The sequence below is a fragment of the Episyrphus balteatus genome, chromosome 2 (genome assembly GCF_945859705.1).
Source record: "Episyrphus balteatus chromosome 2, idEpiBalt1.1, whole genome shotgun sequence".
NCBI classification, from domain to species: domain Eukaryota; kingdom Metazoa; phylum Arthropoda; class Insecta; order Diptera; family Syrphidae; genus Episyrphus; species Episyrphus balteatus.
In genome coordinates this window covers 70,425,845-70,490,001 of record NC_079135.1, presented here as the reverse complement: position 1 = coordinate 70,490,001, position 64,157 = coordinate 70,425,845, and the positions used below count along the sequence as shown (strand labels likewise).

At 30.9% G+C, this 64,157-nt stretch overlaps 4 protein-coding genes across 5 annotated transcripts; 2 read left to right on the top strand and 2 right to left on the bottom strand.

The window, feature by feature from the left end:
* Window positions 1-4,561: 4,561 nt before the first annotated feature.
* Window positions 4,562-20,930, top strand: LOC129911545 (period circadian protein). Of its 2 annotated transcripts, none has more exons than XM_055989375.1 (11): window positions 4,562-4,783; window positions 13,986-14,102; window positions 14,340-14,426; window positions 14,498-14,661; window positions 14,724-14,822; window positions 17,037-17,134; window positions 17,260-17,683; window positions 17,741-19,347; window positions 19,416-19,544; window positions 20,266-20,364; window positions 20,435-20,930. In XM_055989375.1, exons 2-11 carry the CDS (start codon window positions 14,011-14,013, stop codon window positions 20,639-20,641), a joined length of 3,006 nt encoding a protein of 1,001 aa, XP_055845350.1. In that variant the 5' UTR covers window positions 4,562-4,783; window positions 13,986-14,010; the 3' UTR covers window positions 20,642-20,930. The 2 variants fall into 2 exon arrangements, with proteins under 2 accessions (XP_055845350.1, XP_055845349.1); XM_055989374.1 differs by having other exon boundaries at window positions 4,562-4,785; window positions 13,992-14,102.
* A 992-nt stretch (window positions 20,931-21,922) lies between these two features.
* Window positions 21,923-27,910, bottom strand: LOC129911547 (N-glycosylase/DNA lyase). The gene is made up of 5 exons (XM_055989376.1): window positions 27,680-27,910; window positions 27,296-27,619; window positions 22,596-22,713; window positions 22,166-22,531; window positions 21,923-22,103 (listed from the first exon to the last, which is right to left on the bottom strand). Exons 1-5 carry the CDS (start codon window positions 27,811-27,813, stop codon window positions 22,002-22,004), a joined length of 1,044 nt encoding a protein of 347 aa, XP_055845351.1. The 5' UTR covers window positions 27,814-27,910; the 3' UTR covers window positions 21,923-22,001.
* A 3,024-nt stretch (window positions 27,911-30,934) lies between these two features.
* On the top strand, window positions 30,935-41,506 carry LOC129911544 (probable ATP-dependent RNA helicase DHX34). Its single transcript, XM_055989373.1, has 17 exons — window positions 30,935-31,650; window positions 36,836-37,002; window positions 37,067-37,421; window positions 37,477-37,625; window positions 37,924-38,031; window positions 38,086-38,199; window positions 38,264-38,461; window positions 38,519-38,713; window positions 38,777-38,916; window positions 39,073-39,355; window positions 39,414-39,530; window positions 39,599-39,777; window positions 39,838-40,070; window positions 40,128-40,267; window positions 40,907-41,037; window positions 41,111-41,232; window positions 41,302-41,506. Exons 1-17 carry the CDS (start codon window positions 31,059-31,061, stop codon window positions 41,475-41,477), a joined length of 3,399 nt encoding a protein of 1,132 aa, XP_055845348.1. The 5' UTR covers window positions 30,935-31,058; the 3' UTR covers window positions 41,478-41,506.
* A 525-nt stretch (window positions 41,507-42,031) lies between these two features.
* Window positions 42,032-62,109, bottom strand: LOC129911543 (5'-3' exoribonuclease 1). The gene is made up of 22 exons (XM_055989372.1): window positions 61,720-62,109; window positions 53,220-53,446; window positions 52,947-53,157; window positions 52,715-52,879; window positions 52,371-52,644; window positions 52,109-52,242; window positions 51,882-51,977; window positions 49,839-49,963; window positions 49,583-49,775; window positions 49,343-49,516; window positions 48,988-49,278; window positions 48,653-48,921; window positions 48,267-48,586; window positions 47,966-48,198; window positions 46,635-46,814; window positions 46,425-46,565; window positions 46,015-46,363; window positions 44,920-45,380; window positions 44,674-44,838; window positions 44,459-44,608; window positions 42,297-42,419; window positions 42,032-42,230 (listed from the first exon to the last, which is right to left on the bottom strand). Exons 1-22 carry the CDS (start codon window positions 61,792-61,794, stop codon window positions 42,168-42,170), a joined length of 4,419 nt encoding a protein of 1,472 aa, XP_055845347.1. The 5' UTR covers window positions 61,795-62,109; the 3' UTR covers window positions 42,032-42,167.
* Between the last annotated feature and the right edge of the window lie 2,048 nt (window positions 62,110-64,157).

The window sequence follows — 64,157 nt, the reverse complement described above, 5'->3', positions numbered from 1 at the left end:
TTGTTAAAGTTCTTAATTTCACTTTTGATTAAAGTATCCTTCAATACTGCTTTAATTACTTACTTATGTACCTGTACTCCTCCATGTACCTGTACTGAACATACGCTACACATTAGACTGGGCCAAAAAAATAAAATATTTTTTTTTTTGAAAGTTACTTCGAAAATCTTGTTCAGGATGATGAAAAAAAAAATTTTGTGAAAATTTGAGCCGTTAAAAAAATTTTAAGAGGTCTATCATCGATGTTTTTTTTTTTATACATGATATGATGTTTTACAACAGAACTGCTAGACGATCAAAGTAAAAAAAATTTCTGTTCATTTTTTCTTATATAAAATTAAATTTCCTACAAAAAAGATCTAATTGAAAATTTTCGTCAGACGAGCCGTATTCGAGTAATTAAGCTTTTTAAATCGAAGTGTTTTTTCAATTTGACTGTTTCACTTTGGAATTTTGTGATGAGCAAATAAGTGAATAGAAAAATAAAACCACGACAGATTCTTATAGGAAATTTAATTCTATACAAAAAAGGTCTTGTTGTAATTTTCCCTTTTTGTAGGGACTTAAACGTTCTATAAAAAGTTCCTTGGCAGCAAATTAATTGCTTTAACCGTTTAGAAGATAATCGTATTCAAATCGCAATGCATACTTGTCATAAGAAAACTTTTGAAATCAGTGGACATTGGTTTTGATACGAATATCTTATTAACGGTTAAAGCAATTAATTTGCTGCCAGGGAACTTTTTATAGAACGTTTAAGTCCCTACAAGAAAACATCTTGCTAATTTGAAAATATTGAATTTTCAGTGAATTAGAAAATTTTGAAATTGAAAATTGATTTTTTAATTTTTTCTCGATTTAAATCGTGAATAACTTCTTTAGAACTCAATTTAGGGAAAATTACTACAAGACCTTTTTTTTACTTTGATCGTCTAGCAGTTCTGTTGTAAAACATCATATCATGTATAAAAAAAAAAAAAACATCGATGATAGACCTCTTAAAATTTTTTTTAACGGCTCAAATTTTCACAAAATTTTTTTTTTCGTCATCCTAAACAAGATTTTCGAAGTAACTTTCAAAAAAAAAAATATTTTATTTTTTTTGGCCCAGTCTACTACACATCTCCCGCTATTTTTGTTAGCCTTGTTAAGGCATTAAATAATAGCTGTGAACTACTAAATATTAAAAGACATGATCACACGAGTACCTACCTACCAACAAAAATTGAATTTCTGTGAGAGTGTGTGTAAGGCTGTAAAAAATCATTTTATTTTTAATCATTTAATTTAATTGCATTTGCTTTCCATTAGAAATTAAAAAAAAATTATTGTAAATAATAAAAATTTGCATACAAAAAAACTGAAAAATATTTGCATTAAAAAAGATTTTTATTACAACAGAAAAGTATTTCCATAAAAAAAATTATGGCAAGTTTAAATACCTACATAATTATTTAATAAAACAAATCTCTGGGCATTTGAAAAAAGTCGAAAAAATGGTCACCCTGTGACGGTTTTTCATGTGCCGTGACTACAAATCTTAATTTTTCTCATATTTTTCTTTTGTTACGACCATTTTTTCAACTTTTTTTCAAATGCCCATAACTCAAAAAATATATGGCTGCGATTTTTTTTATTATTTTTCTGATAACTGTCACCACTTACCCTATCTACCGTTTTCGTTTCGACGTTAACTTTTGAGACACCTTGTATACACCTCATCACAATCTTGAAAAATTACGGAATAAATTCCAGATTTTTCAAGAATGTCTGTTTTGTCTTTTATGGTCCCAATTAGACGTTTGACTTTATTACCATTGCTATTTGGTGATATGTAGTTTTTACCGACTTCCAAAAAGGAGGAAGTATTAAATTTCTCTGTATTTTTTTTTTTTTTTTTATGTTTGTTACCTCATAACTTTGGACTGAGTGAACCAATTTTGATAATTCTTTTTGTATTGGTGCTTGCGGTGTGGTCCCATTTTAATTTCGTTCAGTTCTGGCCATAAGAACTATTAGAAAAACCATAAACACCCAGTTTTGATCCATGGAAGTCGGTTTTGTTTTTTAATGAAAATGATTATATTGAAAAATGTTGGAACTCTTTTTAAGGTGTATGTTAATTCCATATATGTACTACCCATATAGTGCCCTTAATTATGAAAGTGGACTAAGTCACTCCTAAAAATGGCATCAAATCTAGCCTAAAAATAATTATTATTTAAGGGGTAAAGTTTATTTGAAAGCGAAATTGCAGCAAATAGACTTCTTTATTGCTCCTCTAGTGATTTCATAAAAGAAATATAATTAAATCGTTATAAGAAAATTATTATGTAAGTTTTTCTTCAAACAATGCAAAAAGTGACTTAGTCCACTTTCATAATCATAGGCACATATGCTACCACATTTTCTTTAACACTATTAAAATAACTTTAAATTCTCGCAGGTGGCCATGGCACAGAGGAATGAGTAGATGACTTCAGAGCCAGACATCGTGGGTTCGAACCCAACGGTCGACTCAGAAGTTTTTTCTAAATCGCCAGCTTAACTGAAGCCACCTGTGCGATAACATGAGACAATTGTCAACGATGTCTCCCCCTCTGTGCCACGTAGTTATGTGTTATATGTGTTTCTGTTGTTCTTTCTTTCTTTGTCTTTCTCTTTGTTGTATTAATGTCTTGTGCTGTATCAGCAAAATGGACTAAGTTTCCGAAGCTGTAGTGTGTGTCTAGTCCGTAGATTTATCTTCGGATTAGATTAATATGTAATGTAATGTAATGTAACTTTAAATTTCAATTACTTAACAAAATTATTAGAAGAGCTTTGTGTATAGCTTTTATACTTGTAGGGCAGCTGCTTGTGGAATAAATTTATATTGAAGGTTTTGAATGAACAACAACAACTTGTGTGTGATACCACCAAGTTCATAGGCTGGAGTTATAGCTATTTCACGGGGATCAACCCGATCATCAGACTCCTTTCTAGTAGTTTACCTATACAAAGAGAAAAATTTTGAATTTGAGAATTTTAGCCAGGAGGCGTGATAACCGCCCATTTTCAATTAATTTTCATCAAATATCTTAGAGCACTTCTGATTATCGTAGAATCTTGAAACTTCATAGATTGGTTGAGCTAGTAAGTTATAGCAAGAAAAAAATTTAAATTTGAGAATTTTGAATAGGGGGCGTGGCAACCGCCCATTTCTGCAGAATTTTCATCAAATATTATAGAGCACTTCTATGACTGAGATCTTAAAACTAGTTTTTCGGGAAAATCGACCTTGAGCCAAAGCCGCCATCTTGGATTAAAGGTAAAACACGTTTTAGTGAATAACTCGGCCATTTTTTATTTTTGACAAAAATTATAGGGTAAAACTTGTAGAAAAATTTATTTTCTATAACTTTTATCTTAATAAATTTTTCTATATATAAGATCAACGCAATATGGGAGTGTTTTTATATGTGCCCTTAATTATGAAAGTGGACTACGTCACTCCTTAAAATGGCCTCAAATCTAGCCTTAAAATAAGTAATTATTTAAGGGGTAGAGTTTATTTGAAAGCGAAATCGCAGTAAATAAACTTCTTTATTGCTCCTCTAGTGATTTCATAAAAGAAATATAATTAAATCGTTAAAAGAAAATTATTTTGTAAGTTTTTCTTTAAACAATGCAAAAAGTGACTTAGTCCACTTTCATAATCATGGGCACATATGTTTTTAAGGGTGAGAAATCTAGCTGCAATGTTAATTTTTGCAAATTCCTGAAATTTTAAAAACAAAAGGAACTATCTCAATTCTCAAAATCGGTAAGTGTCATTTTAAACAAATTGAGTAAATGTTATAATTAATGTCTAGCAAGACAATTAAGTCTTTAAATTTTTCAAATCGGTTCATTAATGAATGAGATATAACCAACTGCTTATAACTTACTCTCTCTCTTTTAATCTTTTATTATAAACAAATTGGTCATATCTTAAAGATTATTTCTGAATAATTAAATGGCTTCTATTCTAATTGAAACTATTCTATAAATATGAAAATTACTTTTACCAGATTCAAGTAGGTATTTTATGTTAATATAGCTCAAGAAGAAGTTAACTGTTTTTTTTTTTTTATAAATATCTAATTAAGGTCAAAAAATAAGGAATAATTAAAGTTGATATTAGGCACTAGATGAAAACCAAATATCACCATTGTAGAATTAATTTACTTTTCATCTCCCAAACAAACCACTTTTCGACACACTTGCTTAGATGCAACTTGTTGGATATATTGATTCTTTAAACTTTGCTTCAATAAAAAGCTCGCCGCCTTCATCGTATATTCCAATCAATATGTGTATACTGTATAGATAGATACAAAGTCTATATACTCGACCAAGTAACTTACATGTTTCTGCAGTTGCACATTTGAAATACTGAATAAAGAATATTCACCAGAGAGAATTTTATTGTACTCTAAAGCTTTAGTCACGTGTAAACGTGCGTGACTTAATATAAAGAATGAATTTAATCGCTGATTTTACTTTCATTTCAATTCTAGACTTCCATCATTCACTACACAAATAAATAATAATTCTTGAAAAATTTTACAAATAGTGTTTTTTTTTAAATTTAAGGTCACAAAAAGTGGAGAAAGAAGAAAAATAAAACAAAAACAGAAAATAAACAAGATGTAATTCGGTGCTAATCGATTAATAAATTTTAAAAATAATCGTTGTTAATGATATCGTAGACGCAACTTTAAATTAAATTCTTCCAACTGAATTTTCACCCTCTGTTCCAGTGTATGTATATTAAATTTGATTTTGTTGGAAAATTTACTTTTTTTTAATCAGTTGCATAAGAAATAATTGGTTTGTTTGTTTTTATTCGCATAAAAATACTATCTCAAACTACGTTATAGTTGCAGTTGTAATCATCTTAAAGTTGTTTAATTTATTTTCTATCTACTCGTATTATACAAGCCGGTTGTTGTTTAAGTGGTTTTGTTTGCAAAAATAGAATGGGTGATCGTGAAAATGACAAAAAAACGTCATAATTAAAAAAAAAAACTATAGGTCTAAATAAATATTTTACTGAGTGATGCCAATATTTAAAAACTATTGTGCTTAAAATGAAAGTAAAACCTCAGTGCCCAAAAATAACTAAAAAAGAAAAAGATGGACTTTGAATTAAAAATAATATACAACTTTAACTTTGTTTATTCTATATGATTTAGCAAGACAATTAATGTGGTTTAAATGTGCAAGGTTTTTAAAAAAAAATTTTGAGACATGTGCGCTGTTGACTGTTTCCCCCTATTTCGGACCTGAGATATCAATTGGCATCATTAGTTTTTCGATTTATCAGTACGACTTGGAACAAAATTTTTATCGGAAATTTTTTCAATAATTTTAAGCAATTTGCCCAGTTTAACTTTAAAGTCATTTTTCATGTTTACATACATATATTGCTATTCATTCTGCTCAAACGTTATTTGCTACCAGCTTAAAGACAATATAAACAATTTCGAGCAATTTATTTAACATTGTGTTGCCGTTGTGTTGTACTACATTTTTACTTGCGATATAGGTACTATATATCGTACATTCGTAAAAAAAAAAAAGTTGAGATAATATTTTTCCATGACATTACGATGTTAGAGAATGCCAAAAAAGTGGGTCCCGGAAGTCCGTCTGTCTGTCTATAAACGATGCTACAGCCTAAACGGATGGACCAATTGATGTCAAACTTGGTATGTAGCGTTATTTGGCGACTCTCCAGACGGGTTTTTGGAATTATTTTTTTTTTACCAAAAATAACGGTACTTGTCATATACCGATTTTAGTAAAATTGAAATATCTCAAAAACGGCTTCAACAATTTTGTTTAAAAAATTCAAATGTTAGTTTTAAGCTAAGGTCTGTCATTTAATGAAAATTTTTTTTTGAAAATCATTATTAACGGTACCTTCCATAGAACCGTTTTTTTTTCAAATTTAATTATCTCCAAAACTGCTTATTCGATTTCAACGAAACTTTTTGTGAAGAAAGCATTTATATAATTTAAATATAAACCAAAAATAAATAATTTTTGGATTTTTAAAAAAAATTTGAATTTTTTTTTTTGAAAAATCAAATTTTCGAAAACGGGACATTGAATTTTTTTGAAATTTTGTTTTTAAATGCTGATTAGTGATTTCTACAAAATGGCATACCAATTTTATTTAAAAACTTTTTTTCCAAAAAATTATTTATAAAAAATTAGTTTTTCTAAAAATGCATGTCAATATATCAATCAAAACTGCATACTTGTTTTGGAGGGCAATTTGATTTCAGATTTATTTTATTTTTTTTTTAAACGAATTTTATTTTTTTTTCCAAATTTCTATATAAAAAGTCTTAAAAATTTAGGCAACTTTAACTCTAAGAGCAAGTTCGTGCGACCCAAGTCATGCATTTTATTTTTTTTACATTTGAAGTCGATTTGTGAGAAAATTACTTCTACCGCCTAAACGATTTAATCTTGCCCTTCACTCCCATATAATTTTTTACTTGCTCTATATAACCAACATTACGACGATGAAAAAGTGGGTCTCGCAATCTGTCCGTCTGTGCGTCGGCTCTTCCCCAATATCAATTTTTTTAAATTTAGAGCCAGTCGTGCATTTTATTTCTTAAAATACTCTAAATATTCTTTTGACATCATTTTATTTGTGAAATTCAAAAAAAAAAAAGTTTTGAAAAAAAAATTATTTTTAGTTAAAAAAAAAAAAACAAAACGGCAACACCGTCAATTATTTTTAGAGATTAAAGTATTTTTCACTACCGACGTTTTAGATCAGAAATCATTAAAATTGGATCTGTAATTTGCTTAACATAATGAAACGATAACAATGCAAAAAAATCCTAATTTCTTGAATTAAAAAAAAAAATCGCTAAATTGTTAAATACTCGTAAATTGCTCAATTGTTTTTATTGTCTTTATGCTTGTAGTAAACAACGTTTGAGCAGAAAAAATAGCAATATAAACAAGAAAAATGACTTTAAACCGGGCAAAATGCTTAACATTATTGAAAAAACTTCCGAAAAAAATTGTGTTCGAAGTCGTACGTAAATCGAAAAACTAATGATGCCAATCGATTTCTCAGGTCTGAAATAGGGGGAAAAAGTCAACAGCACATTTGTCTAAGATTTCGACTTGCACAGTGAATGACCAACTAAAAAAGTTATAGTAACCTGTTTTATTAATATATATTTAAAGTTTGATAATAATTGTATGGGATATAATCATGGAGAGGTGAAAAATTTCCATTCCGTATAATCTTACCAATACTAAAATCGATAAGCGAATTCATCTCCTAATAAACCTGCAAAATCATTTCGGGAACGTATTGATCACTCCATTTATTTGAATTAGAATCTCTTTTGTTCCACTGATGACGGAAACGCAAACTTGACCTTTTATGTGTTATTCAACCAGAAAAAAGCATATGGTTAATGGTTGTGTTTAAAGTCCATGCAGTAAAAAATTTAACACAGATTCCAATAACAAAAACTGGCAATAACTTTAACTTTTTTCTTTCAGTAAAATGAGTTGGGATAAATAATTTGGAGCAAAATGAAATCAAATTGACTTTGGACTTTGGAGTATTTCCGTGCAATTTTTGTTATTGTACCTAAGAACAAAAATCTTAATGTTTCAATTTCATCCTGTTTCATTAATCTTTGTGCGTTGCGTTAAAGTAGAAAACACTCTGAGAGAGGACATTTCTAACATCTCCTATCGCTCTAGAAGGTTTTACTGAACATCTGTTTGAAATTCTAAAATGTTTCGAAAGCGGTTTTGCTTAAGGCGGATCTTTTTTGCACTTCTTTTCAAGGAGAGAAGCGCCCCATATATTTTTCAATTCTTTCCGTCTATTCTGTCTGAGTTCCTATTTTTTTTGCTGAATTATTTATTTTTTTGAATAAATCCGTTTATTTTTTTTTTTATTTCTTGAAAGTTCAAACAGATACCAAAACTGGCCTTATACTGTGTAAATCAGGTTTGTAAAAAATCTTTTTTTTTAATGCATTTTCTTTGCATTAAAAATTGAGAAAAAAGATTTATTGCAAATAAAAAACAATGCCTTACAAATAAAAAATGTTCACATTAAAAAAAATCCTATTTAAACTGGAAAATATTTGCAATAAAAATAAAAGTTCCAAATAATAACAAATCTGCAATGAAAAATAAAATTCAATGCAAATTGTGTGTATTAAATTTTTTTGTTACATATTCGTCGACTTCTTACAAATAATATTTGAAATATTACACTGGTTAACCAAATTAAACTTTTTTTTTGTTGCCGAAACAAAAATATACTTTTCTGAAGGTTTTCGGTGTGCTGAACTCGAATCCGAAGTCAAAAAAAATTAATCAGCTCCCGTTTTTGAAATATTACCGTTAGAGTATGCAGCGGACCTTATTCTTTTATATAAGGAAAATTGTTTGAGCATATTTAGTAACGGTTTTTATAAGAACTATTTATCACCTTTTTAAATCTGTTTAAATCTTTCCGATATCTTTTTTATTGCCCGAGACATCCTCAGTTGTTTGGTATTTTTATAAATTTTATAACTTCATTATCTCCTGTATGATATATGAAGAAAAACCCACTTACTTAATTTTAAGATATCTCGGGCAATACAAAAGACATTGAAAAGATTTGAACGGGTATCAAAAGATGGAAAACAGTTCTTATAGAAACCGTTACTTAATATTCTCAAAAAATTTTCCTTATACAAAAGAACAAGGTCCGAAAAAAAACAAAAACACATTTTCTAACGGTAATATCTCAAAAACGGGAGCTGATTAGTTGTTTCTGACTTCGGATTCGAATTCAACACACTGAAAACCTTTAGAAAAGTATATTTTTATTTCAGCAACAAAACCCTTGTAAACCAGTGTTATCATTAAAATTATAATAATTTTTTTTTTATTTGCAATAAATATGTTTTTACTTGCTCTATAAGGCAAGTATTGGTTTCGTGTAGAAAAAAAAATTGAGGTTTTAATCACAACCAACATTACGATGATGGAGAAGATAAAAAAAGTGGGTTTCGTCATGCCGTCCGTCGGTCTGTGCGTCCATCTGTACCTACATCGAGCTAGTACCTAAAGGGATGGATGGATTTGCTTGAAACTTGGTACAGATGATTTTTATGTAATTTTTTATTTTTTTAATATCTCCTTTTTAAAGCATATCTCCCATATAACGTTTTCGAGGTATTGCAATTTTCTCGAAAACGGCTCTAACGATTTTGATTAAATTTGGTGTGCGTAATAGTCTTATTGATTCTAACAAAACTGAATTTTTATTTTTTCTCAAAAAATGCGGAGAACATTTTTGAAAAAAAAAATTTAATTTAATTTTTTAACTTTCGATATTTTTTTTTTTTATTTTTTCTTTCGACACTAAACAAAATCTTAAAATTCCAAAAGGTATTTAAGATAAAGATACTTTGAACTACAAGAGCAAGTACGTGCGACCCAGTCTTGCATTTTATTTTTTTTTAATTTTAAATGCATTTTTTCTATATTGATATTTTCATAGGTAATCCTGGTGTAAACTACTGATAACTGATGACTGATAAAATACTTTCCTTTTATTGCTCAGAATTATTTTTTAGGTTTTATTGACCAATTGTTCAAAAAAAAAATGTTTACTGTTCGTTTTCAGAACTGAAAAAAGCTGTGTTTTAATTTCTTAGTGCTCCAAATCAGATCATGAATTTATTTGTGAAACAATAACAAAACAAAATCCTACTTTTGTTGTTAAGCTAATAAAAACAATGATCTGAATCTGATCAGGATCACGAGGAAAATAAAACACAGCTAAATAACACTATTAAATTCTGACAATTTTGTTCGCACTTATACAAAATTTTCAGATATGACTTTATATGTTGTGCTATTGAACAATAACTTTAAGATCATATCTTTTCGGTGGCCAGTTGGTTCTCCATTGTTGGGATTTTTTTTTAGTTAAGGGAAGATGGAATTTTCAGGATAACTGTTCCCAAGTGGCAAAAAGTATTTTTATAAGCTTAAGCTTTTAAAAACTTATCTTAGGTCAACAATTTTTCAAACGCATAGACATGAATGTACCTACCTACCTTTTTTTATCATTTAAATATACTAATCTTGAACTAGGAGTTTATTTTCTTTTTAAATTGTTCTTTTATTTGAATTATTGTGAATGTTGAATTTTGCATGTGATTTGAAATATAAAATGTACCTAAGCGTCTTCCGGCACTCGTTGCAGTAAATGCGACAAAGTCTTGCCTTATCTATCCCATCTCTGTCCAATGCCATAGAAATACCGCCATTACTTTTATCAAAATTTTAAAAACAACAAGAATTTTTTTAAATATACATACGAGTATGCATAAACAAAAAACTAAATACCCGTCCCTCAATTATTAAATTGTCATCACAACAAATCACATCTCACAATTCACCTTTTACCACCCTTTTATTTTTATAAAGAAAATGAATTTATATAATAATTGTTTCTGACGTTCACATCCTGAACTGACGGAAGTCATCCAGGATTCAGCACGTGTGTTGATTCTTTTTAACCACAGATATAGTACATTTTGTACATATCTACATAAAAATCTAGCAGATTTATACACAAGAATGAAAGGTCTGGTCTGACATTTCCACATCGACACCGGTTCGGAACATCCAATAAAAACACCCTTATTTTAATATGACGTATTCGTATACCAACAATTTCAAACTCGTAGTCGTAATGGCTTTACACAAAGCCACATTAAATACAAAAAAATCTTCAAAACAATTTCTCACGTGGTAAACGTGCGTGACTTTTTCTTGCAAATCTCAAAGTCCATCTTATAGATTTGTTTGCCAACATTTATGTATGCAAGTTCTTAGGTAGATATTATTGGAAAACTTATCAATACTGACTGAAGAGTCAAACCAAATGGTCGTTAGTATTACTTGTCTTAATATAAATCAATATTTTATTTATTTGCTTAGTTACTTTTGTTAAGATTTTTCCATTGTTGGAAATTTTTAGAATCGAGTATTATTTTTATTTGTTTAAAGTGCGACGGATTTAATAAAGTGAGTTTTGAGAAATATTTGATGAATAACTGAGTTGAATAATTTTGAAAATGTTCCAAGCTGTTTGTTTTTGCATAATACGTTCACTTTTAAGATTTCAATATGTACCATTTTGAAAAAAATATTTGATTAACTAAAGCAGATAAGAGACTTTTGTTAAGATCCTTAAGTTTTGAACTTATTCGAAATAAGTCATTCCAAAAACAACTGTTGGTTATTGACCAAGTGCTAAAGAAAATATTATGTTTGTGTTTGTCAGTGATATTTGAATCCTTTGGAACCTTAAACAGAATACAAAATTAATAGCGTCGACCAATTTAGCGGAAAGTGTTAATTTTCTTCGAGGAAACTCGCAACAGTTTTTAATATTCCAGGTGAACAAAGTATTTCGTGTGGAAGAATTGAATTTCCCTTATCTACATAATATTGATTTAAATTTTTGTTCCTTAGGTCTAGATCGAGCTTAATTTAAATACAAAAGTCTTTCCAAAAATTAAGCCGAGTTTCGAATTTTTACTAATTTCAGCCCACTTGTGCGCAGCTCCAGTTAAAAATTCACATTTTCGTTTCGAACGTTTTGTATCTGTCACAATTTAGCACACGGAGAAAAGAGAAAACAATTGGCTTATAATTATATTTATATTATACATATTTTCAATTTTATTAAATTTATTAAAAAATTTAAAATTTGTTTTTAAAAGTACAAAAACATCTTAAAGACTGGTTGTAAACTCCAAACCAAGTTATCAATTAATTAAACAATAAATAGTTCGAAAAAAATGTTAAAAATTTTTGGTTAGTATTTTTGTAAAGTTTTCTATGACTAACTACAAATTTTCAAAAGAAAATTATATATTTTTTGGCGATTTCAAAATTTGCCTATTGTTAAGAGCAAGTAAAAAATCATAGTTATATAGAATAGTGGAATTTCATTTATTTGACTGTTTTTAATTCTGGGGGTGACACCATAATTGCCGCACCGGGTGCCACCCATGCTAGCTACGCCTCTGCGTGCGACCCAGTCGTGGATTTTTTTTTTAACCCAAAAAATAGTCTTATCCAGCGTTGCCAACCCATTGAGTCAAAATTATGCCTCACTTGAAAAAAAATTATGCCTTTTCAAATAAATTATACCTCAATTTAAATTTCTTAGTTTATGCTTAAAAATTATATACAAAAAGTACACAAGTACACAAAACGAAATGTTTATTTAATCAATTTATGCATTAAGTCAGATAAACCTCAGATAGAGATTATTCCTAGGAATACAATTTTTTATATTGAAATTTATTCTTCACATAGTCTAAATGACGATTGAAAAGGCAACTTGTTTGTCACGTTACGGAAACGGAATATTTCAAGACGTTGCTTCATATAATTGGAAGAAATTAGCGGCCAATTTTTTTCACCAATAAAAAATATTAGCCTATTTGCAAGCGTTTTAGACCTTTTTACAGCAACAAAAAATAGATTCTTTTCTAATAAAAGTGATTACTAGTGTGAACAAAATTCTTCGAAAAATTAAACACTACCAAGAGTTAAATGGTAAAAACAAATTCTGTAGATAAAATTTCGAACAATCTTTATTTAAAAGATATAGAAAATATAAGTTTTTAGTCGTTTTATCAAAATATTTAAAAAATTATAAGAAACTTTTAAAATATAAATCAAGAGTAGAAAGAAAAAAATTGTGCCTTTTTGGCAAACAAATAATCCTCAATGCCTTAGCTAATAAAATTATGCCTAAAAGGCATAATTATGCCTCAGTTGGCATCGCTGGTCTTATCTAAAATTTGATTTTAACTATAAATGTTTTGTAACATAATATTTTTTGTAACATAATGTTTTGGCCCAATAATTTTGTGGTGTTTTAGATTGCGTTTTCCAATTATTTCTTTTTGGCAAAAATATTTTTTGTTTGATTTTGCTTGTCAAACTAACGGTTTGAAAAATATACAAATATCTATGCATTTTTCAAAACATTTTATGTATTCCTTCTTCATTTTTTCCGACATTTAACTCAAGACAAAGATTTGGCCCAAAAATTTCGTGACTGACTTTAAGTACTCAATTATTGTAATTTATATTATGCAGAAATTTAGAAACATAAAAACATTGATATTTTAGGAAAAAAAAACCAAGAATTACCTACCTATGCTATCGTCGCTGGCGAATTTCCGGCCGTCCGTCGGTATAAAAGTTTTTATTTTGTTAAAATATTACTACATTTTGCGTTGTAAAATTATTTGACGAAAAAAACACAAACAAATATATTTTGTCGCACATAGGGGTATTTCACCAAGAGGTGATCAAAATTATTTGTTAGTATTTTTTAACGAAAAAGGTTCTTAAAAAGTGTAACTAATAAATACAAAAATTACTTGCCATATTTTACAATTTTTGCAATTTGTTTTAACCAATAAGATATTTTCAATATAAAAAAGTTACACATACGCCACAGTGACCCGCAGTTGGATCGCATACAAAATAAATAAAACAAAATTTCGGTACCATTAAGTATCGCAAGCGAAAAAAGTATTTTTTACCCACTAACACATGCAGAAAACAAATAAAATCATATGTTCAAATGATAGGAAAAAATACTGCGAAAATGATGTAGTACTAAGTGTTTAGGTACCAAGGGCTACTATATTACTTTTTTGATAATTTTCGAATTTAAAATTAAATTAAAAAAACTTGCTTAAATTTATTATATAAATTTATATGTATAAAGGGGAAAAATTAAAAATAATGAATAGCTTAATAGACTGTCGTCACTTCAACCTAAATAGACATTTAGAACATTTTCATTAATTTACTCTTTCAATAGTCACATGATTCTCAAAAACTAATTTTTTATATTTTCAAAGATATAGATAACCAAATAACGTGAAAATGGAAGGCGAATCAACTGAATCAACGCACAATACAAAAGTGTCAGACTCAGCTTATTCAAACAGTTGCAGCAACAGTCAATCACAAAGAAGGTAATTAACTAAATATTGATGTTTTAAATATGACGTAATCCATTATTTCGAAAATCACACGGTTTTTTGTGTTCGAAAATACTTTATCCTTTTTTATCGAAATTGTATTCATATTTCGAACTTAAAATATACCTCCATTATTCCGTAAATAACATAATTCTATTTGGGAATTAAGAAAATTCATTTATGTTTCAAAAATTTTTAGAATTATGCCAATCTATGTTTATTATTTTGTAGTGGAAGCTCAAAATCTAGATTAAGTGGCAGCCATTCATCAGGAAGCAGCGGATATGGCGGAAAACCATCAACTCAAACGAGTAGTAGGTAAGATCTAATCAATATTTTATACAAAAGATAGAATTAATTTATTTAACTTCAACTTTTATCGTGTTTAGTGAGCTTCATACTATGCGTGGTATGGACAAAACACGTAAGAAGAAAAAGCAGAAATGTTCTACGCAAACACTTTCAAATACAATCGAAAATCCAGAAGAATGTGGTACATCCAAAGAAGTAAAAGCTGAAGAACAATTATTGGCTGCTTCAGAGAAAACTAATTGTGCGTAATATTAAAAATGAAACTTGGTGAAATATTTAAATTAATATTTAATTTTTAAATAGGTCAAATGGACGGCCAGGAACCATCTGTAAATGACGAGTTAACTGAACAGCAGAAGTCTGATAATTACTCACAATTTACAACTTCATCCCCTTCACCAGGTACATACAAAAATAAAGAATTAAAAAAAAAAAACATACAATTGTAGTATTTTGATCTGGCAGTGCTGTTGGAAAAATTTAAGTCATAAAAGTTGTAGCTTATTTTAAAGCTCCTTCATATTAAAAATAAATACAACATCATACTTACAATTTTGGGTGTATGGCAAGAATTATTATTGTCCTGTTGAATAATGGATATGCAAGTGTCTCCAAAAATCTTCAGCGCCGAGAGCTCTCATACATTTTCCAGAAATCGTAGGTAAACTTCTCCAGTGACTTTCGATTTTAGAAAGACTATTCTACACTTTTCATCTCTAGACTATCACACGTCCAGTTTTGGTCTCTTCGCGCATGAATACTCCCATCTTTAGCATGAAGCTTTTACCTCATTTCCTTGGAAATGATAACATTGATCCACATAAATCTTGAGTCCAATAACAATTTGACTTAAAATTGACTCAAAAATTTGTTTAAAAAAACTTTGTACATATAAACTTATGATGTTTTTTTTTTTGGGTCATGCAAACAACTGGACAACAACTTCCCATAAAAGTTTGCCTCAGACAAATATGCTACTAAATCCATTGGTGCATTTCGGCAACACTGGTCAGTTCTCAGTTTTATTTTCGTATTAAACTCCAAAATCAAGCCTTACTTTGAAACTTTAAACACACTTTTTATGGAAAATTAAATTTTCTTTCAGATTAAGACATTTAAAATAAAATGCACGACTGGGGTCGCACGTATTTGCTCTTATGGAAAAAGTAACTCTAATGTCAAAGCTTTTTTTTATTGAACAAAAGTAGGGAAAATTTAAAATTTGATATTTTTAAGGAATTTTATAAGTAGTGTAAGAAAAATAAAATCTGTTTTTATAATTAATTAAACACCGTTTTAAATGACCTTTTCCACAAAATCAAATATTTGATTTCTTGTATAAAAAAGAATTTTTAGAAAAAAAATGTTCATATTCGTTAGAACCGTTTTAAAAAAAACAAATTTTGCATATATAAAAATATTCTAACATTTTTCAAAAAAACAAGTTGGTATACCTACCATTTTTAGGAAAATATTATTCAACACATAAAAACGAAATTTTGGAATAATTCATCAACAGGTTTTCAAAAAATTGTTTGTTTTCAAAAAAAAATTTTGAAATATTTTTTCTCTAAATCCATATATTTTTGGATTTATTATTTATTTTGAATTTTTTAAAATTTGTATATAAATGTATAGATTATTTTAAAGTTTCTGTATACAAATTTTGGTTAAAATGGGCTTCGTAGTTTACGAGAAATTCATAAATCAACAAAACAGTTCTATGGCAGGTACCGTTAATAACGGTACAAAAATTTTATTTTTATTTAAAAAGAAGGTTTTTATGTGAAGCACTACATACAAAAATTTAAATCAAAATCGTTAGATCCGTTTTCGAAAAAAGTTAACTTTTCTATTTCCGTTATATGACAGAAACCGTTAGTTTTGGTCCTAAAAAAAAATTTCAATTTGTCCTCTAGGGAATCACTCAAAACTGTTAACTACTAAGTTTGAAGAAATTGCTCAAATAGTTTAGGCTGTAGCTTGAGGTACTTACAGACGGACAGACAGACAGAATACTTTTTTAGCATTCATCATCATCGTAATGTCATGAAAAATTGTTATCTCGAGTTCGTTTTTTTCCGAATCCTAAGCTTGTCCTATAGTACCTATATCGCAAGTAAAAATTTTAAAATTGGTTTTGAATAAAATGCTTATCTAAAAGGATATTAACTTTTTTTTACTAAACTACTTGATATTTGGTTTCTCAGGGTAAGGCCTACTTTTATAGCAAGGAATCATATTCAGCAATAAAACTCTTGAACAAATTTGTTCTATTCTTGCCCCGGAGCTCTAGTCTATTAAATAGACTATTAGGGTAAAGCTGAATGAATTTATAGATCTTAAATTTGGAGAACATTATTTTTCCGTAACCCTCTAATTATTCAAAATTTTTACGAAGTACTAAAAGGGGAACCTTCATTGGCCTCCCATGCCTTAAGCCTCACAAACCTGGTTTCAGGATTTTGGGTATTTTATACCTGTAGATCACCTGGTCACCCTTATCATTTCATATTATAATCCAGACTACACGATTTTGTGCACTTATTTTTCCTTACTTAACTATAAGATTCTTTATACAAAAAAAATTCAAGTTTTTTTAAATTTTATTTGCAGCAACAGGCGAGTACACGTCATCAAAACCAGAAAAGTCTGCACCTGTTACTTTAAAATCAGACCAGAAATCAGTTTCAAGATCAGAGAAAATTAAAGAGGTAGATACGACTTCCAAAACCTTTAGATATTCAAATTTCAAAAGATTTTTTGAAACAAAACAAAAAAATTTTCATTTATCTCTCTACTTAAAATGTTGCTCAAACTTTTCTATTCTAATTTTTAGGAAAGTTTCTGTTGTGTTATATCAATGCACGACGGTGTTGTTCTCTACACAACCCCAACAATAACAGAGCTTCTAGGATTTCCACGAGACATGTGGGTGGGTAGGTCATTCATTGACTTCGTACACACCAAAGACCGAGCCACTTTTGCAAGTCAAATAACAACTGGAATACCTGTGGCTGAAACACGTAGCACCATCACAAAAGATGCTCGTACGTCTTTCTTTGTTATGATTCGACGTTATAGAGGTTTGAAATCGGGTGGCTATGGTGTCATTGACAAGGCACTTATGTATGAGCCATTTCGTTTGTCCTTGACTTTTCGAGAAGCCCCAGAAGAAATTCGACCAGATGGCACTGTGGAAACATCTGGAACAACTATGCTTTTAGTTATTTGTGCTACTTACGTTAAGAGCTCTTACAAAGGTTTCAAAATACAAATGCATTGAATGTTCAAATAATATTTTAATTTTTTTTTTTTAGTACCAAGTGAAGTCCTATCTCACAAAAGTCCCAAGTTCTCAACCCGGCACACAGCAACTGGAATTATTTCCCATGTTGACAGTTCTGCTGTATCACCTCTAGGTTACCTTCCACAGGATTTGATTGGTAGAAATATTCTTGATTTTTACCATCATGAGGATTTGATTCTTCTGAAAGAAATTTATGAAACAATTATGAAAAAGGGTCCAACAGCTGGAAAGTATTTTTGTAGCAAACCATATAGATTTTTGATACAAAATGGTTGTTACATTCTATTCGAAACCAAGTGGACAAGCTTTATGAATCCATGGTCAAGAAAACTAGAATTTGTCATGGGTAATCATAGAGTCTTTCAAGGTCCGAAGAATTGTAATGTTTTTGAGCCTGCATCGAATGCAAAAACTTCACTTTCCGAAGAAACTCGTAATCGCAGTAATCGAACAAAGGAAGAGATATTGAAATTATTATCAAAAACTTTACCTAAAGCTTCAGATACTGTTAAGCAACAAGTATCAAGACGTTGTCAAGCACTGGCATCTTTGATGGAAACAATTATGGATGAGGTTTCTCGACCGGATCTTAAATTAGATCTACCACACGAAACAGATTTGACAATCTCGGAAAGAGGTTCCGTAATGTTGGGTGAAATCTCACCCCACCATGAATATTATGACAGTAAGTGCTCAACTGAGACACCGCCCAGTTATAATCAACTAAACTACAATGACAACTTGCAGAGATTCTTCAACAGCAAACCTGTAACGGCTTCTGAAATTGTTACACTCAAAATTGAACAACCATATAATGAGCCAGTAGATGGAGGCATTGCTCTAAGTCCAATAGAATGCTTCGAACAAGGTGGTGGTAGTGGATCATCTGGAAATTATACAACAGGTAGCCATTTTCATATGGGAAGCATCACAAATACCAGTAACCCCGAGACAGGAACGTCATCAGAAAGCGTTCAATTGCAGTCACTCACAGAATCGTTGATAAATAAACACAATGATGTCATGGAAAAGTTAATGCTTAAAAAACATCGAGAGTCAAGAGTTCGACTTGGGAAGAAAAATCTTGAAAAGTCTCAGGACATAAGCATTCATGGAATCAAACGATTCGGATCACATTCCTGGGAAGAAGAAGTAAACAGGGCATCCAAGCACAACCATTTAAATCCCGGCGTCCAGATGGGTGAAGCAAGTGAACTGGCCAATACTAAAAAAATGTTTCCACAAATGCAGTACTTTGGTACTCTTGGCGAACAGTGTGGCATACCGGCAGCTGGACGAACCAATATGTGGACACCATTATCAGTTGGTATGCCTCATATGCCTCATACGGCACAAACTGCATCAGCAATGAGTCAGTTTCCAGCACAACAAAGCATGTTCCCGGCACTTTATTATATTCCAGCACAAACTAGCAAATATATTCATGACATTAAAACAAGTGCCACCGGTCAACCAGTACATTATTCAGAAGGTTTAATATATCCACCTCCGCCGCTTGTCTATTTACATCCCACAATGGTGCCGATGTCATTTGCAAATCTAACCAGTTCTGTGGCACTACCGGATCAGATGAGCCGAACATCAACTTTTACAACGGTGATTTGTTTGATGAAATAAATAAATACATTTAAATTAATTTATAAATTTGTTTTTTCATTACCAAGACACAATCTTTGATGGCTGCACCAAATCAAACAAAGACGCTTGACTCTTATCATCCCATAACATCTGGACAACTGCAAAGATCGTCCTCGCAGGCAACGTCAGTGAAGGCGGAACCAGGCTCAAATATGGTAAGTTAATAAGTTTTTAAATTATCTTTCACATTTCTTGAACTTCAAATATTATTCAGTGTTAATTTGAGATACCAACAAAAAGTATTAGTTGGTCTGAAGGACCGCTTAAACTAATTATATACTCAGGGCATCAAACGACAAGCCATCAAACGCTATTTCTTACTAGTGATCCCTCCATTTAAGGAAATCTAGTTAGTTGATTCTTTCATGGTCAATCTGAACTTAAAACGCAATCTCGATCGATGGGAACACTGCTCCTCATCCCACTTTATTGTTGTTGACATGTCTCATTTTCTGAAAAGCTGACTTTCCGTTCTATCTGTTCTGTGCACACTTTTTCTTTGCTTCATTCATGCAATATTCGAAGACTACATCGAGGCGTGGTTTTTCATTTCCGTCATATATTTTTACTCTCCACTCTTCGGTTTGAAATCAGTTGGTGATTTCCCTGAAAACTTCTCTTTGTATGCTTATCATCCTCGTCTCCGCAAAAAATTCTGTCGGTTTGTTTCCGGAAATGTTTTGGGGTTGGCTGGTTTGACCTTACGACACCTCCCGGTCTCATATTATATTACATTGCCCAACAACTGAGTCAGATGGTATTTGTAACATGTAGGGTTTTTCTGCTTCTTCTGAATATTTTAAAAAATAGTAAATGAATTAAAGAAATTAAAATTAAAACAATTCAAGCCAATTAATTTATGAACTTTCGTTACAGGCTCTTTCAGATGTATCCAAAAAAGGAATAGTCGATTCACCAATTCAATCAGAAACTGAAGATTACGTCGCTGAACAACATATTGAAATAATTCATAATGTAAGTAACATGCTATTATAATAAAATGTTTAATAAATAAAATAAATAAATATTTTTTATTTAATTTTAGCAAAATACTGATAGTAATGGCAACAATGACGACATGGATGGTTCAAGTTTTTCAAGTTTCTATTCTTCATTCATAAAAACAACCGATGATTCTGAAGGTCCACAGGAAAACGAAAAAGAAACCAATTATAGAAAATTTAAAGTAGGATTAGTAGCTAATTTGATTGAAACTGGGGGAGAAGAACAAACACAACATGGAGATGGATAAAATAAATTAGTTTTATTTTCTTTGCATTTAAAATGTACCTATGTCACAAGAGAAAAACAAAAACTTAAGACATTTAATGTACCTATGTATACAATTTATAAGCACTTTTATGTGTGTACTTTCTTTTTTGAAAGTATACTTTTGCACTTAATGTCAAAATTTATATAAATATTTATGTAAGGTTTTCTCCATGGAATGCTACACAATTTAATTTATAAAATAAGCTCGAGTTTTTACTGAAAAGCAAGAATAAAAGTTAACTGTGCTAAACAAAGGACATTTCCTAGGCTTACTACTTTCAATATGTAGAAGATAACGCAGTTCAAAAAAACACAGAATTAAGTTCTGTTCAAAGAAAACTACCGTTACAGTAAAAATAAACCATCGTATGTCTTTCAATCTATTTAGTTGACAAGAGTCATACATGAAAAAAAAATTAGTAGAATCGTTTTTGAGAAACATAGTTTTTTTTCATAATGGCTACTACTCGTATATGATAAATACCGTTAACTTTTTGTTACCCCAAAAATAAAATTACGTATACGCTACAGTGGACAATTAAGGTTGCTATTATGACTCGCGAGTCATACGTTCGACTCAAGTCGAATATCACTAAAACGCTAAATCGGTGGTTAGAGGCCCAACATTTTAAACGATTTAGTAAAATGCTAAAACCATTTTATTCAGTTACTTAGTTGAAAAACAGACTGCTTTTTTACTTAGTAGCTTCCTAAAATGGCTTAAGCATTTGACTTGTATATTTATATTTTTAATGCAATTTTTAAATTGGGAACTTATTTTCAAAACTTGATCTGGCTTGTTGCTGTTCGTTTGGGATTACTGAGATGACAGAGCACATCTTAGTTGCTCTAATTGACCTTTAACGAATAAAATTACCCATTAACATAGCTCAGTAAAACTTATAATTTATAAACAACAACAAATGATTGCTAAGGATAAGAAAAAGTATTCGTTTGTTATGGTTTACAGAGAAAATTTTTTTCTAAGCTAAAACATTTTTGACCCTTCAACAACAAAGGATCATTAATAATAAATAAAAGTAACCGTTTGTTGTTGTTTACAATATAGAATGTTTACTCAACTTAATGCTGAGTTACCACAAAAGCACAAGCTATCAAAACGGTGATAGCGAAAACTAATTTGGTTTTCAGACCTGGTGCTCTTTGAACCGCCATGGCTAACTGTCTACCATATTCACGTTCCCATCTTTCCTTAAATCTAGATTCTTTGAAGTTATAAAACGTGTTCGCTGTGTTTCTCTTTTTAAATATATTTTCCTTGTTTATTTTAATACTAAAATTACGAATTAGACCTGTAAAACTAGATTATCATGTATGCATTACTTTTTCTTTTGTTTCTTAGCAGGCACACAAACATTTGTTTTGTCTACAAATTTCCCTTTTGTTTCTTGAAACCTTTGAAGACCGGAACAGAATAAAACCTGAAATATTAGCAAATTATGAAATACAAATACATTTAAAATAATTTAAAATATCATTTTACCGCTTGAGCCCAACCAGCATAATCTCCATAAATCTTTCGAAAGTGCTCAGCAACTTCTTCGTATATTTTCGGTGTAACTGATTTAATGCCACTTAAACGTGGTAAATATGAAGCTTGAGCAATTTTGTAGATATGTGTATCAATTGGTACGGATTCCAAATGATTTAAAGCCATCAAACATATACAATCGGCAACTTTAAATCCGATTCCAGGTAGGGTTACTAACTCCACCCGAGCTTCTTTGAATGATAAGCTTCTTAGCTTTTGAAACCAATCATTACCACCAGATTCGTTAATTTTTTTAACACTTCCTGCAATGAATTTAGCTCGATAGCCAAATTTTGCTTCTCTGAGAGCAGATTCAAGCTGAAAATATTTACAATACAATACCTAGTATGTATTTTATATAAACAAGGAAAAAATAACAAACCTCATTTTGATGATCACACAATGAGCTTAAACTGGGAAACGAGAAATAGTCGACGCCTTCATATGAACATATTTTACTGCCATATTTTGAACACAACCATTGCACCATTGTTGATATTCTGAAAGTTTTTTTTTTTGTTTTTAAAGGCTGTATATTAAAACACTTGTTAAATACTACGCGCGGTTTATCTTTCATGGGGTAAGTCTGGACGTAGTGGCTAATTCAAGTAAGGGACTAAGATGTTTGTATATCAAGCAAATGCGCTCCTTTCTCTCAGAAGGAAGAAGAAGTCCTCAGGTCGCAAAGGAGAAAATTAAAAAAAAATTACTTAACATAGGAATATATTCACTACACTGAAGATTTTTGTTTTGTAAAGTGCAATAATAAGTTGCCATCAGTGCACATTATTCGTAAACATGTACATATATGGAGCTGTTAAATCAACCTCTTGACTTGAAGGATTGAAAGATTGGTGGCTATCTTCTTTTTTTTCCTTTTCTAGGCTCTGTTATGATCTCGATGTTGAGGAAAATCAAGATTAAAACAAAACAAAAATCAAACTCAACAGAAAAATTAAAAGAAGCAGAAAACAGGACTCTTTGGACTTTGTGAGTAGTGCAAACCAAGCTGGGTTTCGGATTTACATGGCACCATAACATGTTTTTAGCATAAGACCCCGTCTTTCTTTTGCAGGACTACCACTAACACCAAGTACAGAGAAACTCTAGACATAGCCTAGGTTTAATAAGAAGTACCTTTACTCTTATGTTGGGTATCACAGGGCGACCAAAACGAGAAAATACAGGGGTAAAAAAAAAAATTTTAGCCCTTTGAGGATTTCTTTAGCTGGGGCTCTATTTCATATTACGAAACGAAAGGCAAAAAAACGATACAGGACAACGATAGTCACGACATAGAGCGATTTAGTACAATGATAACGAATCCATGTACCAACTTCACGCCTATGTAAAGGTGTCAAAAAATAAGTAGACAAATAAAATCTTCAGTGTGAACAAAATTCGTTTACTTTTCTTGGGCTAATAACACTGGTCGGCAACGAAAATGGAGCTTGAACCAAACCAAGGACTTTTGTGTGCTGATTCCGAATCTGAAGTCAAAATTTCACTGGCACGTCAAGTTTTCGAAATATTTAAATAATAACAGGTCAAAAACGCGTTTTTGTGGTACTTTTGAAGTTGAATTTCATCACCGTTAAATTTTTCTTTCGCAAAACTACATATATGCAATATTCAAAAGCCATATTTTATCGTCTTAAATACGTTTATTTTTATTTTCAAAATTATTTTTTTCTAAAAGATATTTGGTATAGAAAGGTATGATATCTCAAAATCTTGGTGGTTAAGGTAACTTATGGTTTTTGAAGCAGATTTGAAGTAAATTTCAGTTTTCGACTCCTGATATGGTTGAAAAAATAGCAAAATTTTACAAAAAAATAATATTTTTAGATCAAATATCAAAAAACATTTCATTTAAAATTAGTTTTTGGGACTTAATAGTGATGAAATTGTGATGAGCAGAGCTCAAAAACCAGACATGATGGAAAAAATCTATAAACTGTTTTAAATTCAGCATACTCAAGTTTATTAAAATCACCTTACAGAGTTCTTGCTCCCGACTTTTTTTGTTTTTTTTTTTGCCGACCAGTGTAATTAATATTTTCTATTCAAAAACATAGTAAAATTAAAGTTATGGACATAATTTGTGAATTAGACTGTTTATTTTATGAGTTTAAATAAGAAAATCATCTTTCTGAGAACTTTATCTCTGCCATTGCCAATAGGCCATGAAGATTGAGATCAATAGTTTGTTTTATCGTTTTGTTGTGTTGTGGTGCTTTAATAGTAATGAGAAATTTGCTTCTTCGTTTTAATATTTGAGTATGTTTATATATTTTATGTTCATTTCAATCAATGGAAATAAAATTGAATTCGAAGTTTGGCAAACGAGATCGAAAGTAAAACGATAGGTAAAAGACAATCGTAAGCATTAACGAGTATCGTTGAAATCAAACGATTATCGTAGTACCTAATCGCATTTGAACAAGAACGAAGTAGTTTCAACGATAATCGTTTTACAAAATTATTTCTAACAAAGTGTGAAAAAATCTACTTAAGTTTAACATATACACATGATTTTTTAAATATGGAAGAATTTCGGAGTCCTATGTCAAATCTCATTTGTGAAAAACTCCGTTTGAGTCGGAAATATCATGATCTAAATCAGGGTGATCTTAATTAAATCATTTGTTCGCAACATGCAAGTCAAAAACAGTCATTCCAGTAATTAACTGTTCCACTTATCAGTAAACAAATTACTGAAACATTTTGCTTGAATAAATAGTTATAAAAGGTTGTGGCTGGTGTTCTGTAACATTAAATTCTTTGCACCCGACCCGGTCGAGTTGAAAGAAGTCATATTTAGACTTAAGTGGAGCTGACGGTCTTACTGTCGAACTATTTAAAGTTTCAGCGATGATTTGGTTTTGAGTATGCACCAATTCATCCGCCGAATTTGGTGGGAGAAAAGCATGTCCGTAGAAGGCAACCTCAGCATTGTTTGCCCAGTCTTTAAGAAAGGAGATTCTCTTAATTGCGTTAGCTTCCGAGGGATCAGTCTCCTCAACATCGCCCATAAGATATTCTTTGCCGTATTGTCTTTGTAAAGCCCTTTGTCAATCAATCTGACAGATTCTTATGATTGTGGACCAAGAAAGTCCACTATCGACCAAATATTAATATAACTGCATATCTAGGAAAAAACCCATGAACATCAAATCAATACCCATCACTTGTGCATCGATATCAAGGCAGCGAATGACAGTATCTATTGAGACGAGTTGTATAGAGCCATGTCTAGTTTTAGCATCTCTGCGAAACTCATCCGCCTATGCAGAATGACGTTGGAGAAAGAACACACTGCTAGGTTATGGTCGGCAGAGAACTTATCGATACCTTTGATGTCAAAAAACGTTTAAGACAAGGCGGCGCGCTGTCATGCGACCTAATTAACATCATCCTTGAAAGAATAATACAGAACTCTAAAGTCAACACAAAGGGCACCATCTTTCAAAAGACTGCCAACGATATTGACATAATCAAAAGAACACAGCGCGGCGCGTCTTAAAGGTCAATGAGGGCAAAACAAGTATATGCTGTCGTCAAAAAAGGAACCTCAACACCAAAGTTTTAGACAATACGTGACTATTCACAATCATAACTTTGAGGTTGTTAAAGACTTGGTCTATCTAGGCTCCCTTTTTAATACAAACAACAACACCAGCGCTAAAGTCTTAACTCCATTGGCTCAAAAAGTGAAAAAGTGCAAGTGAACATTTTTGTATAGTTGTTTGGGCTAAGAAATTAAAAAGACAAAAATTATACAGAAAGCTTATCTTGGTCTAAAAAGCAAAAATATTTCACTTTTGTACTTTTGCAAAAAGTGGGGAATGCAGTTAAGGCTTTAATCTTGCCAATCGCTGCTTTTTTCCTTTGAGAAGGCAATTGACCAGCAAAGCCCTCTCAAGCAACTTAAGTGCCCATATAGGTGTAGTGTGGTCCTCGATATATAATGCAAAAAAATAAACCATATAATTCATTAGTTCCCCACCCATTATTTTGCTACAGACATCAATACCAACATATGCTGAAAGTTTTAGCCTTCAAAACTAAAAGGAAGAGGGCGCTCATCAGCTTTGGAATATTAGACTTTGTTACCCTTACCTTACCCTTAATATCTGATTATGTCGTATTAGGACTTGGCTTGAGGTTGCAATTTGGATTAAACATGATAAGCACGCATGTTCCCGACAACCAAGTAAATGATTTTCATGTTTCTTTGGTTTTGAGTCACTAGCTCGTATTTCATTGATTAATACTGTTTTGATAACTTTAAGCAAAAAATACTTACAGACGAATTTAAATGAACAAAAATTATTATCTGTGAAAATATCACTTAACTATTGGTTTTTTATGAAAAACTTTACCACATCGTAACTTAATTCACTTGATAAATCAAAACAAGAGTTAATTAATAAGCATGAGGACCCAGCTATACCAGCATCTGAGCAAAAACTTTGAGCCTGTTGAGCGCCCACTTACACTTCACCTAAAAAGCTGAAATTTCACGTGTGTAATACAAAACACATATGCAACCAATTTTTGAGTGGGGAACAACGGAAATGTAAAAACCAAAAAATTGGACCACCCTAATATAGGGACACATAAGACGCTTATCATCACAATCCAGCTATATGATATGATGGACTTTGACGAAGCCGGATGAAAACTCTTTGGATTGGATCAGTATTTATATCTTGCTGATTTAACTGCTGGAAAGCCACAAATTAAGAAAGCTTTTGGCAGCTTAATGTGTCGCGTACACAAAAAACCGCCTTCGATTTTAGCTAGGGAGGATATGCCAGATCTGGGCAGGCTACACAACATGCCAGCTACAAGCTGGCAAAGAAAAACGTGTTTAACTCTTGTTAATCAGCCAAGAAAACAACCCACCAACTTGATGTGCGCAATTTGAGGACAAATACTCCGTTAGTTCTTTTATATTAAGCTTTTCATGGACTAAAAGGACTAGATTTGATTTTACTTTATTGAAATGTCAAATAGATACCTATTACCCTCAAGTTTACCGTACATTAAAAGTAATATTAGGATGAAAAATCTTACCTTTTAATGTGATTGTTTTGGCTGCATATAAACGAAAGAATTGTCTCGAGCGGTTCTTGATCCAACACCCGAACTGCTTTGAGTGCTTGTGATGTTTCTGCAAAATGTCTATGAGCTCTCTTCCATTTCTCACAATTGCCACTCAAATCGAAATCCAATCTTAAATATTTTTCGAGTAATTTTGTAAAGTATTCATCAGGATGCTTTTTATTGGAGAAAACTTTGTACTTTATTGTTGAAGGTGTTTGATGTAGTTCCCAGAAACATTCAAAAGCTACACCTTGCCATTTTTCTTCTTTTTTATCATTTGTATGTTTTTCCCATCTAAATGAAATGATTTAAAATCTAATTGATAAAAAGGATGAGAAAAATTCATGATTTTACCGGAAACTTTGACCACCTAAAAGTGTGAGATCCAAATTAAGTTGATCTTTTGGATATGAAAGTTTTCCTTTAACACAAGTGGACATTTTGGGGTAATTTGATAAAAAATTTATTCGATACAGTTTCAATAACATTCAGAGATAATGCAGATTATGCATTATTATTTAAAAAGCTTATTTTGTTAACAAAACAAGAACATTTAACGAAGACGGAATAAACAATATTGCAAGACCGTTTTATTTTTGTTTGTAATTTTGAAATATGTTTCAAGCAAAAGTGTGCTGACAAGAGAAAACAAGAAAAAAAACACATGGTGGTCGCATTCAAAGCTGAAAGTAAAAGGCAGCATTCAGCATTCAAGGAATCAGATTTCAGCTACACGTAGCGATTACAAATTAGGGGTATTCACGATTCGATGCAAATGGTTTTGTATCGCTTAAAGCCTGGTACGCTGCTCGCGCTAAATTTTAGCTCCCATACAAATTATCGAAAAATTTTATCTCAGCTAAAATGGATCCCATACAAATTATCGATAACTTGTATGGGAATTTTATCTTGGCTAAAATTTAGCGCGAGCAGCGTACCAGGCCACTTTTTGAAAAAATACAAAAGTGAAATTATTTTTTTTTCTGGCTAGAGCAATTTTTTTGTAAGAAAAAGAATACAAATTGTTTTTTAGACCAAAAAATAAGCTTTCTGCATCATTTGTTTTAATTTTCCATCCCGAAAAACTATACAAAAATGTGTTTGAAAATTTTCACTTTTGTACTTTTTCACTTTTTGAGCCAATGTAGTTAAGCCTTACACCACTTTTTGAAAAAGTACAAAAGTGAAAATATTTTTTTTCTGGCTAGCACAATTGTTTTGTGAAAATTCTGGTCAACAGATGGAGAAAAATAAGAGATAGAACACGAGTTGTAGTATGCAAAAATATGAGAAAAAACCCGACAAACAATTTTGGTTCTATAAAGCTTTACAGATGCAACTGTTGCTTCTGTAAAGCATTATATAAGCAAAATTGTTAGAAGGGAAAGAGATGAATATAGAAATCTGTTTCGAATTTGATCCAGATCGTTTTATACTAGGGGTATTCACGATCCGATGCAACTGGTCTTGTATCATTGCAAAAGTGTAAAATCTTACAACACTACAACAACAAAATATATGAATTGAAATTTTACAATGGTCTTGCACTTTTGCTATACCCTAACCCTATTGCAAAATAAAAATACAATGGTGTAAATTTTTTTTGACAGATGGCAGCTCGCCGTCGCGTGTCGTCAATGATGAACAATTTATCTTTTTTATTCTTATTCTTTTTTATTTGATGTAATTTGTGAAAATAAATTAACCCGAACACAACAAAGAATGAAATTATAAAAAAATTGAAAAAAAAAGAAGAAGCATCGGTGGAAAGACAACTCCGTACAAAAAAAGAGTGAAGCTGATATAAATCATATCATGGATTCCATTCAATATTTACTATAGATAAGAAGAGGTGCGTTCACGATCTATTGTAAAAAAATAAAATTTTACACTTTTACTAGGCCTGTTGCACCAGATCGTGAATACCCCTACTATGTTTCCACCTACACCTAAATCCACTTTTTCGAGATTTAGAGCTAAATCTACTTCTAAATCCTGAGATTTACCATACAAATTTAAATATCCAAAAAAGTAGATTTGAAATAAATCTCCTCTTAAAGGCTTGGCCACACCGGAGGGTATGCGGTAGAGGTACGGGTAGCGGTAACGATATTTGTATGAAAAAAATTCCACATCTGAACGTTGATATGTCAGTTTGGAATTTTTTTCATACAAGTACCGTTACCTCTACCCGTACCGCTACCGCATACCCTCCGGTGTGGCCAAGCCTTAAGGCTTGGCCACACCGAAGAAAAAAATTCCAAACTGACACATCAACGTTCAGATGTGGAATTTTTTTCATACAATTACCAGTACCGCTACCACATGTACCCTTCGGTGTGGCCAAGCCTTTAAGGCTTGGCCACACCGGAGGGTATGCGGTAGCGGTACGGGTAGAGGTAACGGTACTTGTATGAAAAAAATTCCAAACTGACATATCAACGTTCAGATGTGGAATTTTTTTCATACAAATATCGTTACCGCTACCCGTACCTCTACAGCATACCCTCCGGTGTGGCCAAGCCTTTAAGGCTTGGCCACACCGGAGGGTACGCGGTAGCGGTACGGGTAGCGGCAACGATATTTGTATTAAAAAAATTCCACACCCGAACGTTGATGTGTCAGTTTGGAATTTTTTCCATACAAATACCCGTACCGTTACCTGTGCCTCTACCGCGTACCCTCCGGTGTGGCCAAGCCTTTAATCTACTTGGCTGAATGATTCTATGCTCTCTAATAATGAAGGGAACATGCCTAATTTTTTTTGTTTTTTGACAATCGAAACTGAATTAAAATTTATAACACACTTCAAGATTTAATCTTAAGGCTTAACTACATACACCACTTTTTGAAAAAGTACAAAAGTGAAAATATTTTTTTTCTGGCTAGCGCAATTGTTTTGTGAAAAAGAGTATACAAATTGTTTATTAGACCACAAAATAAGCTTTCTGCATCATTTGTTTTAATTTTGAGGGCCGAAAAACTATACAAAAATGCGTTTGAAAATTTTCACTTTTGTACTTTTTCACTTTTTGAGCCAATGTAGTTAAGGTTTAAATCTACTTCGCTAATCTCAGATTTAGGGTGGGTGGAAACATAGTATGATTTTGAAATCATGATCTATATGGATAATTGGTCATACAAAACGCAGCTATAGAATGTTAAAAAGAAACGTATTTAAAAGTTAAAAATTATTGTTGATCGACATAGTATGGAGGACGCAGCTCAAAGATGGGTCCACACTACGTTGATCCACTTGTTCAACATTCAACCTACATAATGAACAGTTAAACCCTTCCAAACAGGATCAATTGATGTGTAGGCTCAAATATGTCCTATATGCATCATTTAGAATAATTTAGAATTGTTAAACTGTTCAGTATGTTGATTTGGAACGTACATAATGTTGAACGTGTTGATCAACCTAGTATGGACCCAGCTTAAGAGCAATTGAACAAAAAAAAATCACCCACAACAAAAATTATAAATTTTCGCGTTGAATCCACTCATTCTGTGCTGAATGTAGTAAAACGTAACGCAGGCGTAGATACGAATAAAACTTCAAATAACAGCTGATCACGTAACAAAATGTCAAAATTGTTTAAGTGCTCAAATAACTATTTCAACAGAAAAGTAAACAAAAATAATATTTTTTAAATAATAAGATTTAAACTATAAAAAAAAAACATTATTAAACTTATCCCTACTTATAACATTGTTTAAAAAAAAAACAATGTCTCGTAAAAAGCATCATCATCATCATCAAGATGAACAAACAAATCTAGTAGACTTCTCTTTCTGTGACCACAAATCAGCTTTCGAAAGCATCCTAACATCGCCAACAAATCATGAACTTATTGTTGAAGACATTAGAGATTTTTGGAAATTCGTAAATAAATACGAAAGTATGCTCCGAAATGCTGGTCAACCTATATTACCTGAACCACTATCATTATCAAATCAAGTCGACGAAAATAAATACAAACATTTTCACAAGCGTAACTTCTCTCCACTTGAACTCTCCTATGATACGGAGAAATGTTCAATGGGTCGCTACGTGGAACACACAAAAGAACTAAGTAAATTGAAAATACAACAATTTGTTGAAGTTGTATACATTTATTTGGATTTCAAGCAAAAAGAAAAATTCAATAAAATCAAAAAATTAAGAAAGTCTCAGAGAAATTTGCCAATAGCTAAATTTAAACAACAAATACAAGAAACCTTGAAAAGTAGTCAAGTTCTTATTGTGGCTGGAGATACGGGTTGTGGAAAATCAACACAAATTCCACAATTTCTTTTTGAATTTGGATTTAAGAATATAGGTAAGTACTCTTCCTGGCAAACCTTATCAGTTTTTTCCATAGTATTGAATTAGAACAAATGTTGGACTGTAAATTCTGTGTATTAAATAAACTAAAGTAAAAAAACTGCGATGGACTATGACGTCAGAGGTCTGGGTTCAAATCCCAGCTTTCAAAATATTTTTTTTTAGGAGTACTGCATCTTGCGAGGAATTGACAAAGCCTCGAAGAGTATCATTGTCATTAGAAAGTGTATCTCTGCTAATTCGTTGGGAGAAAAATTGTAGGTCATTTAGGAATTGCTCCTTCATGCACAATTTTAAAATTGGATGAGATTTGGTGTTAGAAAGAGAGTCCACGTCAACACAGTTCTATTAGGACTTATCGTCGCTTTCAAGGCAAAGTTTCATAAGTCGAAATTTGTCATTTTTGAGTTTAGAACACAGAACTAATTAAAAAAAAAACGCAATTTTTCTGTGTAATCAGCGCTTTTCTTCTAGTTCCCACGTTATGAAAAAGTGCCGCTGTTAGTTTCCTTGTCATTTTGTATACATTAATGACATTTCTTTAGTTAGCCGTTATCGTAGATAGGATTAGTTTTGGGTTTTTCGAAGAAAACGGCATCTTTTTCGTTATTAAACAAATAAAATTGACTTAAAATAATGTAATATTTTTATTTTTGTCTTTGAATAACGTGCAAAACGGCACTTTTTCCATACAGTCAGAAAAAAAAAAAAACAATTTAAAAATAAAATCTATTTTTTCGAAAAACGGCATAACTCCATACTATTTTTTTTTAAATATTGCGTTTTCTATAAAACTAAGTATACCATCTCATAGCAAAAAAAAGAAATCAATTTTTCAATGTATATAAATATTTTTAAACATTAGCAATAAAATAAGTACCTGAACTACACTGTGATAATTTATGTTTGTCTTTTTAATTTATTAGTCTCTTGTTTTTAATGTTAATTTATTAAATAGTTTAAATATTTTTCTTTCATTTTTCTTTTTCAAACGAAATAAAAATAAGATTTAAAAACAAAACAAAAAAACAATGTAAAATACAAATACAACAACAACAAAAACAACATATCTTAAAAAAAAACCCCTGAAGAAGTCGTGAGTAGCGACGAAACGTTGGGTAAAAGATGGAATAAAGTTTTTTATTTGCATTTAAAATCAATTGACCAAAACAGCCCGCAATACCAAATATAAATCTACAAATATTCAGTAAAAAATTGGTCACACAAAACATACATATATGTATACAAGACCTTTTTTGTAGAGCGTTCAATTTCCTACAAGAATAAGTAAAAAAATTAGCTAAAAAGTCGATTTTTAAAAAAATAATTTTTTTTTAATAGAAGCTTGATTTAAAAATGGAAAATTGCAAAGCGGAGGACCTTCCCATTAATATTAAGAGCTGATTTTTGGTGTGTATATTCTAGAGGTGCCTAGAAATCGATTTGTCGGAGTACCAAATCAAAAACAAAGAATTTTTTTGACCCACACTAATATGCATGTTATGGTTTTTCAATACAGTTCAGCAATGAGGAGTCAAATGCAGGGGATCCGAAAAAAGTTGTGACGTCAGCAAAATTTTAATGCAGTATTGAAGAGGGGTTTATCCTGGGTATACATATATCTCAGTTTGCGTATTGATTGTTGGGCGTCCGCCATTTTGAAAAACGCGTTAGTCTCAATATCTCGAGAACGACTGGTCGGACAGAGAATTTGCAAGATTTTTTTAGGTTGTAAATATAATTATCTTTCTAATGGTACTTTTTTTTTTTCTCTAGGAGTTATACTTTCAGAGTAACAGTACCGCAATTAGTGTATTTTTTGATATTTTAAATATTATAAACAACCCTTAGATTTAAGTGGGAAATAACTGTAAATGAGATACTTTGCGGTTTTCTTACTCTAAAAGTATAACTCCTAGAGAAAAATGATGCACTACAAAAAGAAAGTTAATTATATTTCCAATCTTAGAAGCCCTTGCAAATGTTTTGTCCGATCAGTCGTTATAAAGATATTGAGACTAAAGCGTTTTTCACAATGGCGGACGCCCCACAAGACCAATCAATATGCAAACTGAGATTTATACTCAGGATAAATTCCTCTTCGATACTGGGGCCCTATTTTGTATTACGAAACGAAAGGCAAAACAACGATACCCAGGACAACGATATTCACAACATAGAGCGATTTAGTACAACGATAATGCATGGTTGAAAATATTGCCAGATAAAAATGAAAAAACAATTTTTTTTTCAAGCCTACCAACTTCACGCCGATGAAAAGCTGTCAAAAAATAAGTAGATAAACAAAATCTTCAGTGGCAAAAAAATTTTCTTTTACTTTTCTTGTGCTATTTAATAATGTTTTCTATTCAAAAACTTAATAAAATTGACTTTATGGACATATTTTGTGATTTCCACTATTTATTTTACAAGTTTAAAGAAGAAAATCATCTTTCAGAGAACTTTATCTCTGCCATTGTTAATTGGACATGAAGATTGAGATCAATTGTTTGTTTTATAGTTTTGTTGTGTTGTGGTGCTTTAATAATAGTAAAAAAATTGCTTCTTCGTTTTAATATTTGAGTATGTTTATATATTTGTTATTTCATTGCAATCAGTGGAAATAAAATTGACTTCGAAGTTTGGCAATTTTTTTTTTTTTTTTTTTTCTTAGCAAGGCAAACGAGAACGAAAGTCAAACGATAGGTAAATGACAGTCGTAAGGACTAACGAGTATCGTAAAATTCTAACGATTCTCGTTGAACACAATCGCATTTCAACGATAACGAAGTAATTTCAACGATATTCGTTTTACAAAATAGGGCCCCTGCATCCAAATTTTGCTGACGTCACAAATTTTTTTCAAATTTTTCCCATTGACTGAACTAATATTGATTTAATTGAGTTTAAAAAAAGTAGTAAAATGGACATAGGACACCTGTCCATACAGTTACATTAGAGTGACCGCAAGAAATCGATTTTCGAAATTTGGTCGGGGGAACCCCATATGTTCCGCCTTTGCAGATTTTTAGATAGCCAAAATTTCAGCTCGATTGGATAAGTCTAAATGGTGCCGACTGTTTTTTTTTTCACTGTTTTTCGCAGAAAATTAGCTCTAGCTCCAAAACAGATGGGGTTATTTTCACTTTTTATATATTAAATTAAAGGTAGTGTTGTAACACATAACTCAGATGCTTAATTTGTTTAGTTTTACTAAAACAAAAATATTGTCATCAATTTAAATTTTCAGTACTTACCTCAAAAAGAGCTGAAGTGCAAACTCGATTTAAAATGAAACTTTTTTTTTAACGGTTTTAACTGTTAACAAAAAAACGAAACATTTAACAGATTTCTAAAAAAAAAGCAAAATACTTAATATCGTGTTATGCCCACTTTTCACGAGTCGATTTTAGCTGCACGATATGTCGTTCGACTAGGATTTTTCTATAAGGATTGTCACTTTAGTCGCCTGCGAATTACGTTCACACGAGTCGAAAAGCTTCGCCGCACGGCAAAAATCGACTCGTGAAACGTCCCCATTACATTTCTAATACATATCTAATTAAGTAATTACTAAAAAAAAATGTGTCAAGAGATTTACTTAAAGTAGTTTTGGAAGCATCACAATACAATTTTCGGCACTCACTGACTACTTGAAGTACATATTGTTTTTGTTCCTCATCTTTAGTTAAAAGGTTATTAAAGTTGGTTATTAATTTGACTCCTCTTTCTGCCATGTCATTTACGACTTCAAGTGATTGCACTTTTTTAAAGTCTTTTTTAAAATGCGGGTTTCCGGGAAAAAGATTTGGAGGTGCTTTGAGAAAACTTGTGCCTATTTTCAATCGGCTGAAAACACTTAAAATTGTTAAAACTTCTTTTAATATTAAAACAAAAACGCAACAGAATTAATACTCACATTTTATTTTAAGTTAATTTATTTTATATACAAAGTAAAATTAGCAAAAAGCGCGAGTTTATTTAAATAAAATTATTGAACTACCAACGAAACGACTCGTGAAGCTTAAACTTCATAAAAAAAGCAACAAATATGTATTTTACAACTCCATTTTATTTTTTTTTTTTTTTTTCTATAAAAAAACATAGCAGGTTCAACCCCCAATGGGTGCCCTTTTGGTTTTTTTTTTAGTCAATTTTACTCTGTGCTACTATTGTTGATAAAATTATTATATATTATACGAGAAGCATTTCGATTAGATACCTTTCTATAACATAGAAAGTTTCATTTTAAATCGAGTTTGCACTTCAGCTCTTTTTGAGGTAAGTACTGAAAATTTAAATTGATAACAATTTTTAATATTAGTAATTCGACAAAAAAATTTTTCTATGGGAGTTGCGGTAACTCTAAGTTACATACACATGAAAAACCAAACCTAAAAATTTAAAATAGGACGATTCTGATTGCGTGGTCGAAAATATAAGATGACATCTTTAACTCATTTTTGGGAAAAAATGCTCTGTAGGACAAATAAAAACTCACGTGACGATTTAACATTTTTTAAATTAAAATTTGTTGATGTCCGCCAAAAAAAGGGAGATAACGAAATGTCGTCGATTTCTTGGAGTTCAATTCTTTTACATCAATTTGAGCAGACTATTTTTTTGATTTCATCATCAGTGAAAAATGCGAAAAAATTTTTTTCTTCAGTTTTAGTTTTCCATCGAGTCCAGGTTTTTAGGTATGCCATTTAATCCAGCCTTAAAAACTTCAAAATATATTCCTTCAGCTCATTTGGCATTTTTTGTTGAAAAAATACACAATCATCAGTACTATGAATTTGGTGTTGTCGTTTTAGAAATTTGTTAATGCGGTTGCCCCAAATCGGTTTCAATATATCCTTTACAGATCAAAGGTCGCTAATTGAGGTTCTAGTACATTTTACGTACTCCTACGTGCTATCGCATTCTGTTTCTATATTTATCTCTCCAACAGCTGCAATAGAACAGCTTCCTATTTGAATATTCGAACCCATGTACTCATCGATATTCCTACATACTCATAAGAAGAGCATAAAGTGATAATTTAGCAGAAAAAAAGAAAATGAAACTTATTCTTGTATTATCATATCATAAGGTAGTGATGCACTTAAGAAATGCATTTGAATTTCTCCATACAAAACTATTGTTTAAATAAATTATTCTTGATATTTCAATTTTAGCTTGCACACAGCCCAGACGACTAGCATGTGTCTCACTTTCCAAACGTGTTGCACATGAAATGTTAGATGACTATGGAACGAAAGTTGGTTTTCAAATTCGATTTGAAAAAAGTAAAACATCTAATACAAATATTGTTTTTATAACTGAAGGACTGCTACTTCGTCAGGTATTTTCTAAGCTTTTTCTTCAATTTTATCTTTTAAATTAAAAAAATTCTTAATACTTTTCAGCTAGCTGTCGATTCAAATCTCGATCAATATGATGTTTTGATATTGGATGAAATTCACGAAAGAAATCTTTTTGGTGATTTTCTGCTGGGCGTCACAAAGTGCTTGCTGCGAGCAAAGAGCAATATGAAATTAGTTCTTATGTCAGCTACTATAAATGTGGAGCTCTTTAAAAATTATTTCCAAGATGAAGGTGCTCAACTGATAGAAGTACCTGGTCGATTATATCCAATAAAAACAATCTACTTACCCCCGCCAATGCTGGATTTGAAACGAAGTGGTCAACGAAGTACTTCGGTGCGTCTTGATCCGGCTCCATTTATTCAGGTTTTGAATATAATTGATCAAAAATATCCATGTTAGTTTTTTTCAAATCTTTTTCGTATTTATGAATCAACATAAAATTGTTTCAGTAAGTGAACGTGGTGATGTTCTTATATTTGTAAGCGGTGTTAATGAAATAACAACAGTCTGTGATGCAGCCAAAGAATACTCGGAGAAAAATAATCATTGGATTATTTTGCCACTTCATAGTGGACTAGCTTTAGCTGATCAAGATAAGGTACTTAATAGCCGTGTTTCTTTAGAGGTGATAGACTACTCAAAACTAGGTAATTCGTTGATCAACTACTGCCATATACACATGCTCTTCTTATCAAGTAGATTAGAATATGTAGTAAGATTGTACTAGCTATGTATAATGCTCCTGTATGTTGTGTGCTCCTGAGTAGTCTGCCTCCTCCTCAAACAAAAAACAAAAAACCGGCTATTAATTAATTAATCTGCTCAAATTCATTGTACAATAATTTGACATTTGAACTTTTAGTCAATTCTCTTATGCAATAATATCATATTTAAAGGTTTTTGACTATGCACCAGAAGGTATGAGAAAATGTATTGTTTCAACGAATATAGCTGAAACTTCTCTTACTGTTGACGGAATACGATTTGTTGTTGATTCAGGAAAAGTAAGTCCAACCAAAAAACAAAGTATATAAATACCCTTAACTATACCATCTTAGGTTAAAGAAATGAGCTATGACACATCCAGTAAAGGACAAAGGCTTAAAGAATTTTGGGTATCAAAATCATCAGCAGAGCAACGAAAAGGACGTGCTGGTCGAACAGGTCCTGGGGTAAATTAACACATAAAACAATTAGCTTACTTATTAATAATCTAAAATGTGTGTATATTTCAAGGTTTGCTATAGGATATTTTCGGAGAAGCAATTTGAATCTTTAGAATCCTATCCAACGCCAGAAATATACAGAGTTCCTTTGGAAACTATTTTGCTTCAAATGATCTCAATGGGATTACCAAATGTAAGAATTTTTCCATTTATCGAGGCTCCAGCTGAGGAAAATCTCGAACAAACAATTTTGGGTCTTAAACAGCATGTAAGTTATTCATGGTTTCTTTGTCTTCAACTTATACCTAATATCTTTGTTCTTTAGAATGCCTTAGCTGTGGATGAAAAAATCACACCTCTTGGACGTGCTCTTTCTAATTTACCAGTTGAAATAACTATTGGCAAGATGCTTTTGATGGGTTGTGTTTTTACTGATGTTGAAAAGATACTAACTCTAGCCGCAGCATTTAGTGTACAAAATCCTTTTACTAATCGAGCATATAATGATACAAAATGTGCCGTACGTAGAAAGCATTTTATATAATTTGTTTTAAAAATATTGAAATTGCATTTAATTTATTAGAAAGAACGCGAAGAGCTTGAATCGGATCAAGGTGATATATTTACTTTGTTAAATGCATATCAGGAGTGGCTTCATTTGAAATCGGATACGTCGGAAAACACTAGGAAATGGTGTTTTAAAATGGGATTGGAAGAACAGAGGTAAAGCTTGTATAAAAATACTTTTTTTCAGAAAAACGCTCTGCGAAAGGGAAAAGGTTTCTCTAGTAAAAACTGACTTTGACGAGTATTTTACAACAATCACTTCTGAAAAAAACAAAAAAATCAAACAATTTTATTTTTATTATTTAATTTTAGATTTTACGAAATAGCCAAATTAAGAAATCAATTTCAAAATATTCTCGAAACAAGTAACCTACTACCATCTAAGACTGCTGAATCATTGTCCAGTGCAGATCGATCGCGTCGACATGGTGAAGTTCGAATGTTAAGAGCAATCAAACGAAAGCAAAAATATCAAGAACCAAAAAAACGAAAAATACTCAAAAGAAATCATGACGACGAAGAAGATTTCGGTGAGAACACAGATGATATTCGTGATGTTGATTTCAGGCTGACTCATGATTCTAATAAAATGGAGGTAAGACAACTCAATAATTATAATTAACCATTAATTTCGTTGCTTTTTATGTTTTAAGGTCTTGCTGTCGTCCTCAGATGTTCGCAGGCATAGAGACGTTATTTTATTAAAATTAATTATAGTAAGTGGCTTCTATCCACAAATTGCTGTTGCAGATGATTTCAATTATTGCAAGGTTGGATTGGATTTTTATTTATTGTACTAAGTACACAAATAATATCCTTATTTGTTTTTATATTTAAGAGTGCTGGTCAACAATTCTTTCACACATTTCTTAAGCCGTTTTTATCCATTCATCCGAATTCGCAATTTTCGAAAAATTTTGAAATATTAAAACTTAACGACAGTGACATCTTAGATAAGCCAAACTATTACACACCGAAGCAGTCCTTAAGTACAGCACATCAAGTTCTTTGCTATCAGTAAGTTTGATCTTTGTACATTGAAAAAAGAACAATCAGTTTTTAGTAGTTTTTCTTTAGAAATCTTTTAGAAACAGCAAAACCATATTTAATGAATTCAATAAGAATGCCAGCTGCACAAACTATGTTACTCTTCTCGTTTTCAATTGATACAAATGCATCTGTAACTCGTGTCGTATGTGATTCGTGGATTTGTTTAGATTTTCCAATTCCAGAAACTGGTAGGGAACTATTAAAACGTGCAATTAAACTGCGAAGCAAATGGTCAAAGATGTTGAACGAAAAATTAAATGGTTAGTTTTTGAGAAAGAAAATAAAAATATTATTACTTTTTTTTGTATGTAATTTAGATTTAGCTAATCCATTAGAAACGGATTCGAGTAAGAAAAGCACAAGAGAAGATCAAATGGAACTTTGGGAAGACATGGTAAATTTTATGAGCGCAAGCGTAGCTTATACTGTGAAAAGACTTCTTCCAGCTGATGCAAAGGTGAGTTTCAAAATGATGATAGAGTTATTGTTTAATGAAAGAAAATGCTATTAGATGGCCAGTTCATATCAAAACTGAGTTGTGTTGAAAAATAGTTGTTATTTGCACAACACAAAATCTCATTTTTACATGATCAGTAAACGAGATAAAGACAGTAGGTCGTATGCTCTTTACTCACTTTTTTTAAGAACTATCTTTAGGTAGTATACAAAATAAATTAGCTGAATTAAATATCGAGTACTTTGCGTTCATCAACAGTCTGGCAAATGACCGCAAAATGATGTTTATGATGAGAAAATATTTCACAATGCTCCATTTAGCAAACATGAAACCAGCAAAATTGTGTTTAAAAAATATTACAAATACGCCATAGTGAACATTCAAATTTTAACTTTGAAAGTTGATACAAAATTAAGTACAACTGTAACAAAAAAATTTAAGTAGTTGGTCTTAATAAACCGCATACGATTAGAAAAAGATTTCAAAAACATGTTATCTATACTCACTAATTATAAAATGTATATGTAAATTTACTAATTGAGACCAATAGCTATAGCGTATAATATCCCTACACGTAATGTTTACGGAAAAGTAAAAAAAAATATTGATTCTAAAATTAAAACACATACACTTCTTTAGAATCTTTATACTGAGCAACAATTGACGGAGCCCGAGAACCTAAATCCAAATCCTTTTTTGGAAGATTTTACAGCTGTGCTCAATACGGAAAAAGGAGGAATGAATGTCACGGAAAATGTCGTATACGGCTGGTAAGAAAAACTACTTTCATTATTTAATTTAATGATTTCTATTTAGATTTAATAATTAATTTTTAATTTTCAGCTTAAGAGAAGTCCAATGGACAATTGCAATGGATGCCGAAATGAATGATCACAACTGGGAATGTAGTCTCTGTAATGAAGAGATACAAATGGATGGTATTCATAAATTAATTCACAAAGCGAGTAAGTTGAAACGTTTTATGCTTCTTGTCATTTATGTTTGTCATGGTTTGTTTTGTTTTTTTTATTTAGGATGCAAGAAACAGAAATCTGAGAGCAGAAAATTGGAGGAAAAAAGAAAAAGTGTTGATGATCAGAAAAGAGAAACAAAAAGTGGACAATCTGGTTATAGTTGTTCGTATTGTAATAAAACGCTATATTTATCTGCTATAGACATACTAAGACACAAAAGAAGTTGTAAAAAATAATAAATGTATGTATAAAAGTTTAATGGAAAGGAATGTGTCTATTTTCTTGAGAGCAGCAAATTGAGATACAGCCCTATTCTGCTATTCGATTCACGTGAATCGAAGGATTCCCTTTTATTCTCATGTCAAATTGGCATTGAAAAACTTCTAACTTTCGATAGCAAAGTGTTGTTCCCGCCTGTTTAAGAAATTCTAAAGAAAAAAAAATTGTGTTAATTTAATTTTAACCATCTTTTAAGCATTTATAATTTAAGACTTTCACGTGAATCGAATAGCAGAATAGGGCTGATAATTAGGACACTCAATTATTAGTAAAAATCGACGCATGGCCTTTGGTGGGACGGTTTTTAGATTAGATTAGATTAGATTAGACTTTATTGAAGCATAAAAAAAATAAATTTATAAATACAATATTTAAATACAAGTCGATTACGACCTGGTATATAACCGTCGGTCAAACGGTTTTTATAATTTATACAAGTTGATTAGAATAATTCAATGAAAGTAAGTCGCGTTTATTTTTGCTAAAGAAGAAATATAATAAATAACTACCATTTTCAAAATAAAATCATAAGTTTATTCTACTTGTCTTCAAATATTTTAATCTTTTTTTTTTCTTAATAGATTTCAAATTTACATATACAATGTAGCTCTTTAAATCGTGCACCTTAATCAATTAATGGACAAAGTTTAAAGATTGTCAAATCTAGCTGCTATTTTTGATGTTTTTGGTGCTTTCTTTGTTACTGTAACCTAAAATAAAAAAATTAAGTTTGTTGTAAGAAAAGGTTTATAATAAAGATACAAAAATTATCTTACAGTCTTTTGCAAGGATTCTATTAATTTATTTGAGTCAGTAAGAGGTGTAGCTGTCTCGGTCTTTTCATTATTTTCATAATTTTTTCTCATTTTAGTGGATGTATCAATGGACAAGTTTCGTATCTAAAAATAAAAATTAGAATAATATAATTCAAAATGCCGTTGTTTAAAGTTCAAATGTGTCATAGTTATTAGTAAAATTAATACTCGAAAAATAGGAAAAACCTAGCACTTACCAAGCGATTCCTATCAGATTGATCATAAATGCATTCCATATTTATTTAGTACCTAAGGGGTTTTCGTATTTTTTAAGAATATAAGACACTTTAAATAAAACCAGGTAGGATGTACGTTAATTGTTCGAAAACTCTTCTGACTATTTTTATCTAAATGGATACTAAGCTTTAAAGCTTTATTTGTCTTGTAAAAAAAAGACACTGTAGTAAAATTTTCGTGAAGTAAGCTTAACAGTTTCCCGAACTATCTTCTTGTATCGCAATTCGCCCCGAAAAAGGGTCAGCGACAAAAATTACACTGACAAGTATTAAGCACCTATTCTACCCATCAATATTTCACAGCATTTCAGTTTCGATTTCATTTCCGCTCTAGACAGACCAGGTACTAGCTCTGGTACTCGGTCCTTATAGAAAGTTAGCACCGGTCCTAATAAAAAGTAAGTCTCCACAACGAGGTCCTAAGAGCTAGTACCTTTTGATGTTTGAAATATTTTGTTTACATTTTATTAAACTAAACAAATAAAAAAGATTAATAAAAATAGAAAACAAGAAGCAAAAAATTAAAATGACCATTGAGAAAATTTAAGTAAAATTGTACGAAGATTAAAAAGCAACAAGGATACAGTGAGTCCGGTTTGCTACCAACTTGCAAGCCTACAACAAAACACTGAACCTCCTGCGCTACAACTTGCGTAGCCAAAATCGCATCTAACATTTCGCTGGCAGTTTCCCGGTGACCACGCTCAATGTAATTTGAAACAAAACGTTCGGGATGAGTACAGTAGTAAACTCACTTAATATTGCTATATAAAACTCGGATAGTCCGAAAACCTTAAAAATGTCATGGTGTTAACAACCTTGAAAACCTTAAAAGTTATATTCAATATATTTTTAAAGGACACTCAAGAATGAAGAAATACATAAAAAGGAAAAGAATCGGAATCAAACAATAATATTAATTTACTAATATCTATAAGCAATAAGGCAGCACCATAATAATTTTACGAAAATTTGTAAGAAAACGACGTCTTAATGATTTAATGTTATTATGGATTTTATCGTGTAGGATAAGTTATTTGGCCCTATAGTAAATCCCCAGGAGAATTTTTAATCGTTAGGAATATTTATACTGCGAAATTTATAATGCGGAAATTTAATTCAGTTATTGACTTCTACATTGCTCCTAATAGTATTTGTTTTTATAAATATTTTCCAGAGAGAATTTCTAATGTTTAAGTGTTTTTGCTTGATGTTAGAGAAAACTTTCATATCGCTCATTTATTGAGTACAGTCATAACTCAAAAATCATGAATTTTGAGTTATTAATTGGAATAAAGTAATCTTTAATCTTACAGAAAGTCATTTCTTAGCTATTAAAACTGACGGAGAAGGAGCACTAGTTTTGTTTTAGAAACTAACTTTTTACATACAAAAATAGATCGATACTAAATTTAATACTCGTTTCCTAAAAACAGTGTACTAGGGCTTAGTACTTGGATGAAGAAATGAATTTTTATCGATTTGTGTACTTACTTTGAGACTATTACCGGTAAAACGGTGGAAAAATTTTGCGTTAATCGTAGAATTAAAATTAGTGTATTCAAAAATACTGAGGGATAGCTTTAAAGCTCTTTTTACTCGAAAACATAAATAAATAATAATTGGATATGCACCCTTTGCAGAGTTATTTCAGTTCCCTAGCAATGTATGCAACTACTCTCTATTTACAGGAACAAATTCAAGTAATTCTCGACAACACTAATTTCTGTATTGATATCTGAGATACATAGGCATTGCATAACTCAGAAATAAATAGTCATCTTATCATGTCACAAACACAATAAAAATTAAATTTTGAAAAAGAGTTAAAAATCAAAGGGTAACACCCGTTATCAACAAATTATATTAATCAAAGAATAAACTTACCGAATCTTCGATTTGTCCTTCTACAACCGGCTCTTGTGGCACTTTGTTTGGGCACGATTTCATCACTTGCAAAGGGATAAATGCACCTTTTTGATTCAAACAAACCGGACTGTAGAAATTATCATTGACATATGGCAGTTGCTGTTGTGGCTATAATAAAACAAAAAATTATTAAAATCGAAATTTGCTCGGTCACTTAATTCAAATAGTTTTACCGCGAAATGTGGAAGACATTGGCCGTAGTATTGCAACGGTACGTCATTTTTCTTAACGTCTGTGGCAGGACTCGTCAATTTAAGACCTCCGTCTGTTTTATTAGCTGCTGAAGTTGAATTTCTCCAATTTGGTGGAGGAGGAAACTGTGATGCATTAACAAGCGGCTGATCATAAAACAAAGTTTTTGTTTATTTATTTAGCAACTTTTAAACAGTATACCTACAACTAAAAACTTAAATATTTACCTTACTAGGATTAGCTGTATGCAACCCGAGCATATTTTTTAGAGCTTCAGTTCCTGAATTGAGAGTACTCTCTTGATTTCCAAATATCGTAATACTATTTTGAACTTTTGTACCACTTTGTGGTGGTAAATTAGCTGTTCTCCAATTTTCTACATGATTAGGATATGATTTTTCTATAGTTGACTGTTCAGCAGCCGATTTAATATAGTTTTTCTTTTTTTGATCTGGAGCAGGCATCCAGAAATCTTCTTTTGTCACTGCATTTGATTTCGTTGTATTTTCTTCAATATTTGTAAAGTTATTTTTTGAAGTCTCAATATATGTTTGTCTTGAATTTGTTTGAGATTCTGCATTAAATGTTGTTATATTGGATAGTGTGTTATTGACTTTTTGAGAGTTATGGGTACGGTTTTCATTGGTTTGTGAATTCTTCTCAGAAGTTTCATTTTGATGTGAGTTATCTATAAAAAAAATCAAAAATTAAAATTACAATTTGTATTAACGTTTCGAACAAAGAGGCAGGCATTGATAAAGTGTCTTAAATATTTTTCTACAATTTACGAACAATTATTTCTTTGTAGGGGGAACAATTTCATTTCATTGTTTCTTATTGGAGTATTTTTTATATATGTACATATGTTATTCGTTAATCATTGTATTGAATTGTAAAGAATTTTTAAGACTAATATTGTGGCTAGTTATGTAATAAAATAACACTTTGTAGACACGAAATCGTTTCACCATTTTCATCAGCGTATAATACAAAGGGGAAACATTATTTTCTTTTGCAGTTTGTTTAATTAAATCAATAGGTTACCCCTTAAGCGTTATAATGCACTTCTATGATTGAGAGCTAGTCTAGAATTGTATAAAAAACACGCAGCGTGGAAAAAGTACTATTTAAAAAGACTTAAACAAATCCCATGGCGAAGATAGTTTTGAAGAAATGTTCTTCAAAATTGGTCAAACCATTGATATTATGGAGCAAAATTATTATTTTTTGATTATCAACTATATTTGCCGATTTCAATAGCAACTTATTAAACAGAATTGATATGCAAATGACATAAAAGTTAATATTCAAAGAACACTTACCAACATTAAATATTAAAAGAACAGCCGTTTCGGGCACCCTCATTACTCTGCCTTCAGCTATTCCATAAATAGAGTTGCCAAAGGGAATGTTCTTATCGAAAAGAACTTCAAGAAAATAGCTTGTTTGTCTTACACATTCCAGTCTAACCGGATTGGGATCGGAGAATGGTAAGACACCAATCACAGTACCTCTTGATCCAATAGGAACTAAATATGTAGTTCTAACCACAACAACACGATCAAAAAGTCGTATTGAAGCTTTAGGTTTGTATTGTTCGGGAATATTTACATCTGGTTTCATAAGTAAATGTGGTTTGACCTGTAGTTTAACTGTTTTAACAGGTTGAGTCTGGAAAATAAAATGAATTTTTATCATATGTAATAAATTTATCAACACGAATGCAACTTACTTTTAATTTTTCTATAGATTCAATAATTTTTTCTACCGCTTCTTTTTCGAGAGTCTTTGTTCCGCACGGCACACGTTCTGCTTTTGAAAACTCTTGCTCATTAAGCCACTGAACAATTTCATTAACACAATTTTGACCAACCTATTATTAAAAAAAAAAGAAGAAAATTCTTCACAAAATGTTGTTAATATTTAATTCCATGATACAAACCTTATTTGGGAAGATATCTGATTCATAACAGAATTCATAATTTGACGATGAAGAGGTTTGGATTAAATATTGTATTACCGTGGGAAACATTTTATTATACTCTTGGATGAGAGTAATAGCTTTGGGAGAAAAATACCAACTATTGTCTCTTTTACGGCAATATCCAGATAGTTCTTCGTTCTGGAAAATAAAACAAAATTATGTATTCAATTTAGAAAAGAAGCAGTATAAAATAACCCAATACTCTTGACAAGTATATGAAAAAGGCACACAAAAACGGATTTTTTAGTTAAAAGGCTAGATTGTTTTCCTGTAAAAGCTTATGCAACAAAAATTCTACAAAAATGAGAAAAAATAAATGAAATTTTAAAAGAACTATCAATACTGATCTGTGATTGAGATCTAAGGTGTCGCTGTTTAATGAAGCGAATAAAACGTTTAAAATCATTCTGCAGCACATTATGCGGCAATGACCAAATCGTCATTAGGAAAATACTGCAAGACATCAACGAATTTCAAAATTCAGTGACAGCGGATTTTACTCGCGCGAGGAAGCGATTTCAAGTGATCGAAAGCTTAAGGGAGTGGTTAAGGTGTACATCTTTATAAAGCGGTTTATAGATATTTATTGTTAAAGCGTTGTGTATTAAAATTCATAAAAGAATAATTTTAATTTGAACAAGAAATATTAAAAAAACCGTAAAAAAAACTAAGCTAGTTTTCAAAATTAGAAAATATCTTTTTGACGGGCTTCGACCTCCAAACGAAGTATGCCATTTAATTCCTTGCGTAGCAAAGAGTTTACAAAATTATTAACTAAAATAAAATTGTTTGTTGAAAATTGTTGAAATTATTATTTTTAAATAGTTTTTTATAAATATGTACCAACAAATTTAAGAAAAATCATCAAAATAAAATTCGGTATGCCATTACATTAAACATATTTAAAAAATACAAAAATAGATTTTTTTAGAATGTAGACAATACGGCTTATCAAAGGTTTTCGTATTAATATTTTCGTTTATATCGGTTAAGTCATTTAGGAGAAAGTCAGAAATCAAGGAAACGGCAGTATGACATGAGTATCTCGAAATTAAAATATTGAAAGTATTAAAAATCATTCTAAAACGGCAGCAAAAACAGCTTAATTTCTCATGGAATCATGCAGTTCAATTCAGTAAATGTTTCATCCAGCGTATCGCCAAGGAAATAAAGCAATGTAATATGCTAACAGAGTTAAGATTATCTAAATTCAAGTATTCTTAAAATGTATAGGTAATTTTAAGGCTTTAAAAAAAAATATTCAATGAGTGCTAATAAATAAAACAAACCTGCTTTGGAAATTTCATATGTAAACCTATGTTAATTTTCTTAGCAGAATCCGAAAGAATTTTCTGTTTTTGACCCATGACACACAACATTTGTCCAGTCAATCGCATCAAAACTCTTGTATTGATTCCCAAAAGTGATTGAACATCATATGAATTATAGTAATTCGATTCTAATCCATTTTGTAGCTGCTTAGGTTCTGATAAATCGGGATCGGGCAATACTGTCATGCTTACTAGAAGTAAAAATAATGATTCAAGTGTTGACAAAAAAGTATACAATAAATATTAGTGATTGACAAACCTTTTAACCTTCCACACTCATAAACCAACAACGGATCTAAAACTGTTCCTTCACTTCCAAAATATGGATTTCCAACAAAAAATATTCTGCTATCCACTGGAAAAATATTCTCTACTTTTTTAGGAAGCATTGAACTAATAGTATGAACTTTAAGATCATAAACAATAATTGAAGGTGGATACGCGATTTCAGTTCGACTCCAAACATCATTGTTGCTAACTCTTCCTTGACTACCACATATCAAAGATGTTCCAATTAGGGTCTGTACCTTCACAAGCACTTTGGGAAATTCAATTTCAATACCCATTCGTGATGAGAGGCTATTTGAATAAAAAAAAAAGGAATTAAATAAAACGATATTTAAGTTTATAAAAAAATATACTCACTGCTCACAAACTGTTCGACATTGCATATCAAACAAACGGCTATTATTTTCTTTTGGCCCTTCTGACGTTACACAAACCACTGAATTGGAAACTTCAGTAACTTTGGCTTTGATTAAATGTGGCCATCCAATATACACAACTTGACCCAAGCACTTCTTTGAAACATACTCAATGTCATCAAAATCAGGAATTCGCTCAGGCATTAGTATCAAGCTTTCATTTCGAGCAGGATTATCAAATACCTTAACACGTGAGTTCTTTATAGTAAACTGAAAATACAAAATAATTAAATGAAATATGTATTTGTGTTGAAATGGAATGAAAATGTACATTACATCAAACTTTAAATGTTTCATAGTAGGAAAACCAGGGAAAAACACATCACGGGTAGCGTTATCCAATTCACATAATGGACTTTTTGTGGTTGAAACGAAAATTTGATCACGCCATATGGCTTTTTCAGTGCAAAAGACATGGTAAATGGTTTTTCCTGGCAAAGAACTTTGACATTCTCCCTGGGATTGTGATGTATAGTCGTATTGCAACATTGGGCCATGACTGTTTCGTTTTACTTCACTAGGTTTCAAATCCATTTCGCATTTTTTCATCGCATCGAGTAGAAGTTTCTGGAATTTTAATAAAATTCAAAAGTTAAATACATGAAAAAAATGTATATTCAATAAAACATACTTCATCAATAAATGGAATTAATACAAGAGCTTCCCATTCATTTTTTTTGCCATTTAAATCGGTTTCAAAGTCAGTCGGATAGAAGTGTAAAATCTCACTTTCAGGACTTATAAATAAATCTTGATAAGCTTTTGGCAGTAGAGTTCTACTTGCCGCCGGTAATACTGCCAATAGCTATAAGAAAAAAGTAAAAATAAATTGATACAATTATAATTGTACATAATTCATTTCAGTGTTTACCTGCTCAAAGGGCAAAAATGGTTTTCCCATTTCAAATTGTATCTTCATATTATTGAAATTTTTAAGATCACTTATGAATGGTGCATAATGATGTGGATAATACCAACTCCAAGATTGCACTCCTTTATAATAATAATTTAATATCCATTGAAGGGCAGTTATATAAGTTATAGTTTGTTCAGCTAGTACTTCCCTAAATTGCGTTTTAAAACAAAAGTAGTAATTTAGTAGTTTTTAATGATTAGTTTACTCTTACGGCGTCATTTCTGGATAGTTTAGCTTTTTTATGTAATAATTGCGCTTGTAAGTTCTAAATTCATCAAATATGTGTTGTTCTTCATCGTCACTTGTAATATCGTTGATGTCATCGCCTTCACAAAACTATAAAATAAAGATAGAGAATTTTTATTATTTGCACATGAGAAGAATGGAATTGTTTTAGTTTGATTAATGTACTTGCTCTTGTATTTTAAAGTATCCGTTAACAATGAAATAGGAAAAACGAATTAAATCTTGAATAAAATCCGTTGAGCTCTTAACGAATTATTTCCGATTAAGTAACTAATTTTTCAATTTTTGCAAAAAAAAAGAGCATCACTATTATTTCCTTTAAAATTTATTTTTGAGAAAAGAAAACCATTCGGTTTTTCTAATTCTAAAAAAAAGAGTATAGTGTTCTTATCAAAGAAAAAACCTTTTTTATTCAAATGAATTTATTTATTGACGCTGTAGACGTAATTTTAAGACTTTGACTTCCATGTCGATAGTTTTTGAGGGACACCTAATGTAAAAAATTAAGGGCACTAAAGGGTTAACCCTGTGTATAATTTTAAATACATAAAACGAAACATGTATTTTAGTGACATAGAATCTGATATGTATAACCTTTCAGCGAGAAGAGAATCAAACAAATTTTTTTAAATTGTCAAATATTGCGTCGAATAACAAAAATCTCAGACAGTGTAGTGATCAGCATAAAGCCCTGACCTCAATTTGGTTAAGAACTTCTTGAACATTTGAATTCCCAGTTTTACACTCGTTTAAATTTCAGTTCAACAATTAACTTTTTTGTTTCGCTTGTTATTTCCCTCTTAGAGAAAAGGCAGACCAAAGTCAATATACATTAATTTATTTACAGGAAAGGAGATAGAAAGATAGTTGAAATACACGTTACGTCTCATTACGGAAGCAATACTCGTTAAACGAAAAAATAATTTTTAAATGATCTGAAGTTTAGAATTCACTATTAAACCGGACGAGTTTAACCAAAAGTTTGAACTCAGTTTAAGGTTCAGCTGAACTCAATTTTACAATTGGACTGTGAAATTGGGGGTAAGAAATTTGTAGTTCATAATGAAAACCATAAATCCAACATTGATAAGCTCGAAGATAGTATTAATCTGATGTCGAATTCCTTTCAACCACTTGCAGTCGCTACTAAAATCGCTACTAAAGTCGATACTTTTTGGCTGTTAAGGAAAATAAAAAAGGTAGCGATCTCTTTTTGTGAATGTATTTGTGTCCAAGTGACCGATAAAAAACAACAGAATTATACAAAACTTCATAGTAAAAACAAAACAACGTAAAACTTGTTTATTTTGTTCACTAAAAATGATTTATATTTCACAAATAAACAAAAATTGGGCAGGTTCAGAAACGTTAGGCACTAAATATTTAGGTAATTTTTTGGTCTCTGATTGGTCAACTGTCTAAAAAAAATCCTTCCAATTTAGGTAATTTTTCGAAAATGAAATTTTAATATTTAAATATAGACAGGTTATATGGATAGAAGTTTTCATAATTTATAAATTCGAGTTAGCCTAGGTGATAAGGTGATTGCCTCTTAATCACACCGCCCGGAGTTCGATTCTCAAAAAATGCTGTTCATTTTTTTTTTATTTTTGTTTTAAAACAAATTTTAAAATTTCCTGCATGTGTCCATTGGCTTTGGTTCTTCATTTATTTACAAAATTTTAGTTTGGTTTGACGTTTTACATTTGGCAAAATTGTAGTGTGTGTGAAAATCTATGTAAATCCGTCTCAAAAAAGAGTTTCTTCGGGAAAAAGTAGCGATTTTTTTTCCATTGGAAATCATTTAAGGAAAAAGTAGCGACTGCAGATCGAATTTTTGATTCATTGGAATTCGACATGAAAAAAAATTAAGACGTTTTTTTTTTTAATATTAACGACAATAACTTAAAAAAAAACTTTACAACAAAAGCAAAACATTTGTCCAACTTTGCTCGTCACTGTGATATACATACAGTAAATTAATGTATGGGATTAATTTAAAGATTACCTGTCTGCTACTTTCAATAAGTTGTGCCAAGTCATCATCTTGCTTACTGTCTAATATTTCGCTGACATCGAAATCAAACGCTTCGTCAATGCCATTCTGTAAAAAAAGGGATGCAATAAAATATAAGAATTAAAAATAAAACCATTAAACAACGCAACTTGCAAAGTAAAGTTTGCTTGATGCTCTACATTTTTAACATTGAGAAATTAATAAAATAAAATCTGTACCTTTGTCTGTTTTCCTTCAAAATATTTTAAATCGGCGTGATTTTCTTCAAAAATTTGAAATTCAACTTCAGCAAGAGCTTCCAAAAATATTTCCAAACGTCCCAAGTTTAGAATTCCATTTTCGTTTATATTACCTACAGAGAAAAAATTAATATTAATACATTGAAAAACATATTCAAGGTCAAATGCCGAAAAATTTTACAATAAGGGCTCAGTCATAAGTAGAGATTTATAAAGAATACGTTTTGAACACATGAATTACCATTCAATTTTGGATATATTCTTATATAAGTCTGATACACCAATGGTAATGCATTTGAAGAAATATGCAAGCAGGGCAAATGCGGAATAAAATCATTTCCAACTAAGAATCCCATTAAAACCCAGTCGTCAATTAAATTGGACATGCTAAACGAATCGTATGTTTTAAGTGCTGAAAACTCCAATTCCAAATATTCTTTGAAAAGACCCAAATGAAGAAGAAAGAAACGGGTTTCTTCAATTGATGCACGTTTGGTCTTTTTTCCAAACTTAACCTATTAAATAAAAAAAGAATATAATTTTAATATTTATTTTGTATGTATTGAATCAAAAATCTTAACAAACCTCTTCTCTCAAAACAACAAAGTGCATTTCATGAGTACATAATCCTAGAATGATAAGATCTGCATCTAGGCCGTACAAGCAATGCCTTGTATGCGGATCAAAGTCTTTTTGTGATTTTAAGTAACGTATATAGTCCATAATCTTATGTTCTCCTTCTCCAGGGGACTAAAGTAATTGATAAAAACACACAATATAAATAATAATATGCAAATCCTGTTAAATCTGAATTTACATCATGTCCACTAAGAATCACTCGACATTTCTGCCACATTGGATCGGTGCTGATCTTATGTTTCACAAAGAAACGTAAAGTATTTTGTAAACGCTCCATGAACTCCGTGCCGGGAGTAATGCAATTCGAATCAAATGGAGTCTGTTCAATGATTTCTCCGCGATTTTTTGCTTGAAGTGAAAGATTTTCAGCATCTTTAGCAGATCGAAATCTTAAAATTATATAAATTTTATTAAAAATGTTTCTTTATATTTGTGGATTTGGTTTACATACCTGCGACTTCTTTGCTGATTCATTTTTGCTCTTGGCGCAACACCATCCACAGCCATAAAAAATAGACGTTGAGGCTTTATTAAAAAGAATAACTTTTCAATGTAATTGCAAATATCTTTGAACATATCTTCTTCAGAAATATTAAAATGTATATTTCCATCATCTGGATGAGAACAATTGTGTATGATGCCATTCATATCCAGGTAGAGATTATCGAAATCAGGTATCTGGAATGATTTATATAACAATTAATTAAAATAGTTCAACAAATAAAGTTTATGTAAATAAGAAATAAAAACCTTCATTCAATTTAACAGAAAGAAAAACTTTGAGTTCATATTAACTTTATTCTAAGGATGAGAAAAGTTCTTGAAGAATGTAACACGGCAAACAAATTCAATAAACTATTAATTATAAAGGCATAAATATGTTAAAATGGCTCACAGATAATATCTGTGGTGTTTGGTGATGATAACAGGATTTTTAAAAAAATTATAAAACGACTACTTCTTCTATTTTTGCATATATTTTGACTATTTTTTACCATGAAAACTGACCATAAGTTTAGACTTGACTTTTGTTTGTTTAGTTTAATGCTTTCAAAAACTGTGGAACTACGTTTAAATAAGAATTTTAGGGCTTTAAATAAAAAATACTTATTTTGGCAGTTATCATGTTTATACCAAACACCATAGACGAATGGAATAATAACACTTTAAAAGATAACATTAACACACCAAACTACATAACTCATAACTACATAAAATTTGTCCCGGCGTGAGTTAACCAATTTTTTTAGTTTTCAATCGAATTTTTTGAGTTACAAGAGCCTCCGCCCCAGACGCACACCGGGGCAATTTATATGGAGAGCGTGCCCACTACCCAAATATAAAAATTTTTTGGAGACAATCCGGTTAACCATACTGGTTTTTGCGTCATGTACACATTCATAGTATCGAAATCTGTTAAGTTAACCTCTTGTAGAAGGTGGAGTAACCTGGGAGATAGGTACTTTAGGGCAAATTTAGGATTCGTAAAAAAAGTCGAACTCGATATATCAATCAGATATGACATTGATACCTTTCCGTAAGAATGTACTAAGCGACATTTCTAAAATTATTCATGAAACAGTTTAATTTGGAAACATGATAGGTCAGCGAAACCTGGACCAAAATGTGGCGCTTAACTCATTGAAAAGTCATTTTCGGGTCTCGCAATTCTGTCTATCTGTCTTATGCACCTCAAGCTATAGCCTAAGCTACTGAAGCAATTTTCTTTGAACTTTGGGTGGTCCCTAGAGATTGATTTTTTTAGTACCAAACCTAACAGTACGAGTTATACATATGTATAACGAGAACAGAAAAGTTTTTTTTTTCAAAACAGCTACATATATGGACCAGTGCCGAAGCCTTCAAAAACATTAAAAAGTAAGAAAAAAATCATAGGTAGATGAAACCCATTGGAAAATGAGGTGAATATGATAAAAATGAAAGGAAAAAAAAAAAAATACGGGCGAGCCGAGTTCGGGAAGTGGGTGGGTTGCGTTTTTAATGGTAGAAGTCCTATGAAAAAGTTGTATGGCAGTTGTTGGTAATAAAAAGATCTACAACTTATGTATTGACAATTTTTTCACATAACCTCAAAATTTATGTGAAAAATTCTTTTATTTTTATCTTTTTCAGAAAAATGTTTTTTTTTCGGTGAAAACCTACTTTATTATGTCGCAAATACACAGTAATTTATTTGATTTAAAAAAGTAATTTTTTAACCTTATTTTGATTTAATATAAAAAACACCCTAATTTTCAATCGAAAATTCACGTGTCAAAATATTTGCTTTTTTCAAAAATTCGGTGGGTATTTTGTTTATTAAAATCTCTACTTTCTGATGGTGTAAACAAAAATTTACATTAGTATACCATACTAAATGTTATCGGAAAATGAGAAAATGAAAAAAGCTGAAATTCTAAAATTTTTTATCATTATATACAATTTTGGACTATTTATTGAAATTTACATTTTAATTACTCAAAAATCGTAAGATTATGCAATACATATTTAAAAAATTCAATTTCAAAATTTCACGTTCCAAATCGTACCTTACGAAATAATCGTTTATTTTATGTTCCTCACTGTTTAAGACAAGCTTACTCTTTATGTAATGTCAATGATTTTAATTTATATATAAGTAGAGATTGTTTTAAAAAAAATTGTTACTATTGTCGTTTTCGATTGGCTCTCCGAAAGCGTCCGGAATCATTCAGAAGCCTTCTGAAAGCGTTTTATTCGCACGAATATGACAGGCAGAACGCTTCTCAGAAGATAAATTCTCTTCTCAATTTAATATCGGAATTCACTCGAGAAGCACTAATACACGAATATTTAAAAGTCAAATTAATCACTCAATCAATATTTTTTTTATTTTTTGAAATAAATTATTTTTTTGCCGAAATCAATTTTTTAACTAATTTTCAAACATACATTAAATATTTTGGAAACCAACTTTCCTATTAATTTCTTCAACATTACCAATTTTTAAAAAATTTAAAACATTTCATTTGAAAGAAAAATAAATTAATATAAATATTTGACATTTGAAATTTAAAAGAAAACCACACAAATACAAAAAAAAAAAAAAACAGAATTGGGTGAAAGCGATTTGACCTGTTCCATTCGATTTCAGAATGAGTGAATCCTTGAGTGAAACCAATCGAAAACGACATTAGTCTCAATCACGTTGGTTAGTAGGTATTTATGTATTTATTTTGTTATATTTTTACATATATTGTAAAATAAGTAGTCTTTAAAACCCTTAAACCCTACCTTGGGGTCCAGCGACACTGCAAACATACTTTTTTTTTAATTTTACAAAAAATAAGTAATAGACGCCGCCGAAACTTTAAGAATTCTCTAATTAACGTAGTAGTCATCTAAAAATTAGTCATTTATTCATTTCCAAGTTGTACAGCTCAAAATATCCACTGTCTGGGGTCCCGTAGACCCCAGGGTAGTAATTGTGAAAGTTTATTTTGGTAATTCGATGGATTGTTTTTGAATTTCTTTAATGGGTTATTAAGGTTTTTATTACTTTTAAAGAGTGTTTTCACTGTATCTAATATTTCTTTTATTATAACTGCTGTATGCAAGTGTTATTACGTCTGTGTTCTCGTTTTGTTTTTCGATTTTGGTTCGAAAACACAAGAATTATAAGGGCAACTTTGTCAACCAATCTCCAGGTACTTATTGGAGAAATTTAAAAAAAAGCGGCCAGTAGCTCAGTAAATACAGTGGCGACAAAATAAATAGCACATGTACCCTAAAATTTCTAAAATGAAAGTTTTTCGCACTTTTTTAACTTAAAAGAGCTGTTTTATTAATGAGGAAGTAAGAACACAGATATATTTGATTTATTAAAAAAGAAATTAAGGGCATTGAATTCTTTAACAAAAAATAACAACAAAATCATTAATACAGCTCAAGTTTTTTAGGACAAAATAAATAGCACACTTCCTAAAACCAAAAACAAATTAACAAAAATTTTGACACAGTTTAAAGAAAATAACTAGTATTTGGTTGGGTAACCCTTATTATTTATCACAGCATAAAACCAGCGGTTAATAGACGTAACAAGACTCCGAAATCGTTCAAAAGGTACTGAGTACCAAGCTCGTCGAAATTCCTCCCAAAGTTTGTCCAAATTTGAGGTATCAGACCTGTTAATCGCTTTTCCCACGTCACTCTACAAGTCCTCAATAGGATTCAGATTTGGGGACTGGCTTGGCATAAGAGGTATTTCCAAATGCCCCATAAGGAAATTCCCCGCGTGGGGCAGTTGAAATGTGACCCGCAGTATAAAATATAGACTGTTAAGGATGGTGGGGCTAGTATTCTTGTTTGGGGATGTTTTTCTTGGCATGGTGTGGGGCCATTTCATCGGATAGAGGGTATTATGGACCACCTTAAGTACAAGGAGATCCTAAGGGACACTATTCTACCTTTTACTGTGAAGGAAATGCCTTTAAAGTGGACATTTCTACAGGATAACGATCCAAAACATAAGACTAAGTCTGTGAAACAATTGCTATCCGTCCAAAAAATCGGTTTTATGGAATTGCCAAGCCAGTCCCCAAATCTGAATCCTATTGAGGACTTGTAGAGTGACGTGGGAAAAGCGATTAACAGGTCTGATACCTCAAATTTGGACAAACTTTGGGAGGAATTTCGACGAGCTTGGTACTCAGTACCTTTTGAACGATTTCGGAGTCTTGTTACGTCTATTAACCGCTGGTTTTATGCTGTGATAAATAATAAGGGTTACCCAACCAAATACTAGTTATTTTCTTTAAACTGTGTCAAAATTTTTGTTAATTTGTTTTTGGTTTTAGGAAGTGTGCTATTTATTTTGTCCTAAAAAACTTGAGCTGTATTAATGATTTTGTTGTTATTTTTTGTTAAAGAATTCAATGCCCTTAATTTCTTTTTTAATAAATCAAATATATCTGTGTTCTTACTTCCTCATTAATAAAACAGCTCTTTTAAGTTAAAAAAGTGCGAAAAACTTTCATTTTAGAAATTTTAGGGTACATGTGCTATTTATTTTGTCGCCACTGTATCTACTCTAACCACAAAAAAAAGGATTTGTCATCTGTCCACGATAAAAGGACGTCAAGACGAAAATAAGGTGCATCAGTTGCAGAAATGCACTCTGTTCGGAACATAGCCACTCAGTGTGTCAAATGTGCCTCAACACAAATTTTTAGAACATTTTATATTTTAAAACATATTCAACTAATTTTTGTTAAATTAATTTTTTTAATTAATTTGGCCAAAAACCTTTTGGGGTCTCCAGGGTAGTAATAGTGTCTCTCCCGGGATGGGTAGGGTTTAAGGGCTAAGAGCTGTGTCTCTGCTTGATGAATAATAAATAAATAAATAAATAAATAAAAATCTTTTCATTTTTTTAACTTATTTAAAACACCGCGCTAGACATTTATCAACAAAACAATTAACTGACAGTTTACAGAAGCAAAATAAAAGGAAAAAGAATCAGGACGAATTTGACCACTAGCAAGATGTTAAATCATCATAAAAAAAAACTTTATTTATTTTTGCACCAAAAATTACATTAAATTTCAAAACGAAATAAAGTGAAGATGGTAGTATGAAGTTGTTTAGAGCAGTGAAATATTACTAAAGTACATTCCACAGCACTGGCTCTTCATTTTAGATCAAAGAAAAATACGAAAGAGAAGAAAATGATTAATAGTTTTACCCTCCAAAAAAATGTTGTATTTACCTATTTTATTAACTTAAAAGGACTACAAATTAATAGGGTTACAAAAAATAATTGAAACATTTAACAGGTCAGCCCCCTCCAAAATTGTTTCTAAAGGAGATGTTTATGTTATTAGAGAGCATAAATAAAACAACTTGACACGTATCTGCCAAATTTTTGATTTGACTTAGTTTTTGGTTCCTGTGTATTTTTGAAGAATAACACCGAAACAGTGAATTGAATTGTAAAAATCTGTAATTCTTCAAAAATACACAGGAACCAAAAACTAAGTCAAATCAAAAATTTGGCAGATACGTGTCAAGTTATTTTATTTATGCTCTCTAATAACATAAACATTATTTCGAATACCTTTCGTGCTGATTTTTGGTGAATTATTTCTCAAACATCGAATTTCACGGTTTTGACTTTTAAACGTCCGTATCTCGAGTAGCAGATTTTTTACATTTTTGGTTTGTATGTGTGACTTATATAATTTAACAATATCTATCGATTCCAGTATCAATCTTTTTTCTACCACTCTTTGTTAAGGATATAGCTTTTTGACCTTTTTTTAAATTTACCTCAGTTTCCCTTTCTAAAATGTCAAATTTCTAAAAATCCTGAAAATTAAAATTTTTAAATTAAATTTCCTATGACATTTTATTTTTTTTATAACTCTTAGGCTTGCCATATAAGCAGGGTCGCATTTTGAAAAATTTGCAAAAATAAACTTTAAGGCCTGGCAACCCTATGCCTTGACAGGATATCGCTAGGCAACCCATGTGCAAACTGTTTCTTTAGACACTACCCTTCGGAAAATATAGCTTTCAACTGGTATAATGAGGTGGATAGGTCGTCCCATGACGGGATTTCTCCCTTTAATATGTTGAAATATGAAAATAAGCACCTTTTCAAAAAATCCCCTCGCAAAAACGGTAAGTTAAATTAAAAATTTGACAGACACGTGTCAAGTTATTTTATTTTTCCTAACTTATCACATAAAAATTATTTAAAAAATTTTTCATTCTGATTTTTGGTGAATTATTTCTCAAATATCGAATTGGAGTATCATGACTTTAAAAAGACTATATCTCGAGTTGTAGATTTTTTACATTTTTTTTGTTCTATGTGTGGCTTTTATATTTTTATAATATCTATCGAATCCAATTTCAATTTTATTTCTATCACGTTTTGTTTAGAAAATAGTTTTTTGCCCTTTTTCTAAATTCGCCTTTGTTTACCCTACTCAAACTTCAAATTTTAAAAAATCCTGAAAATTAAAATTTTCAAATTAAATTTCCTGTGACATAATATTTTTTTTACAACTCTTTGGCTTTGGGTATAAGCAGGGTGGCGTATTCAAAAATAATGAAAAATAAACTTTAAGGCCTGGCAACCCTATGCCTTGACAGGATATCGCTAGGCAACCCATGTGCAAACTGTTTCTTTAGACACTACCCTTAGGAAAATATAGCTTTCAACTGGTATAATGAGGTGGATAGGTCGTCCCATGACGGGATTTTTTCCTTTAATATGTTGAAATACGAAAATAAGCACCTTTTCAAAAAATCCCCTCACAAAAACGGTAAGTTAAATTAAAAATTTGACAGACACGTGTCAAGTTATTTTATTTTTCCTAACTTATCACATAACAATTATTTAAAAAATCTTTCATTCTGATTTTTGGTGAATTATTTCTCAAATATCGAATTGGAGTATCATGACTCTAAAAAGACTATATCTCGCGTTGTAGATTTTTTACATTTTTTATTTGTATATGTGGCTTTCATATATTTATAATATCTATCGATTCCAATTTCAATTTTATTTCTATCACGTTTTGTTTAGATAATAGATTTTTCCCCTTTTTCTAAATTCGCCTTTGTTTACCCTACTCAAACTTCAAATTTTAAAAAATCCTGAAAATTAAAATTTTTAAATTAAATTTCCTATGACATTATATTTTTTCTTTAACTCTTAGGCTTGCCATATAAGCAGGGTCGCATTTTCAAAAATTTGCAAAAATGAACTTTAAGGCCTGGCAACCCTATGCCTTGACAGGATATCGCTTGGCAACCCATGTGCAATTTATTTCCTTAGACACTAGCTTTCAGAAAATATAACTCTCAACTGGTATAACGATGAGGGTAGGTCGTCCTATGGCGGGATCTCCTACTATAAGTTTGATTTTGAAACTACAAAGTCAATTAGATTTTGCCCTAGTGCTTCTATTGTAGCTATAATTATGCGAGAAGCATTTCTATCAGATGCCTTACATCGATCCAATAACATAGAAAGTTGCATTGTTAATAGCTCTTTCACCCCACTACTATACCTCATACTTTTGCTACCCGAGGGCCCAGAGATAGAGAAACATCCATTCTATCCCAATCCGCAGAATAAAACAGTTAAAAAAAAATTTAATTTTAAATCGAGTTTGCACTTCAGCTCTTTTTGAGGTAAGTACTGAAAATTTAAATTGATGACAATATTTTTCGTTTTTAGTAAAACTAAACAAATTTAGCATTTGAATTATGTGTAACAACACTACCTTTAATTTAATATATAAAAAGTGAAAATAACCCGATTTGTTTGGGAGCTAGAGCTAATTTTCTTTGAAAAACATTGAAAAAACAGAGATTTTTGATACTTTGAGCGAGTGTCGGCACCATTTAGAGTTATCCAATCGAGCTGAAATTTTGGCTATCTAAAAATCTGCATAGGCGGAACATTTTATGGGGTTCCCCCGAAAAAAATTGGACAAAAATTTTTTTCTATGGGAGTTGCGGTCACTCTAATGTACATGAATCAACTACCTAACCCATATCATTTTAGAAGAGCCTACGTTTGCCAAAACTGTGATACAAATATATTTTAAACCGAACTTATTTGGCTTGATCGGTTAAATTAATTTTAGTTCAAGCATATTGTACATAAAAAAATATTAAGAAAATTGCACACTTTTGGTTCCCAAAAGCCCAACTTTCTTTTCATTCTAAACAATTTTATATTATCGAATAAAGCCATAATCTTTGTAAAATTTATAAATACAATATAACTATGCACTTTGTGTTTGCGCCATTTGGCATTTTTCGTTTGCAATGGATATAAAAAAGCAGAAAAGACATTTGCAACCTTTCGACCTTTTTTCTTCGTGTGGAAAAACAACAACAACAAAATAGATACCTATACATAAACTTAAAACAAACAAAGGAAATTAACTTACAGAATTTTCCCTTGCCAATTCGCTAAGGCAAGGATACCTTTCGCTAATATATCTGAAAAACTTTGGGACTCCCATGATTTTATGAAGAAATTTTAATTGTATGTTTTAGTTCTTCCCCGTTTATTGAACTTCACTTTCACTTCACTCTTCTTTTGGAAAAAATTGTAGGTAATGCCCTTGGGATGCAAAAATTTCTTTAAATGCGCTTTTTTTCTTCCGATTGGAATTTGGTAAAGAAGCAAAAAATCACTTTCGGATTAACTTTGTCAACTTATTTATATAAATAAACTAGATTTTCTTAAGAATAAGTTCAATAAATAAGAAAAAAATATCCGAAAAATATGTTCTATATTCTTTTTCAAGAGTTTGCGAAAACAGCCAGCAGCGCAACAAAAAAAAATTAAGGGAAAAGTGACAGTTGACAGTTAAAATGTCGATAATGTAGTGTGAGGTGAATGTTAATAGAAGTGATGCCAAGTAGATTTAGAATAAATCTCGAGATTTATTCTAAATCTACTTAGCTAAATCTCGGATTTAGTTCAGGTGGAAACGTAGTATTACATTAGGTGTGTTTTTTATTACCACCGGTCTTAACTGGACAAACAAAACGCATCGGGGCTTAACCTGAAATCTTGGCAGCACTGTATATTGAATGTTCCGAAAACAGCAGACACAACAAAAATTTAGAGTTGTCATATTTTTCGCTTTCGTCATTTTCTTGTATTTTACATATATGTTTTACAAAGAGATACAAAAATGTATGCTAGCAAAACTATTTTAATACATTTTGTCCTTCCAAACGTGAGTTTTCACGTTTTTAAACAAATTCTAAACAATTTATGAAAAAATTAGTTTGGTAGCACAGATTTAAAACTCTTCAAAAAGTTAAGCCCAGAGAAATCTCCGGGCTAAACAACTAAGCCCAAGGGGCTAAGGTGTTGTTGTATTTAACATGTAAATTGCTTAGCCCAGACTGCGCTTTTTTTGTCAAGTTAAGACCGGTTGTAATAAAAAACACACCTATTGATCGTTATGAAAGCTTAATTGTTACTTGGGATGTGTGATATACCAAATGAAAAATAACATCATCAGGATGCTCAATAAAGTTAAATCAAATTTGTATTTGCCTTAGATCAAAAGATAGAACCTGTTGAATAATAAAACTTTATTTTACCATTATCTCAAAATTGTGACTACAAAATTGATTGAAATTTTGCACAAATATAGTCCTGTCTATTATCTATTTACAATATAAATTTCATTTATTTATCTATTGAAGAAAAAAAGATAAAAATAAAAAACGGTTAAAAAAGGTCAAAAAACTTGAGACAAAAAAACTTGTTTTTTAAGCTTGAGATTTTTTGAATGCTACAAAAAATTTAAAAAAATAAAAACTCACCCAAAAATACCCCAAAATAAGTAGATGTTTTTGAAAAATTTTATATTTCGAAACGCAGAGACTTAAAAAAAAATCCGTATCAGACCCCTAACTTTTTTTTATATCTTTCGAATGATGTTTTCCAAATTGTCAAAAAAAAAATCCCCTACCTATAACCACTACTTTGTCAAAGGTCTATCTCATGTTTTAGTTTTAGTAAACCATTAATAGCTTAGTTTTGAAATTTTTTAGAATTTTTTCAATACCATTGTCAGTCTTGCAATAAATGTATCTGTTGATTAAAAAAAAATTCAACTCTTTACGTTTTGAAAATAGCCAATTTTTTGAAATTTTGTTTTACCCCTATTTATCCTATTAAAAGATGGAAATTTTTTTAACTTTAGGTTATTATCTTTCAAATAAACAATAAAAGTTTTTTGTATCTCTAATAGTTTATTTTTAATGTTGAATTGAAATTTTTGTCGCGCTTCGAAAGAGCGAGAGTGGAAGGGTAGAAAATGGCGACACTTTTTTGTGGTGGCTGCCATGCCCAACTAACATTTTTGCTTACGGGTTGCAAGTCTAAAGGGCTATTCGCACCTATAAGGCTGGTATACTACCCACGGTAAAAAAATTATCAGTAAACGCTGATATTTATACTTCTAAAAAACTTTTTAGGAGTATCTTATAGTGGGATTATAGGTGTGATGAGAAAATTATCTATAAGCACACTATAACGATGTCGAGAAGCATTTAATCCTATAGGAATCCACGACAGAGGTCATTAAAAGCTTCTTATCATCATAACAATTTTATTCTTATAAAGCTTTACAGGTGTACAAAATGTAGCATCTGGAAGGGTTTATAGAAGGCATGATACTCAGCTTCTCGATTGTTCTATAAAGGACGCCAAAGAACGGGTTGTAACTTTACCTTTTCAAGTACAATATTGAAATAGCTACATTTTGATTCATGAAAACAAATTAAAAAAATAAATACTTTCATAAAAATATACATGTAAAAGTCTACGTGTTTTTAAAAATCGCTACATGTTTTTCAA

Bases quoted from the DNA above. Each gene is read 5' to 3' on its own strand.
- LOC129911543 (XM_055989372.1), bottom strand. From the start codon at position 61,794: ATGGGAGTCCCAAAGTTTTTCAGATATATTAGCGAAAGGTATCCTTGC. The intron at 48,922-48,987 runs GTAATGTACATT...TTGTATTTTCAG, and splicing joins TGAAACATTTAAAGTTTGAT to TTTACTATAAAGAACTCACG. The intron at 42,231-42,296 runs GTAAGATAATTT...TTTTTATTTTAG, and splicing joins TAGAATCCTTGCAAAAGACT to GTTACAGTAACAAAGAAAGC.
- LOC129911545 (XM_055989375.1), top strand. From the start codon at position 14,011: ATGGAAGGCGAATCAACTGAATCAACGCACAATACAAAAGTGTCAGAC. The intron at 14,823-17,036 runs GTACATACAAAA...TTTTATTTGCAG, and splicing joins AACTTCATCCCCTTCACCAG to CAACAGGCGAGTACACGTCA. The intron at 17,684-17,740 runs GTTTCAAAATAC...TTTTTTTTTTAG, and splicing joins CGTTAAGAGCTCTTACAAAG to TACCAAGTGAAGTCCTATCT.
- LOC129911544 (XM_055989373.1), top strand. From the start codon at position 31,059: ATGTCTCGTAAAAAGCATCATCATCATCATCAAGATGAACAAACAAAT. The intron at 37,626-37,923 runs GTACTTAATAGC...TCATATTTAAAG, and splicing joins CTTTAGCTGATCAAGATAAG to GTTTTTGACTATGCACCAGA. The intron at 38,917-39,072 runs GTAAAGCTTGTA...ATTTAATTTTAG, and splicing joins ATGGGATTGGAAGAACAGAG to ATTTTACGAAATAGCCAAAT.
- LOC129911547 (XM_055989376.1), bottom strand. From the start codon at position 27,813: ATGTTATTGAAACTGTATCGAATAAATTTTTTATCAAATTACCCCAAA. The intron at 27,620-27,679 runs GTAAAATCATGA...CATTTCATTTAG, and splicing joins TTAGGTGGTCAAAGTTTCCG to ATGGGAAAAACATACAAATG. The intron at 22,714-27,295 runs GTAAGATTTTTC...AAAAACTTTCAG, and splicing joins CAAAACAATCACATTAAAAG to AATATCAACAATGGTGCAAT.